The sequence below is a fragment of the Brachypodium distachyon genome, chromosome 3 (assembly GCF_000005505.3).
Source record: "Brachypodium distachyon strain Bd21 chromosome 3, Brachypodium_distachyon_v3.0, whole genome shotgun sequence".
NCBI lineage: Eukaryota > Viridiplantae > Streptophyta > Magnoliopsida > Poales > Poaceae > Brachypodium > Brachypodium distachyon.
The window spans coordinates 17,962,144-18,032,532 of record NC_016133.3 but is presented as its reverse complement, the minus strand read 5'-3'; the positions used below and the strand labels follow the sequence as shown (position 1 = coordinate 18,032,532).

Sequence of the window (70,389 nt, the reverse complement as noted above, 5' to 3'; positions counted from 1 at the left end):
GGCGGCGCTTGGCGACGCGCCCGCAGCCGCGGATGCAGCCGGCGAGGGCTTGCCCGCCGGTCAGCAAGGTACGGCACCTGCCAGGGGCGCGGCGGCTTCCCCAGCCCAGGAGTCCCCGGGCGCGGGTGAAGGCGGGGTTGCCGGGGAAGGGCGAACGGGCGCCCCAGAGCAAGCAGATGATCCCCCGCACAGCTCTACGGTGGCGGCGGGGGCGTCGTCATCGTCGGCGGCCTTCCCCAACACCGACCTCGGCACTCTTGCCGGGGTGGCTTGGAATCCCCTTTCCTGGGATCCAAGCGTCTTCGAGCGAGGACACCGGTTCCTGGACGCCATCAAGGAACAACAGCTGGCCTTCATCACCTCATTCAACAAGGTGAGGGAGTACCACGCTATCGCCAAGAATCAACTTGGCAAGGTGCGGGAAGCCGTGGAGAAGGAGCGGCAAGAGCTCTCCCGGGTGCGCGAGGAGACGCGCCTCGCCCGAGGGGAGGCGCGTCTTGCCCAGTAAGTCCTGGAAGTCACCGAAGAGCCGACCGTCCCGGAGGTAGAGCTCTACCAGCGGCTGGAGGCCCAGCGCATTGAATTCCAGGGGGCACCGGACTCGCTGGCGGCAACCCTCGAGGAGACGAAGAAGGAGCACACCGGGGTGCTCGCGGCAGCCCAAGCCCGGCTGGACGAGAAGAGCGACCTGATCGCCAACTACCGTGGCGAGATCCAGGGGCTCCGCATCATGCTGGAAGTGCAGACCAGGGCCACCGAAGACGCGGTGGGAGCAGCGGCCCGGCATGAGCTCCAACTCGGCTCCGCCATGGACAAGGTGGCCAAACTCGAGACCGTGCTGGCCACCGCCCGGGAGGAGCTTGTCAAGGCCGGCGAGGACAACGTGGCCAAGGCTGCAGAGCTCGTGAAGCTAGCGGACCGCCTCAGCAAGGCCAAGGAGGCCACCGTCACCGCTCGGCTTAACCTTGGCACGCTGATCGGGCAGCAGAACATCGAGACCGAGAAGCTGCTCAAATCGCCCAGGCGCTGTGCGATCTGCTGCCCAAGTTCGAGCTACAGGCGGCGGAGGTGGACGGCACGGACGTCTCGACGCTGATCCCCTTCTTCTCCGACCTGGTGGGGAAGCTTGGGGTGCTCGACATTGGGATTGCGCAGTTCAGCGCCAATGAAGTTGCCAACTGCGCCCGGGAGGTTGCCGAGACAATCCTCCCGAGGATACACCTCCGGGATCAAGAGTTCCCCTTCGAGTCCCTGCTGGACGCTTGGTCCAACAGCGAGGACGAGCCTACCCACACCCAGGCGGTGAAGGAGTTCGTCGACGAGGTGGTGGACCGGATGCAGCAGAAGCCGGAGCCTGAGCCGCTCCCGGAGCCCCCGACAGAAGACGCCGGCAACTAGTCGCCGAAGCTCCCTTGCCGGTCCTTCTCGCGTTTCCTTGTTATCTTTCGCTGTTTGCTCCCTACAAGTCTGGCGCGTGGCGCCGTTTGCACAATTATCTTTTGATTAGTCCATGTAATCATTCGGCACTTAGTTAATCAAGCTTTTTAAATTGCTTAATTTTTGTTCCTTGTTCCCGGGGTTGCCTCGCGGGGTGGTTCCCTTAGCCTTTGCGTGTTGTGCCTTGTGTTGTCGGGGACTCGCCCGCCTCACCCTTGACCGGACCAGGGACCAGGGACCTGGGACGGACCCGCAGTGCCGACCTGGGACCAAGCGGTAGCGGCGAGCCACTCCAGTTGGTAACTACTCCAAGCCATGCCCTCCCGGGACGGACCCGGGAGCCACACGGGGAGCGCACTCCCCCCCGCAAGCGTCCTTCTGACACTCCAGCCACGCGCGGGTTTTGGGGCCACACTTGGCGAAGCAGCGTTCAATTACGTTTGGTTCTTGAAGGGTTCAACGTTCAAGTTCAAGCACTTAGCTTTTGTTCAGTCCGATGCCTCGGGGCGCTTGCCGGAAGAGTGCGCCTGGAGCCTTGGTAGGGACCCATCCGCGGCTACCTGTTCGAAGAAATCTGTCTTGAGGGATGCGGCAGGAATGCCGAGGCAGGATCGCCGCCGGCGCTCATGCAGCCACCCTCGCCTTTAGGAGGGGTGGGGGGGGGGGGAAACCCTGGCCTAAGAGGACTCCGCTCCGGGAGCTGCCGCAAGACGGCTATAACGTCCTCGCCGCCAGCTGCACCTCACCTGCAGCGGCAGGCGCGGGTGGCGAGGAGGTGCAGCTGGCGGCGAGGACGTTATAGCCTCCCGACGGCAGCCCCCAACACCCGGGGAGACCTGGTTTTTCTGGGGAGCTCATCCCGAGGGGTGCTACGGATATCGCAGCAGCCCTTGCTGCTTCAAGAAAAGACTGCCCGAGGGCCGTAGCAGGGATGCGGTGACGGGCCGGAACGAACGGCGAACGCCGGCACCGGCGCCATCACAGCGTCGTCGCGACGGCCCCCGCCCGTAGGGGCGCTCTTTAGGGGATGCGACAAGGACACTATGGTAGTACACCCGTCGGCGCAGAACGCTGATGGCATGCACTACCATAGTGTCTCCGGGGCAACCTCTGCTCCTTGCGGAGGTGTCCTCCGGAGGGATGCTGCAGGGGCACTGCGGTAGTGCACTCGTCGGCGCCGGGCGCCGATGGAATGCACCACCACAGTGCCTAAGCGGCAGCCCTCGCCCAGGAGCTGCTCGTTGGAGGAGACGCGGCAAGGGCACGGTTACAGTGCACCCGTCAGCGCGGGGCGCGGATGGCATGCACTATCACCGTATTTCTGCGACGCCCCTCGGAGCGGGCTCGATGGGGTGATGCGGCAGGGGCGCGATGGCAGTGCACCCGTCAGCGCTAGGCGCTGATGGCATGCACTACCATCGCACTTCCGCGGCACCGCCCGCCTTAACAGCCGCTTCACTGGCTTCGCTCTGAGCCATTCCATGGCTGGGGCGCGCTTTTTATAGGCGCGGGAGAAGGGCTTGCCACCGCACACGACGGATCAGTGCAGCACTCGTGGCATCCCTCCCCTTGAAGTTCGGTGCAGTCTCCGCCACTTTGCATGCCAAGTTGTTGTGGCATGCATGGCGGCCCCTTCCTGAGTCAAGAGCCTCGGAGTGCGGCGAGTCTCTCGTGGTGCGGTCACCCCGCACCACAAGGCGCTGCTGCCAAGTGCGACCCGTGAGCGGTCCACGGGCACCACAGTGCGCAAGATTCCAACTTTACCCTGCACATTAGATTCTTACCGGGCCCGACATGCTACAATTTTTTTTTTCGAAATCCACGAAAAACATCTTAAAGCAACACGAACAACCTCCTGCCTCCCAGCCCCCGGGCACAGAAGGGTCGATGCCAAACTTGGATGTGAGCATTTCATTTCCCAGGCGCAGCGACTGTACGGTGCACGTTGCGGGGAGCCCGGCAACTGCACGTCCAATGATGCATGTTGCGGGAAGCCCACCAACTGCATGTCCCATGATGCACGTTGCAGCAAGCCCGACAACTGCATGCCCTGTGCCGGAGGGATCCGGCAACAGGTTTTGGTTTTCGAGGCTCCGGCAGCCCCCTGCTCACAACCAAGTATGGAAAGACACCTCTCTGCACCTAAAGCAGTAGACAGAAGAAGGAAGAACATGCGAATAAACGAGGCAATTTCAAAACTTAGGGAAAGAGCACTTATCTTTATTCACAATAACTAGTGTTTTACACACGGGGGCTGCCCGGTTACACTAGATCGAGAGGTATGCATTGGCGTCATCACCTGAGGGTCGGGCTCCGCCGCTTCACGGGTAGAACTTGTGCAAGTGCTCAATGTTCCAACTATTTTGCACCGGCAAGCCGTCTTCGGTTTCCAGCCGGACAGCCCCCGTCCTGGTCACCTGCACTACCCGGAAGGGCCCCTCCCATTTCAGAGTCAACTTGTTTCCGGCCTTCGTTCCTTGTATCCGGCGCAGGACAAGGTCTCCGTTCTCGAGCCCCCGGGGACGGACCCACCTGTCGTGATAACAACGGAGTCCCTGCTGGTAGCGCGCGGCTCGCACAGCAGCCCGGCACCAAAGCTCTTCAATAAAGTTCAGATCGTCGACTCGTTGCTCGTGTTGGATGGTGTCGCCGTACGCGCGTACCCGGGGAGATCCGTGCTTGAGCTCGAGGGGCAGCACCGCTTCTTCCCCGTAGACAAGGGCGAAAGGAGTTTCGCCCGTTGCCCGACTAGGTGTGGTCCGAATGGACCACAGCACGGGTTGGAGTTCTTCAACCCAACATTTCGCGTGGCCTTTGAGCTTGTCAAAGGTTCTCGTCTTGAGCCCCCGCAGCACTTCTGCGTTAGCTCGCTCCGCCCGCCCGTTACTCCTTGGGTGAGCAACGGACGCGAAGTGCAATTTGGTGCCCATACCCTCACAGTAGGCTTGGAACACCGCGCTCGTGAATTGCGTGCCATTGTCGGTGATGATGCCGTTAGGCACACCAAACCGGCACACAATGCTCTTGAAAAACTTGATGACCGCCTGAGCGGTCACCTTCCGCACCGGTTCCACATCCACCCACTTGGAGAACTTGTCGATGGCCACGAACAGGTACTCGTAGCCGCCGACCGCCCTCGGTAACTTGGCGACAATGTCCAGCCCCCAGACCGCAAACGGCCAGGAGGCTGGGATGACATGCAGGGCTTGCGCCGGTTGGTTGCTTTTCTTTGAATGGAACTGGCACGCCTCGCACATTCTTACCAGCTGCTCCGCGTCGGCGAGGGCCGTGGCCAGTAAAAACCGTGACGAAATGCCTTGCCGGCTAGAGCCCGGGAGGCCACATGGTGGGAACATGTGCCTCGATGTATTTCCTCCAACAGCGCGCGCCCTTCTTCTTGTGGCACGCAGATGAGCTTAACCCCGTTGGCACGCCTGCGGTAGAGGTTTCCATCCACCACAGTGTACATCTTGGCTTGCCGCGCCACTCGCTGCGAGGCGACGTCGTCTTTTGGGAGGGTCTCCCCCTTCAAGTAGCGGGCGATTTCCACCGCCCAGGGAGGGGTCTCCCTGCCAACGCATGCCGCCATGTCAGCGGCATGGACCCCTGCTGTTGCGGGGTTTCCTTCGGTTGCCGGGGGGGCGTCCCCGGCAGCCAGCTGGGGGGGGCGACTGAAGGAGCCGCTTGCTTCTGGCAGAACACCCCCGCCGGAGGCTTCTGGTGCTCTGCTGCCATTTTGGACAGCTCGTCAGCCGCGAAGTTATCCTTCCGCTTGACGTGCTCGAATCGCAAACCTTTGAACTTGCATTCCAGTTTGCGGACTTCTTCCACGTATGGTGCCATCTGCGGGCAGTCGTAGTCTTTGTTCACCTGGTTGATCACGAGCTGGGAGTCCCCGCGAACAACTAGGCGCTTGATGTCGAGGGCGTCCACAATCCGGCGAGCAAACCCTTGTATTCCGCCGTGTTGTCGGTGGAGTTCGGGAAATCGAGCTGGACAGCGAACCTCAGCTGGTCCCCTGTCGGTGACTCGATGACGACCCCGGCGCCAGCTCCTTGAAGACTGAACGCGCCGTCAAAGTAGAGGATCCAATGGTCTTCCTAAAGCTTGCCGGGCAGGCTGGTCTCCGGCTCATCCTCTTCTACACTCGTCGATGTCCATTCCGCGATGAAGTCCGCCAAGGCCGCACTCTTGATACTCTTGGAGTTGGTGAAGTGGAGGTCGAACTCCGACAGCTCCATCCTCCACTCGGCCACCCTCTCGGTGGCTTCGCGGTTGGTGAGGGCTCGCTCGAGGCAGAACCCTGATACCACCGTCACGCAATGCGCTTGGAAGTAGTGGCGCAGCTTGCGGGACGCAAGGAGAACCCCCAAGAGGAACTTCTGTACTTGCGGGTACCTTGTGCGGGCGTCGCACAGTACCGTGCTGACGAAGTACACGGGATGCTACACGAGCCGCTTGCGCAGTGCTGGAGCTGCCGGGTCGGGGGCGGTCCCCGGTTCCGAGGCGCTTGCCGGGGGCCGTTCAGTCCCCTGCCCCGCAACCTCGGTCCTCCCTCTCGGCAACCAGCACTGAGTTGACCACCTGGTCAGTTGCCGCTAGGTAGAGTAGTAGCAACTCACCCAGCTTGGGGGCGACGAGGATGGGCGGCAACCTCAGGTACTGCTTGAGTTCCCGGAAAGCCGCGCCTCGGGGGTCCAGTCAACAGGACCCTTCTTCTTCATCACCTTGAAGAAAGCCAGGGCGCGTTCGCCCAGCCTTGAGATGAAGCAGCCCAACGCGGCAACACGGCCGTTGAGGCGCTAGACATCCTTCACCTTGCGGGGAGCCTCCATCTTCTCGATAGCTTCTATCTTCTGTGGGTTGACCTGAATCCCCCTGTGAGAAACCAATAAACCCAGAAGCTGGCCCGAGTCCACAACAAATGTGCACTTCTCAGGGTTCAGCTTGAGGTTGATCCTGCGGAGGTTATCAAACGTCTCCCGCAGGTCATCAATCAGTGAGTCCCCATGCTTCGATTTGATGACGATGTCTTCCATGTAGGCCTCCACGTTTCGGCCTAGCTGGGGTCCCAAACATTCGCGCAGCGCGCGCTGGAATGTTGAGCCTGCGTTTTTCAACCTGAAAGGCATGCTTGTATAACAGTAGCAGCCAACCGGGGTGATGAACGCTGTTTTCTCCTCGTCTTCGACCGCCATCTTAATTTGATGGTAGCCGGAAAAGGCATCCAAAAAGCTTAGCAGATCGCAACCAGAAGTGGAATCAACTATTTGATCAATGCGGAGTACAAGGAAGGGATCCTTAGGGCATGCGCGATTAAGATTAGTAAAATCTACACACATGCGGAGCTTATTCCCTGCTTTAGGTACTACCATAGGGTTAGCCAGCCAAGTGGGTGCAGAACTTCCCTGATCGGCCCGGCAGCCTTGAGCTTGTCCACCTCCTGCTTAATGAAATCCTTACGCTCTTGTGCTTGCCACCGAATCTTCTGCTTGACGGGGCGCGCGTCCGGGCGCCCCGCGAGCCGATGCTCAATCACCTCCCTGGGGACTCCGGGAAGATCCGTCGGTTCCCAAGCAAACACGTCGGCATTATCCTGGAGGAAGGTGATGAGGGCGCCTTCCTATTCGGCAGTAAGGCTCACACCGATGGTGACGGTGCGTTCCTTGTCGCCGGCCTGGAGGGGCAGCTTCTTTATCCTGCCGGCCTCCTCCCCGAGCTTCTGCCCCTTGCCGAGGCGCGAGCTCGAGCCTGCGCCTCCCCCGGCAAGCTCTTGCGGGGTAGCGCGGGCCTTCTTTGTTGCCGGGTCATCGCCCGACAAGCTGTCATCTCCGGCAGCGTCTTCGTCGCCAGCGTCAGCTGCGGCGGTGGCCCTGACGACCTCGCCAACGCACCAGGCCGCGTCCTTGAGGTCACCCCTGATGGAGAGGACTCCATAGAAGGACGGCATCTTCATCACGCCATAAGCGCAATGCGTGGCTGCCATGAACTTGATCAGCGCTGGCCGACCAAGGATCCCGTTGTAGGGCAACGGGGTGTGTGCCACGTCGAACACTATGTGTTCGGTCCTGAACGCTTCCTGGGACCTGAAGGTGACCGGCAACGTGATGCGCCCCAACGGGCGCACGATCCCGGGGTTCACCCCCCGGAACGGGTCGGTGGGCTTCAGCTGCTCTACCGGCAACTGGAGTTTCTCCACCAGCCTGGCGGACAGGAGGTTAAGCCCCGCTCCGTTGTCCACCAGCACCTTGGTCACCGTCATATTGCTAATGATCGGCGAGACGACGAAGGGTATTACCCCTGAACCCAGCTGCCGCGCTGGGTGATCGTCGGCGCTGAAGGTGATCGGCACATGCGACCACCTCCGCGGCTGTTGTGGCTCCGCATCCAGCAACAGCGCGCACACGTCGTGGGCGAGGCGCTTCACCGCGGCGTGGGATGGGAGAGCGTAGGCTCCCCCATGGATGCAGGCGATGCCACGAGGCTCCTGGAAGCCTGGCTCGTCGCCGCCAGTGCAGTCAGACTCACGCTACTGACGGCCGAGGAGGCGGGGGAGGCAGCTGTGATTGTTGCACTCGCGAGGGCTCGGGGTTCTCCTGGGCCCCCGATGCGGGTCGCACGTCGTGCGACCGCGTGTGGGCTGCTGGGGCCTCACGCGAGTCTATCCGAGGGTCACCAGCCCGCTTGGGGGGCATGGTGGCAAACTCTGTCGGCGAAGAAGACGAAGCCGACGCCGATGCAGACACCACCGCCGGCGGTCACTGGCGAGCTCTCCTCTCGCGCCCCCTACCTGGCGCGCCAGATGTCGTCGCACGGGGCTCCGACACCGGGGGCGTGTGGGCACGGCCCCCTTTTAGGTTCGGCGGGGGCGTCGGGGATCGCTCCGGCGATCGCCGACATGGCCGATGGAGTACGCAACCTGAAAAGAAGTACACCCAAGGTGCATGCAAACAAAGAACACATGCACGAGCAATTTTACCCAGGTCCGGGCCACTCGAAGGTGTAAAACCCTACGTCCTACTTGTCTGAGCTTGTATTATCACAGAAAGCAAGTGTTTACAGATTGCCGGGGTGAGTTCCCGGGTACTCTCTTCCTCTGGGCAAGTGTCCCTCACTATGCTCTGCTAACGCTCGAAGCTAGCTGTGAGCTCAACCCAAATCTGAACGGAACCGAACCGAACCAAACGAACGAACCGAACCCACCCATTGACCGTGGGCGGGGGTCCTCCTTTTATAGCCAAGGGGATGCCACAGGTGCCACAGTGCATGGATTACAAGTGTCGAGCAGTGAGATAGGGCAACTCCCCCTCGGTGCGCTGGTGGCATGCATGGGTGCCAACTCCTCAGCTAGGGGCCTAAGGCCTAAGAATTAGCTCTAGACAGCCATTGTTTACCTGACTAGACAGGTAACTCCCCTCCAGTCGGCTCATTAAATGCGCCGTGCGCTTCACTCCTCGCCCTGGCAGAACTGCGCACGGGATGCCTGACACGCGCCCACGTGGCATTGTTACTCTGCCTGCTTGGCCCCACCTCACGACGGGAGCCTGCGCCCGGGAAGCCCCCTCCCGGCAAGTAACTTCCCGGGGGTGGCCAGGCGGGAATATTCCCCGAAGCCCCGCTAGCCCTTCCGGGATGGTGGCTTCCCGGGCAGCACGTTTAGCTGCTTCCCGGGATGGTGCCTTCCCGGGAACTCGGCGATGCGACCCACGCGTCGCGCAGCGGTGGTACCCCGGGAGCCACCGGTGCGACAGATTCATTCATAAAGAAGATATAGATCATAGCTCCACAAGGCATAACAATTTTGAATGAAACCTACAATGACTTATCCAACAAATATCGAGCAAGGCTTCCAAGAAGCATAAAGGGTTAGATAAGTCAAACCAATTGAACATATACCTTTTGCAATAAGATCTTGTGATGGAACACATATCTAAGGGCACAAAAATATCACATCTCCACATAAGATTAGTAAGACTTGAGATAAGCATTAAAGTTATATCTAGAACAAATAATCCATCACATAAGGCTTAGAGCTAGCTATTACACCACACAAAGTTATCAAGTCTTACAAAAACCACGAATTTAAATAGTTCATCAAAGCAAGATAAGTAGCACAAGCACCTAACAACTCCAAGAATAAACGAGCTTGTGACTCAACCATGCAAAACCCCGAGGCCCTAAACTCTCCCTCACAACTACACTCTCCCCCTTTGGCATCAAGACACCAAAAAAGGAAGAATCGTCCCAAGAGAGAAGCATCCAAATCACTCAGAGAAATCATCATCGGTGTCCTCTTCTTCATGCTCATCTTCACTACCCTCGGCAACAGGCATTTCATCTTTATCATCATCCTCATCTTCTTCATCACCACGCACCAGAGAAGGAAGATGACCATAATTGCGGTTCCAATCTCCATGAGTGCTCCTCCAACTCTCAAAGTTCTCAACATCTGACACAGGAGAGCTAGGAAAGTCCAAATGGTTCAAGATGCGCTCTTGACGACGAAGAATGCAATGATTAACTTGCTCAACCTTGTACAACTTCCTCTCATTGTATTGTTGCATGCAAAATATCTTCCTTAGCATGCCATTCCAATCACCTTGCTTGCTAGAGCCACGAGTGTGAGAGGAGGGTCCCAAACCCAAATCTGAAGGAATATCCTCATCCTCCTCAAAGTCAACTGGGGCTTGGAAGTTGTTCGGAGGTGGTGGAAGGTGTCTCTTCTTCTTGAATTGCTTGGAGGGGTGAACCACAAAGTCTACATCATGCATGAGAGGTGCCTTGGCAAGAATAAGCTTCATGATGTATGGGGCATAGGGAGGCACTCTCCTATGGAGAATAGCAAAGTATAACTCATGCCGTAAGTAGTCCATCACATCCAAAGGTGTATCTCCATTCTTTCTCCTATATGTTTCCAACATGAGATTGACACCAAAACCATGTATCTCATCGGAGTTACCCGTCTTGCAAGCAATGGTTTCTCTGTAGATGCGTTACAAGATGTCATAGGTTGGCTTTAGGAATTTGGTTCCTCCAAGAGTGGCTCTTCCTTCCAAGTATAGTGGCTTCAAAACCTTCTTGCCAGCAGCATCATTATCATGTGGGCGAAATCCTGAAGAGGTGCAATGTCCAGCATTCTCATATCCAAGGAGGCTCGCAAACTCGGCCCATGTGGTAGTGTAAAAGTGACTCCTCGACATCCATGAAACACGGCGAATGTTCTGGTCATCTAGATCTTCTTGGAACACTGTGACATAAAATTGAGCCACAAGAGTCTCATCATAAGCTTGATTGAATGTCATGATAGAAAACAAATTGAGCTTCTCACAAATAGAAAGTGCTTCTCCAAAGTACTTCTTGTCGGCTTGCATAGATTCAACATTGATAGAACACTGAGGAACAACCTTGATCTTGGGAGGCAAATATAAATCTTCGAAAATACGAATCTGAAAGTTGGTATGGAAGTGATTGTTGCAATCCTTGAGATCTGAATGAGGCTCCTTCAAATAAGGATTAATGAATCTCTCCTCCGCAAACACTTGCTCGGGCCAATGCTTGATAGGAAACTTGCTGGGCTGAGCTTTGGAAGTGGACTTTCGGCGAGAGGACTTGGACTTGGCGAGGTCTACCTTCTCACGCTCACGTTCTTTCATCACAATCTCTGCCCTCTTCTTTGTTGTAAGCTTCTTGGGAGAAGGAGGAATTATTGGATCCTTTCCCCTATCTTGATGAGAACTAGAACTCCCTGTGAACAGAAAGGTGATACGAGGGACAATGGATAAGTGCTCAGGATTGTAGAAGGGAAGAATAGATTAATTGGAGCCGAGGTTGTACAGAAAGGTTGTCCAGGGACCGGAAGTTCCGGCTAAAACCCGGAAGTTCCGCCCGACCGGATGTTCCGGCCGCAACCGGAAGTTCCGGGGTCCCGCAGAAACGGAACAAACCCTAACTTCCAAACCCTCAACAATCAAGCCATACAACCTCAAATCCAACTAGCCTAGTCCATGCATTCTACACAACAAAGGAATTCCACCAAGAAATTTGCCCTAATTTCTCACATTCATCCAAGGATTCAAACAAACCCTAGAAGGAGACAAAAGGGGATTTACTTGATTTCACCATGGTGGAGAACAAAGGGAAACGCGTCCTTGATGCAGATCCGAAGAGAGCAACCGGATCTTCCGATTGAATCCAAAGAACTTGAGGCTTCCTTGGAGCTAGGGTTTGAGGAGGGAGCAAGAGATAGAGGGGGGTCGGGCTGGAGTGGGGAAAAGAACACCCACCCGGTCGGCCCCCTCCTTTTTAACAGGAAAAACTCCTCACCGAAAGTTCTGGGCAACTGGTGGAACATCCGGCTGACCGGAAGTTCCGCCCGGGAGCCGGAAGTTCCGGCAAAACCAGACACAGAAAATGGATTCAGATAAGATGGCTTGGGTAGATCACACAAAGTTGGATTTATATTATGGCATTATACACTCAATTTTGCAAGAAACAAAGTCAAAATATGTCGTCGCTCAGTGCTCCGACACCGGGGGCGTGCGGCCATGACCCCCTTTTAGGTTCGGTAGGGGCGTCCGGGGCGGAGACCCGGTGATCGCCGGCACGGCCGATGAGGCCCTACGGGCCTGGCGAGACGAAGTGCTAGGGGTACGCGCTAGTCCAAGAATAGATGCACGCACGTTTTTACCCAGGTTCGGGCCACCCGGAGGTGTAAAACCCTACGTCCTGCCTGTCTGAGCTGATATTGATTACGGATCAAATGTTTACAAGTTGCCGGGCAAGCTCCCAGGCTTGCTCTCAGTGGCTAGGTGCTCCTCACTCCTCTCTGCTGCTGTCTACTGGAGCCAAATAAGCTCCTACCGAGCGAACTGAGCGAACTTGCTGAACCGAGCCAGAAAACAATGCGGAACCGAACAACTCTCCAACCCCCTGACCATTGGCATGGGTCCTCCTTTTATACTCAAGGGATGCCACAGGTGCCACGGTGCATGGGCTACAAGTGTCCAACGGGGAGGCATGCAACTCCCCCCGGTGAGCTGGTGGCGTGCATGGGTGCCACCTCCGCTGCTAGGGGCCTAAGACCCTAGGGCAGGATTAGACAACCACTGTTCCTTTGATCGGACGGGTAACTACCCATCGGTCGGCTCGTTTACTGAGCCGTGCGTCTTACTCCTTTCCTTGGTGGGACCGCGCGTCCCGCGCCTGCCACGCACCCTCGTGGCGCTGACCACTAGCCCCATGCCCGAGGCGGGGGCATGCGCCCGGGAACCCCAGTCCCAGCAAGTCGACCCCGGGAAGCACCCGGGCCCAACGCACCCGGGACCCCCTCCCGGGAAGCAGCTTCCCGGGAGGTGCCCAGGCGGGAATATTCCCCGAAGCCCCGCTAGCCCCTTTCGAGCTGGTAGCTTGCCGGGGAGCTCATAGACGCTCCCCGGGATGAGACCTTCCCTGGAACCCGGGAATGGGGCCCACGCGTCGCGCAACGGTGGTACCCCGGGTGCCACTGGTGCGACAGTAGCCCCCGGGCGTGGGCCGGCATCACCTGTTCCCGGAAGGGTCTCCCCCTGGTCGGTTGCCGGGCTACGCCCTTAACCGACGCGTGGGCCCCGATCAGTCGCGGGCCCGCGTCCCTTTGCTGCCTCGTGTACGGCGCCGTTACAAGCGGAGCAGTGGACGCACGATCTCCGCCCTACCTCCCCCCCCCTAAATAGGGTAGTTAAGGCCACTCCGCGCATTACTCCCAGTGATTAGGAGTTATCCCCGCGCACCCGTAGGGTACGGAACCGGCCGTTACCAAACGGCCGGGCGTCATAAAGCCTCCACTGTTGCCAAAAGGGGAACAACACTCTGCCCCTTCGCCTCCATCCTCTTCCGCATCTCACATCCCTGCGCTCCTGCCAGCTTCCGTCCTCGCTTTCCATGGTGCCCCCCACCACCAGAAAGGGGAAGGAGGTCCAAACCTCGAAGAAGGCCGCGACAAGCAAGACCGAGGCGGCAATCAAAGCGGCCGCCGCCAAGGACCAGAAGAGGTGGGAGATGCGCGCCACAGTCGCCTTCTTCCGCCCCGGCTATAATGGCGAGGCGCTGGGGAAGCTCCGGCACGCCGTCGCCTCCAGCTTCAACGAGCACGGGGAGACGCAGATCTTCCCGGCGGGCGCCGAGCACCAGGACAACGATTTTCGGGTGTTCGCGCGCTTCCTCCTCTGCGGCATGGTGCCGCCCTTCTCTCTGTTCCTCCACGCACTGATGGAGTCTTATCACTTGCGGGTGGCGCAGCTCCACCCCACCTCGCTGTTCCTCCTCGCCACCTTCCAGTTCCTCTGCGAGGCGTTCGTGGGGGTGATGCCGTCGGTGGGGCTCTTCCGCCACTACTTCTACCCGTGCATCGACAACGCGAAGGCGATGTTGTCAGGGGTGGTCTTCCGTGCCCGCGACCAGATGAAGTCCGAGTTCATCGTCCGGTCGGGGAAGAAGATTGAAAAAGAGTGGCGGGGTGACTGGTGCTGGGTCCGAGTGGAGGACCCCAAGGTGTTCATCCAGTCGCCGACGGAGTTGCCGGTACCCTAGAATGGCTGGCAGGACAGGTACCACCGCGACGCCGACCTTTCCCCCATCATGGAGAAGATCAAGGCGCTGCGGCTGGCGGGGCTCACCGATGTGGACGTGGCACGCACCTTCGTCCATCGGCGCATTGCCCCGCTGCAGCTACGTTCCCGGCCCGCATGGATGTATACAGGCTCCGGGGACAGGACACACCTCCAGGCAGACGGCATGGACTTGGAGACCCTCAGGACATGGGTGAGGGGGATCTCCGGCGAGATTTTCCAATCGACGGAGTTCCCGCCGGGGGTGTCCTCTCTTCATGCCAGCGTCAAGGCGCTCAGCGACATCGTCGGCGCCTTCCCGCCCTGCAACGAGTGGGGGTTGATGGACGACACCCCCACCCGGGTCCCGCACGCTCCCCCGCAAGCACCCCGCGAGAAGCAGGTGCTCGAGGAGAGCGGGGGCGGATCCGATCCCAGCTGGACGACGAGGTGGGCCAGGTGGCTGCGTTCCCGGAGGTCGTCACCATGGAGGACGACGACGAAGAAAGCAGCGACAGCGCACCCTTGATCATGAGAAGATCGAGGGCGTTTGCAGCGGGCGCGGCTACCTCCTCGACGGCAACGTCCGCCCCGGCAGCGGCCACCAATCTCGCGGCAGCGGCCGCTTCAAGGGCGCCCGTCCGCACCTCGACGGCATCCGCGGCAACCGGGGCCGCGGGTGCCTCGGCGGCGGCCTCTGCCTTGGTGGCAGCCGCCAGCACCGTGGTGGGAGCCGGTCCCGGGGTGCCTGCCGGTACCCCGGCAGCGCCAGCGCCTGTCGGGGTCACCTGCGCCCCGGCAGCGGGGGCCTCCGCGAGTCCAGCTTCCGGCGCCGCGGCGGCCTCGCCGTCGACACCCGGAGCTCTCCGGGTCACGACGACTCCGAGGGCGCCCACGGCGCCACCTGCTCGGGGGGTCTTCCCGGGTTTCGCACTCCGGTGTAACCCCCCGAAGTCCTCGCCGGCGGGTGCCAGCAAGAGGGCGAGGAGCGATTCCCCGCCCGGTACACCCAGCAAGAGGACGTGCCTCGACACCAGCGGCGCCGCCGACCCCACTGCCGCAGGGGCTGGCAACACCACGGGCGTGTCCCTTGGCGACCCAGCCCCAACGGAGGCAGGGCCGGTAGCCGATATGTCCTCGTTTTTCCTCTATAATTGCAATTTTCGTTAGCCGAATATATGAACATACCTCTCTTTTTTTTTGCAGTGAGCGGCAGCTCGCCCGCGGCAATCCTCGTGGGTGCTCCTGCCGGTGCAGGCGAAGCAGAGGAGGCTTCCCCGGCAAGCCCGACGGCGGCACAAGGTAACCGCGCTGACCTCTCTCGGCCGCCTTTGAAGGCGCCGTCCTTTGCCGATCCTCACGCTTCTCATTGTTGCAGGCACAAGTGCGCCCACGCCCGGAACGGGCGCGGCGGGGGTCGATCTTGACCCGGTCGTCGAGGCCGTGGGGGCGGAGGTGGAGCCGGAACCGGTTCGCACATCCAATCCCGCTGCGGCGGACTCAGCGACAGCAGGGGAAACTGCCACCGCCATGACGGCTGTGCCCAGCAACGCGCCCGTAGGCGTGGCCGGCGCAGGCTCACCTGCCGCCCAGCAGGGGGAAACCCCTACCAGGAGCAGGGAAGCTTCTCCAGCCCCAGGGTCCCCGTGCGCGGGCGCAGGGGAGGTTGCCGGGGGAGGACGGCAAGGCCCCCAGGAGCAGGCTGGCGACCCGGCGCACAGCCCCACATCTGCAGCAGGGGCCTCATCATCCTCGGCGGCGCTTCCCGGCACCGACCTCGGCACCCTCGCCGGGGTCGCTTGGAACCCCCTTACCTGGGATCCGAGCGTCTTCGAGCGGGGGCACCGGTTCCTGGACGCCATCAGGGACCAGCAATTGGCTTTCGTCACCTCCTTCAACGAGGTGAGGGAGCACCACACCGCCACCAAGAATCAACTCGGCGAGGTGCCGAAGGCCGTGGAGAGAGAACGGCGCGAACTGTCCCAGCGGCGCGAGGAGACGCGCCTCGCGGAAGAGGAGGCGGGGCTGGCCCGGCAAGCCCTAGAGGACGCCCGGGAGCCGGTGGTCCTGGAGGCCGAGCTCCACCGACAACTGGAGGCCCAGCGCATGGGGCTCCAAGGGAAGCTCGACTCGATGTCGGCCACCCTCGAGGCGACCAGGAAGGAACACGCCGAGGTGGTCGCGGCGGCCCAGGCCTGGCTGGACGAGAAGAGCGTCCTGATCGCCATTTACTGCGGCGAAATACAAGGCCTCCGTGTCATGCTGGAGGTGCAGGTCAAGGCCGCCGAGGATGCGGCGAGAGCAACGGCTCGGCACGAGGCCGAGCTCAACTCCGCCAAAGACAGAGCGGCCAGGCTCGAGGCCGAGTTGGCCGCCGTCCGGGAGGAGCTCGCCAAGGCCGGCGAGGACAACACGGCCGAGGCCGCAGAGCTTGCGAAGCTGGAGGGCCGCGTCAGCAAGGCCAAGAAAGCCGCACAAGATGCCCGACTCCATCACGGCATGCTGATCGGGCAGCAGCAGCTCGAGACGGAAAAGCTGACGAAGATCGCCCAGTCGCTGCGCGACCTGCTGCCCAAGTTTGAGCTGCAGGCAGCGGAGGTGGACGGCACGGACGTCACGATGCTGATCCCCTTCTTCTCCGACTTGGTGGGGAAGCTCGGGGCGCTCGACGTCTGGATCGCCAAGTACGGTGCCAACGAAGTCGCCAACTGCGCTCGGAAGGTTGCCGGGACAATCCTCCCGCGGATTCACCTCCAGGACCCCAAGTTTCCCTTCGAGTCCTTGCTGGACGCTTGGTCCGACAGTGAGGACGAGCCACGCACACCCAGGCAGTGCGCGAGTTCGTCGACGAGGTCGTCGAGTGAATGCAGATGAAGTCGGAGCCTGATCTGCCCGCCGACCCCCCGGCCGAAGACGGCGACAACTAGTTGCCGCAGCCCCCAGCCGTGCTCGTTGCTCCCTCTGTATCTTGCTTTGTTTGCTTTTCCTGCAAGTATGGCGCTTAGCGCCATTTGAACAACCACCTTTTGATTAGTCCATGTAATCATTCGGCACTTAATGAATCAAGCTTGTTAATTTGCTCAATTTTTGTCCCTTGTTCCCGAGGCTGCCTCGCGGAGCGGCTCCCTTAGCCTTTGCGTGTTGTGCCTTGTGTTGCGGGGACTCGCGCCTCACCCTTGACCGGACCAGGGACCCAGGACGGACCCGCAGTGCCGACCTGGGGCCAAGCGGTAGCGGCGAGCCACTCCACTTGCGGGGTAACTACTCCAGGCCATGCCCTCCCGGGACGGACCCGGGAGCCACACGGGGAGCGCACTCCCCCCGCAAGCAGGTTCCGGGGTCACACTTGGCGAAGCAGCGTCCAATTTTTAGTCAATTAAGTTTTTCGACATGCTCGTTGTTCCCGGTGCTGTCTAGCGGGGTGGCCCTTTTAGCCTTTGTGTATTTTGCCTTGTGTTACGGGGGACTCGCGCACGCGTCACCCTTGACCAGACCAGGGACCCGGGACAGACCCGCGGTGCCGACCTGGGGCCAAGCGGTAGCGGGGAGCCACTCCACTTGCGGGGTAACTACTCCAAGCCGTGCCCCTCCGGGACGGACCCGAGAAGCCACACGGGGAGCGCACTTCCCCCGCAAGTGTCCCTTTTAATACTTCGGCTACGCGCGGGATCTGGGGTCACGCCCAACGAGACAGTGCTCGATTTCATTCTGTTCTTAGCGAATTCAACGTTCATGTTCAGACACTTAGCTTTTCCGCTCGGTCCGATGCCTCGTGATGCTCGGCGGTAAAGTGCAGCCGGGGCACTGCCTTGGTAGGAGCCCCCCCCTTGGGTACCTGTTCAAGGGAAACGGTTTCTGAGGGGTGCGGCAGGAGCGCGGGGGCAGGATCGCCGCCAGCTGAAGCGATCCTCCCCCTTACTAGGGTTCAATCTCTGTGCTTACTGTGCTAGTCCCTGGATCGACTCACTAGCACACACAGTTTCATGATGAATTATACAGAAACAAAGGTCAAAAGTACTTTATTACATCACATCATCCCGAATTTAAATAGTACTTACAACCTCGCATGACCTCTTGGGTCAGCATAAAACAAATACTGTTTCATCATCATAAAACAATGTTCCAAAACTGCAGCGGAAAAGGGTAGAACATAAGGGCCACACTACTCCAAGGTGAGAGCATGTTGGAATGTAAGCACATGACCCACAACAAAACAACGAACCTCACTCATCGTCGGATCTACCTGCATTGTTAATTGTAGCCACTACGTGGTCAATACATTTGAATGTATAGGCAAGCTCACTAGAGTTATAAAGGACCTATCAAGTACATGCATAGTTTGGCTAAGTGAGGTTTGGATATTTTGCATAAAAGCATCATTATTCAAATCCTATCATTTTTAAACAAATAGTTTTGAATTCCATTGGACACGGGGTAGAAACACCCATGCTCCTATTAACCTAGGCACATTGAGTAGAAACATCAATGCTCCTACCCAGTTCAATCCATTCGTTTTATTAGGAAATTGGAATGAGTGAGACCTTCCTTACAGCCCTAATATCTAGTTGCTCATAATTGTCCATAACTGGGGACACGGCTAAGTACTTAGTTTGACACTCTCGAGAGGTGGTACACTTTACCCACAAGAAATCGACGTGTTAATCCCTTGCTGTCCTCAGGGTAGAGTAACAACGGCATCGATTACAGGAATTTTCAGAACATATTCCCCCAAACCACCTGAGGGACGCGTTCCAACCTACACTGCTACATACCGATGTCACCTCGGATCCAGGTTCATATTTCTTACATCCATCCTGACAGAGCCCATAATACCATGTGGTTGTACTGGAAGCTACTAAACAGGAAACTAGTCCAGTCTCTGGTTATCCCGGGTGGCATCCCACATTGTGACGCAGGCGCTCCCCGAATCGCACGGGGAGACGACCATGGACGCTCCCGAATCACACGGAGAGACGACTCAGCGGGCCTCATAGAAATGGACCTAACGTCACGACATCCGAAAACTCAAAGCCGCCCACCCAGGACGATTCATTGAATTACTTGTTTTGCCATACACTAGGAAAATCATATTGTAATTCAATAGTATCACATTGTAATAATACCACCCTCGTATATTATCATAGCATCGCATTTTACTACTACGATGGCGATTGGTGGTATGGACATGGCAAAGGTATCATATACTACTAGGACAGATCATAGCTAGCATAGATATAGTAATAATCCTAACAATGCAACTAATTAAATCAAGTGCATAATAAAATAATAGGATGATGGTCAAAGTGAACTTGCCTTGATAGTAGTTGGTATTCACACACTCTTCACAGTCACACAGTTCGCTCTCCGAGAAAACTATACAATCAAGCAAACATACACATACATAAACACACCATACAAGCAAAAGATTATGTATGCCATGATGCAATGCAAAACATGTGACATGAGTTTGGTTTATTTTATCTGGGTGATCTACTGATCCAAAGCCTTGAGAATTAAGCACATGCAATTAGGGTTTTTAAGCAAAAGCAAAGGCTAGGGTTTAAACCCTAAAATGAGGTTTTATTTGCATCTGCAAAGTAATTTAATTCAAAATATTTATTTATCTGTCCCATTGGATAGAGGACAATAATACAAAATTTTGGGCACTGGTTCCATTCAAAAAGGACTTCTAGATAATTAGTTATGATTTAAATGGCATAAAAGCCTAATCTGTAATTTGAAAGTGATTCAAATATTCAAATTTGAATTTGAACAGTGCCAAAATATTCTAAACTTCCTAAGGATTCCAAAAAGGTGTGGATCACTAAATTTGGCCAAACAGATTTAAAGTTATGATCATTTCAAGTTACAGGGGCCTATCTGCAAAATGACATTTAATTAATCCGGGCAATTAAAATTAGATTTTTATTTTATAAAAATAGATGCCACGTGTCGTGTTCCTATTCGTCGGTACCGGTTCGGTTAAGTGAATAAAAATGGATCTAATCGGAGCCGTTGATTTTGGATCGGACGGCTCGGGCGGCTAGGGTTTTACCGGGCGGCGGCGGCAGTCACCGGAGACGGAGGGGAGGGCGGCGCAGGCACGGGCGCGGCGGCGCGGGGTCCTCCGGCGAAGCTGACGTCGCGAGGGTGGCCGGGAACGGCGCGGCGCGGCACGGCGGAGACGGGGGCGCGGTCGGCGTGGGCTCGGGCGGTCGGGGTCGTCGCCTAGGTCGAAGAAGACGCGGCGGCGCGGGCGGTGAACTCCGGCGAGCTTCGGGCGCGACGGGCGGCGCTGCGGTGCACGGAAGAAGAAACGGCCCGCGTCAAATGAAGCACAAGGACGAGTAGAAGAATAGGGGGAAGAAAAAAGGCGGCGCTTACCCTTAGGGTTCACCGGCGACGAAGGAGAAAGGCGGCGGCGTGGTCGCGCGATTGGCTGGGGAAGTAAGGGGGAAAGAGAGAGGGGGTCGCGGGGCTTAGAAGGACGCGCTCGAGGCTGCAAAAAGAAAGGCGGAGGAGGAGATTGCGGCGGCGAGCACGCGAGGACGGCGGCCGGGAATCGCGGCGGCGGCACGGGCGCTTTCCGTCCGGAACGAAAGCCCTGACAGGTGGGCCCCACCTGTCCGCGGGTGCGGGCGTGCGCGTGCGGGCACTGGGCTGGCTGGGCGGCGGGCGCGCGCGAGGAGTTGGGCCGGTTCGGAACAATTCGGCCGGGCCGGTCCGTTTGCTCCTTTTTTTTTCTTTTACCCTTTTCTTTTTTTGTTTTTCTTATTCCTTTGATATCTTTTGATTTTGAACTCCAAATTGGTCCAAACGAAATCCAGAAAATCTGAAAAAACATGTCCTACCATGATACAACTTTTGGGAGTAGTTTCTCTTCAAAATAAAATACATAAAAATACATTTGCCCTATAAATGCCTTTAGGGCCATATATCGATTTAAAGTTCAAATGGGTGTAAACCCTAAGGTTCAAGTTGAAATAAAACCTTTAAAGCCTTTTTGAGATTCAATTTGAATTCAAACATGCAATTGTGGCATGATGCTCATGGGTGCAATACACATGTAAAAGTTTGAAATTTTGGGAGGAAGTTATAGCCTCCTGATGACAGTCCCTGCAACTGGGGAGGCCCGGTTTCTTCTAGGGAGCTCGTCCCAAGGGATGTAACAGCCCTTGTTGCCCGGGAGCAAACTGCTCGAGGGGCGCGGCAGGGACGCGGTGATGGGCCGGAACGGGCGACGAGCGCCGGCACCGACGCCATCGCAGCGTCCTCGGACCGACCCGCGCCCGAAAAAGGCTCTCTCAAAGGGAATGCGGCCGGGTCTCTATGATAGTGCACCCGTCGACACAAGGCACGGAGGGCATGCACTACCATAGAGTCTCCGCGGCAGCCCCTGCTCCTTGCGGAGGTGTCCTATGGAGGGGCGGCAAGGGCACTGCGGCAACGCACCCCGTCAACGCCGGACGCTGATGGGATGCACCACCACAGTGCCTCTGCAGCGACCCTCTCCCAGGAGCCGCCCACTTGAGGAAGTGCGGCAAGGGCACAACGGCAGTGCACCCGTCGACGCAGGACGCCGATGGCATGCACTACCATCGTGACTCTGTGGCGTCCCTTGGGGCGGGCTCGATGGGGTGATGCAGCAGGGGCGCGATGGCAGCGCACCCGCCGGCGCTAGGCGCCGGCGGGAAGCACCACCTCCGCGCCTCCGTGGCACCACCCGCCTTTAACGGCCCCGAACCCGGCTTCACTCTGAGCCGTTCCATGGTTGGGGCGCGCCTTTTATAGGCGCGGGAGGGGGGTTTGCCACCGCGCGCGACGGACCCGCGCAGCACAATGGCGCCCTTCCTTCGAACGCGGTGCAGTTTCCGCCGCCATGTTTACCAGGCAACCCTGGCACACGTGGCGGCAACCTGTCGACTCAGAAGCCTTGGAGTGCGGTGAGCCCCTTGTGTTGCGGTCCTCCCGCACCACAAGGCACCGGTATATGGTGCGACCCGTGGGCAGCTCACGGGCACCACAGTGTACAAGATTCCACCCTTTTCTGCAGGTTAGACTCTTACCAGGCCCGAGGTGCTGCAAAAAATTTCAAAACTTACGAAAATAAGCAACACAGACAAATCCCTCCTGCATCCCAGCCCCCGGGCACAAAGGGGTCGATGGCAAACTTGGATGTGAGCATTTCCTTTCCCAGGCGCAGCGACTGCGCAGTGCAAGCTGCGGGGGGCCGGGCAACTGCACGCCCAGTGATGCACGTGGCGGGAAGCCCGCCCACGGCATGTCCAGTGATGCACGTCGCGGGAAGCCCGCCAACGGCATGTCCAGTGATGCACGTCGCGGGAAGCCCGCCAACGGCATGCCCAGTGATGCACGTCGCGGGAAGCCCGCCAACGGCATGTCCCATGCCGGAACGATCCGGCAACGGGTTTAAGTTTCGAGGCCACAACAGCCCCCTGCTCACAACCAAGTATGGAAAGACACCTTTGTGCACTTAAAGCAGGAGACAGAAGAGGGAAAAACACGCGAATAAACAAGGCAAATCCAAAGCTCAGGGGCAAAACACTTATCTTTATTCACGATTAACTAGCGGTTTACACGCAGGGGCTGCCCGGTTACACTAGTTCGAGAGGTATGCATCGGAGGCATCACCTGAGGGTCGGGTAGAACTTGCGCAAGTGCTCAATATTCCAGCTATTGGGCACCGGCAAGCCGTCTTCAGTTTCCAGGCGGACAGCCCCTGGCCTGGTCACCTGCACTACCCGGAAGGGGCCCTCCCATTTCGGAGTCAACTTGTTCCCGGCCTTCGTTCCTTGTATCGGGCGCAGGACAAGGTCTCCGTTCTTGAGCCCCCGGGGACGGACTCGCCTATCGTGATAACGACGGAGTCCCTGCTGGTAGTGCGCGGCTCACACAGCAGCCCGGCATCGAAGCTCCTCGATGAAGTTTAGATCACGACCCTTTGCTCGTGTTGGCTGGTGTCGCCGTACGCGCGTACTCGGGGAGATCCGTACTTGAGCTCGAGGGGCAGCACCGCTTGTGCCCCGTAGACAAGGGCGAAAAGAGTTTCGCCTGTTGCCCGACTAGGTGTGGTCCGGATGGACCACAGCACGGGCTGGAGTTCTTCGACCCAGTGTTTCCCGTGGCCTTTGAGCTTGTCAAAGGTTCTCGTCTTGAGCCCCCGCAGCACCTCTGCGTTAGCTCGCTCCGCCTGTCCGTTACTCCTCGGGTGAACAACGGACGCGAAGCGTAGCTTAGTACCCATGTCTTCGCAGTAGGCTTGGAACGCTGCGCTCGTGAATTGCGTGCCGTTGTCGGTGATAATGCTGTTAGGCACACCAAACCGGCACACAATGATTCTGAAGAACTTGATGGCCGCCTAGGCGGTCACCTTCCGTACTGGCTCCACCTCCACCCACTTGGAGAACTTGTCGATGGCCACGAATAAATATTCGTAACCGCCAACCGCCCTTGGTAGCTTGCCGACGATGTCGAGCCCCTAGACCGCGAATGGCCATGAGGACGAGATGACATGCAGGGCCTGCGCCGGTTGGTTGCTCTTCTTTGAGTGGAACTGGCACGCCTCGCACGTCTTCACAAGTCGCTCCGCATCGGCCAGGGCCGTGGGCCAGTAGAAGCCATGCCGAAACGCCTTGCCGGCTAGAGCCCGGGAGGCCACATGGTGTGAACATGTGCCTCGATGTATGTCTTCCAACAGTGTGCACCCTTTTTCATGCAGCATGCAGATGAGTTTGACACCATTCGCACGCCTGCGGTAGAGGTTACCATCTACCACAGTGTACATCTTGGCTTGCCGCGCTACACGCTCCGCAGCAACGTCATCTTCCGGGAGAGCCTCCCCTTTCAAGTAACGGGCGATTTCTTCTGCCCAGTGGGGAATCTCCCCGCCAACGCATGCCACCATATCAGCGGCATGGATCCTCGCTGCTGCAGGGGTTCCTTCGGTTGCCGGAGGGGCGTCCCCGGCAGCCGGCTGGGGCGCGACTGAAGGAGCCACCTGCTTCTGACAGAACACCCCCGCCGGAGGCTTCCGGCGCTCTGCTGCCATCTTGGCCAGCTCGTCAGCAGCGAAGTTATCCTTCCGCTTGACGTGCTCGAAGCGCAAACCCTTGAACTTTAATTCCAGCTTGCGAACCTCCTCCACGTACGGCGCCATTTGAGGGCAATCATAGTCCTTGTTCACCTGGTTGATCACGAGCTGGGAATCGCCGTGAACAACCAGGTGCTTAATGTTGAGGGCGACCGCTGCCCGCAACCCGGCAAGCAGGCCCTCGTACTCCGCCGTGTTGTTGGTGGAGTGAGCGAAGTCAAATTGAACAGCGAACCTCAACTGGTCCCCTGTTGGTGACTCGATGACGACCCTGGCGCCTGCTCCCTGAAGACTGAACGCACCGTCGAAGTAGAGGACCCAGTGGTCCTCGTCTAGCTTCCCGGGCAAGCTGGTCTCCGGCTCACTTTCTTCTACGCCAGTGGACATCCATTCCGCAACGAAGTCTGCCAGGGCCGTGCTCTTAATGCTTTTGGAGCTGGCGAAGTGGAGGTCGAACTCCGACAACTCCATCCTCCATTCGGCCACCCTCCCGGTGGCTTCACGGTTGGTGAGGGCTCGCTCAAGGCAGAACCCAGACACCACCGTGACACGGTGCGCCTGGAAGTAGTGGCGCAGCTTGCGGGACACAAGGAGAATTCCTAGAAGGAGCTTCTGTACTTGCGGGTACCTTGTCCACGCGTCGCGCAGCACCGTTCTAACGAAGTACACCGGGTGCTGCACCAACCGCTTCTGCGGCGCCGAGGTTGCCGACTCGGGGGCGGTCCTCGGGTCTGAGGCGGTTGTCGGAGGCCGCTCAGCCCCCTGCCCCGCAGCCCCAGTCCCCAGGACGTCTTCCTCCCTCTCGGCAACCAGCACCGAGCTGACCACCTGGTCAGTCGCCGCTAGGTAGAGTAGCAGCGGCTCGCCCAGCTTGGGGGCGACGAGGATGGGCGGCGACCTCAGGTACTGCTTGAGTTCCTGGAACGCCGCCTTGGCCTCGGGAGTCCAGTCGACTGGACCCTTCTTCTTCATCACCCTAAAGAAAGGCAAGGCACGCTCGCCCAGCCTGGAGATGAAACGTCCCAGCGCGGCAACACAGCCGTTGAGGCGCTGGACATCTTTCACCTTGCGGGGGGCCTCCATCTTCTCGATGGCTTCTATTTTGGTCGGGTTGGCCTGTATCCCCCTGTGTGAAACCAAGAAACCCAGAAGCTGCCCGGAGTTGACACCGAAGGTGCACTTATCAGGGTTCAGCTTGAGCTTGATCCTGCGGAGGTTGTCGAACGTCTCCCGCGGGTCATCAGTCAGCGAGTCCCCACGCTTTGTTTTGATGACGATGTCGTCCATGTAGGCCTCCGCATTGTGGCCTAGCTGGGCCCCCAAACATTCGCGCAGAGCGCGCTGGAATGTGGAGCCCGTGTTTTTCAACCCGAAAGGCATGCATGTATAGCAATAGCAGCCAACCGGGGTGATAAACGTTGTCTTTTCCTCATCCTCGACCGCCATCTTGATTTGATGGTAGCCGGAGAAAGTATTCAGAAAACTCAGCAAGTCACAACCAGCGGTAGAATCAACTATCTAGTCGATACGGGGTACAGGGAAGGCAGCCTTGGGGCATGCACGATTAAGATCGGTAAAATCTACGCACATGCGAAGCTTATTCCCTGCTTTAGGCACTACTACAGGGTTAGCCAGCCAAGTGGGGTACAAAACTTCCCTGATTGCCCCGGCAGCCTTGAGCTTGCCCACCTCTTGCCTGATGAAATCTTTCCGCTCTTGTGCTTGCCGCCGGATCTTCTGCTTGACGGGGTACGCATCCGGGCGCACTGCGAGCCGTCAATCACCTCCCTGGGGACTCCGGGAAGGTCCGACGGTTGCCAGGCGAACACATCGGCGTTATCCCGAAGGAAGGTGACGAGGGCGCTTTCCTATTCAGCGGCCAGGTTCGCACCGACGGTAACGGTGCGCTCCTTGTCGCCGGCTTGGAGGGGCAGCTTCTTCACTTTGGCAGCCTCCTCCCGGAGCCCCTGCCCCTTGCCGGGGCGCGAGCTCAAGCCTGTGCCTCCCCCAGCAAGCCCTTGCGGGGTAGCGTGGGCCTTCTTCATTGCCGGGGCATCGCCCGGCAAGCCGTCGTCCTCGACAGCATCCTCGTCGCCTGCGTCAGCTGCAGCAGCGACCCAGAAGACCTCGCCAACGCACCAAGCCGCGTCTTTGAGGTCGCACCTGATAGAGAGGACTCCATAGAAGGACGGCATCTTCATCACGCCATAGACGCAATGCGTAGCTGCCACAAACTTGATCAGCGCTGGCCGACCAAGGATCCCGTTGTAGGGCAACGGGGTATGCGCCACGCCGAACACTATGTGCTCGGTCCTGAACGCTTCCCGGGACCCGAAGGTGACCGGCAGCGTGATGCGTCCCAGCGGGCGCACGATCCCGGGGTTCACCCCCCGGAATGGTTCGGTGGGCTTCAGCTGTTCCATCGGCAGCTGGAGCTTTTCCACCAGCCTGGCGGACAGGAGGTTAACCCTGCTCCGTAATCCACCAGCACCTTGGTCACCGTCATATTGCTAATGATCGGCGAGATGACGAAGGGTATTACCCCGGAACCCAACTGTCGCGCTGGGTGATCGTCGGCGCTGAATGTGATCGACACATGCGACCACCTCAGCGGCTGTTGCGGCTCCGCATCCGGCAACAGCGCGCACACGTCGTGGGTGAGGCGCTTCACCGCGGCGTGGGATGGGAGAGCGTAAGCTCCCCCATGGATGCAGGCGACGCCATGAGGCTCCTGGAAGCCCGGTTCGTCGCCGCCGGTATAGTCGGACTCGCGCTGCTCCTCAACGCGCGCCTAGTCGCGTCCCCGAGAAGGGCGTTCCCGCCCAGCGCGGGGCTGACCGCGCCCCCCTTGGGGTTCACCCCTGCCGGCACCACCGCCGGCCGGCCTCGGCCCCGCTCTGGAGCCGTTCGGGCAATCTCGGGAGAGATGCCCGATGTTGCCACAATTGAAGCAGGTGCCGGCGGCGCGGTGCTCCTCGTGGCGCTGCTCCCGCCGCTGCTTGATCCCCTACAGAACGTGGCAATTCTGCACGTCGTGCATGGAGTTGCTGTGGATGGGGCAGCGGGGCGCGTCGCCCTGCTTCCCGCCAGACTCTCCACCCGGCGAGGCCTTCTTCGCGGGCCTCGTGGCAGGAGCCCCCGAGTCCACAGCGAGGACTTGTTTCTCACTGCGCTTGCAGGAACGCTTCTTCTGCGAGCCCTCGCCAGGACTCGCGGCAGCCTGGGCTGCCAGCTCGGGCGCTAGGCGCCCTTCCTCGGCCATGGCGCATTTGTGCGCCAGGGCGTACAAGTCCTGCGTCGTCCGGATTCGATGCCTGCTCAGCTTCTCGTGCATCTTGGGATCGCGGACGTTGATGGCGAAGGTGTTGATAATGGTGGCCGCCTCCGCCTCCGGGATGGAATAGGAGAGGTTGGAGAAGCAGTTGACGAAGGCCCGCAACGTCTCTCCCGGTTTTTGCATGATAGTGTGCAGCTCCGCCATGGTTCCCGGTCGCTTATAGCCGCCCTGGAACGCGCTCACGAACTGCTCGCGCAGGTCCGCCCAAGTGGCGACGGACCCGGCGGGCAGGTTGAGCAACCAGGTTCACGCTGACCCTTTCAGGACCATCGGGAACCAGTTCGCCCTGACCTTGTCGTCGGCGCTGATGGCATGCATGCCCAACGTGTAGGTCAGGAGAAAATCCTTGGGGTTAGCGGTCCCGTCGTACGTACCGAGCGCAGGCGCTCGGAACTTACGGGGCCACGTCACCCGCCGCAGCTCGCGTGTGAACGCGGTGCAGCCGTCCTCGGGGCCCATGGGAGCGTCTTCCTGCTCCTGTGGGCGCTGGCACTCCACCTCGCGCCTGCACCGGCGCTCCAAGCACTGGCGCAGATCCTCCTGCTGGCGGGCACTCAAGATGCCACGCGCATCGCCCCCGGAACGGTGGGCGATGAGTTAGAGGACCCCTCCGTGCCCCCGTCTCCTTGGCCTCGCTGAGGAGGGGGAGGGTTCTCCCCCTGTCGTGAGGCGGGCGGCGCGTCTCCGCGCTCCGGGTTCTGCTCGTGGCCGGAGCCTACCGGGGCGCCCTCGCCTTGCGACTGCTAGGCGGCCAGGGCGAGAAGCGCTTCCAACTCCTCGCCCCACGTCTCGTGCGCCGACGTGCCCTGCTGCGGCTCGTACCGCACCATGACGCGCGCGGCGATGATGGCTTCAGCCGGGGTTCGCACGGGGGGCAGCCGGTTTCCTGAACGGCTGCTTCCCGCCCTGGCCCCGGAGGCCTCCGGGTGTGCAGGGTGTGAACCCCCAGGGGTTGCCCGTGACGCGGCGTGCTCCTGGTGCCGCTGCCGTGGGGCGTCCTCGGGCCGCGACTCAACCCGTTGGCTGGCCCGGGCGACGCCGTGCGTGCTCGCCCGACTGCCCCCGGCACTGGGGGCAGCCGGTCCCCTCAGCCGATTGTCGGTCGACGGCCGAGGAGGAGGCGGAGGCAGCTGCGTTTGCTGCACCCTAGAGGGCTCGGGGTTCTCCTAAGCCCCCGACTTGGGTCGCACATCGTGCGACCGCGTGTGCACCGCTGGGGCCTCATGCGGGTCTATGCGTGAGTCACCAGCCCGCTTGGGGGGCATGGTGACTAGACTCGTCGGTGAAGAAGAGTGAAGCCGACGCCGATGGAAACTCTGCTGCCGGCGATCTCCGGCGTTGTCCACTCCCACGCCCCCTACCTGGCGCGCCAGATGTCGTCGCTCGGTGCTCCGACACCGGGGGCGTGCGGCCACGACCCCCTTTTAGGTTTGGTAGGGGCGTCTGGGGCGAAGACCGGGTGATCGCCGGCACGGCTGATGAGGCCCCACGGGGCCGGCGAGACGAAGTGCTAGGGGTACGCGCTAGTCCAAGAACAGATGCACGCACGTTTTTACCCAGGTTCGGGCCACCCGAAGGTGTAAAACCCTACGTCCTGCCTGTCTAAGCTGATATTGATTACGGATCAAATGTTTACAAGTTGCCGGGCAAGCTCCCGGGCTTGCTCTCAGTGGCTAGGTGCTCCTCACTGCTCTCTGCTACTGTCTACTGGAGCCAAATAAGCTCCTACCAAGCGAACTGAGCGAACTTGCTGAACCGAGCCAAAAAACAATGCGGAACCGAACAACTGTCCAACCCCCTGACCATTGGCATGAGTCCTCCTTTTATACTCAAGGGAATGCCACAGGTGCCACGGTGCATGGGTTACAAGTGTCCAACGGGGAGGCATGCAACTCCCCCCGGTGAGCTGGTGGCGTGCATGGGTGCCACCTCCGCTGCTAGGGGCCTAAGACCCTAGGGTAGGATTAGACAACCACTGTTCCTTTGATCGGACGGGTAACTACCCATCGGTCGGCTCGTTTACTAAGCCGTGCGCCTTACTCCTTGCCTTGGTGGGACCGCGCGTCTCGCGCCGGCCACGTGCCCGCGTGGCGCTGTCCACTGGGCCCCACGCCCGAGGCCTAGGCCACCATATTTGAGTATGTATGAGCTTGACACCGCGAATATAGATTCTTGGGCTCAAGACTCAAAACTCACATTGAAGCTTAATGTATAAAATTAATGTTAGCATAGTAAGAGTAGCATTTTCCCATGAATTGAGCTATGCTCCCCTACATCCATGCGCACATCCAAACTAGACAAATGTTAACCGTGGGTACGGGTGCAAGTTTATCAAACCACAACACTAGAATCTAGGATATTTAGCTTATGCCTTAACTCCCGAAATCTTGCTTCATCAAGTGGTTTCGTGAAAATATCCGCTAGTTGCATACCGGTGGCAACATAAGAGAGATCAATATCACCACGGGCCACGTGCTCTCGAATGAAATGATGACGAATCTCAATATGCTTCGTCTTGCTATGTTGCACAGGGTTGTGGGCTAACTTGATTGCACTCTCGTTGTCACATAAAAGAGGCACACTTTCACAAGTGATTCCATAGTCCAACAATGTTTGCCTCATCCATAATAATTGTGCACAACAACTTGCGGCGGCAATATACTCGGCTTCCGTCGTGGAGAGAGACACACAATTTTGCTTCTTAGAAGACCAACTCACCAAGGACCTACCAAGAAATTGGCATGTCCCGGAAGTTTACTTCCTATCCACTTTGTCTCCCGACCAATCCGAATCCGAATATCCCATGAGCTTGAAACTTGATCCTTTAGGATACCATAAACCAAAGTTTGGGGTATGAACCAAATATCTAAAGATTCTTTTGACCGCCACTAAGTGACTTTCTTTTGGTGCGGATTGATATCTTGCACAAATACCCACACTTAACATAATATCCGGTCTAGATGCACAAAGATAAAGCAACGAACCAATCATAGAACGATATACCTTGTGATCCACATCTTTACCATTGGGATCTAGATCAAGAGAGCTTGATGTAGGCATTCGGGTCTTGGCACTCTTGGCATCATGCATCTTGAATCTCTTTAACATGTCTTGGGTGTATTTGGCTTGATTAATAAAGATTCCTCCTCTCAATTGCTTGATTTCAAATCCAAGAAAAAACTCCAATTTACCCATCATAGACATCTCAAACTTTTCAGTCATTAGCTTAGCAAATTGATCATTGAACACACCATTAGTAGAACCAAATATGATGTCATCAACATATAGTTGGCATATAAACAAATCACCACCAACCATCTTAGTAAAAAGAGTGGGGTCAATAACCCCAATGTCAAAGCCACGATCCACTACTAGCTCTTTTAGGTGCTCATACCAAGCTCGATGTGCTTGTTTGAGGCCATAAAGGGCTTTATAAAGTTTGTACATGTGGTTAGGAAATTGAGGGTCCTCAAACCCCGGTGGTTGTTTGACATATACCAACTCATTTAGTGGACCATTTAGAAATGCACTTTTCACATCCATTTGTTGCAAAGTAATGTTATGATGCGATGCATATGCAAACAAGATACGAATAGATTCAACGCGAGCAACGGGAGCGAAAGTTTCGCCGTAGTCAATACTCTCGACTTGGGAGAAACCTTGAGCCACCAATCTTGCCTTGTTCCTTGTCACTTGTCCAAGTGCATCTTGTTTGTTCTTGAATATCCATTTAGTGCCAATGACATTCTTGCGATCTTTTGGTCTTTCCACCAATGACCATACTCTATTGCGCTCGAAGTTATTCAACTCTTCATGCATGGCATTAAGCCAATCCGGATCCTCGAGTGTTTCTTGTACCTTTTGGGGCTCAACACAAGAGACAAAAGCATGATGTTCACAAAAGTTAGCTAATTGTCTACGAGTAGTTACCCCTTTCCTCACACATCCTAGGACATTGTCCAAGGTATGTTCTTGACGTTGAAGTCGTGAGGCAATCTTCATGGCCCGATGTTCCATAGCTTCTTGAGATGAATCTTGAGCCTCAATGGAAGTTTGAACATCTTGAAGATCTTGATCTTGAACAACATTTGGTGAAGAATCACCATCCTCAACATTTGCTTGAACTTGTCCTTGATCAACTTTTTCATCAACATGAGGGACTTGTTCTTGTTCTTGGTTAGCTTGTGAATCTTGTGGAGATGAGGGCTCCACTTGAGTGGAGCATTGTCCTTCTCCTTCTTCCATACGGGGATCCTCAACGGGCATAATTTGACCTATGCCCATTCTTCGTATGGCTTGGGGAGGAATTTCATCATCTACATCCACAACATCAACTTGTCCCACATGGGAGCCATTATTTTCATCAAACTCCACATTACAAGATTCTTCAACACATCCGGTGGATTTGTTGTAGATTCTATAACTGTGGGAGTTTGATGCATAGCCAACAAATATGCCCTTATAAGTTTTAGACTCAAATTTAGATAAACGAACACCTTTCTTCAGCACGAAACACTTACAACTGAATACCCGAAAGTACTTGAGGTTGGGCTTGCGTCCTGTGAGAATTTCATAAGGTGTCTTGTTCAATATCTTGCGGAGATAGAGACGATTAGTAGCATGGCATGCGGTGTTGATAGCTTCGGCCCAAAAGTTGTATGGAGACTTGAACTCCGCCAACGTTGTCCTTACCGCATCCATGAGAGTTCTATTCTTCCTCTTCGCTACACCATTTTGTTGAGGGGTATCCGCAGCGGAATATTGTCTTTTGATACCCTCTTCACTCAAAAACACAATCAAGGTGTAATTCTTGAACTCGGAGCCATTGTCACTCCTAATAGCCATAATTTTTGCATTGTATTGGCGTTGGGCTTCATTGGCAAAGTCGATGACGGTTTGTTGGGTCTCACTCTTGTACTTGAAGAAATATACCCAAGTGTACCTAGAATAGTCATCAACAATAACCAAACAATATTTCTTACCACCAAGACTATCATATGTAGGAGGACCGAAGAGATCCATATGAAGGAGCTCCAAAGGTAAGTGATAATTCTCTTGTGGTGATGTGCCTTCTCATGTAACTTCCCTTCAATACAAGCACTACACACGCAGTCTTTATTAAATGAAACATTGGTTAGTCCTAGCACATGCTCACCTTTGAGGAGGCTTTGCAAAGATCTCATATTGACATGGCCTAGACGGCGATGACATAGCCAACCCACATCAACTTTATCCATTAGACATGTTTTTTCTCTAGTGGGTTTCTTACCGAAATCCACCAGATAGAGACCATTTTCTACATATCCAATAAAGGCTACTTTAAAAAGTCTTGCTCCACAAAAGGGTCACACTAGTTGTGCCAAAGAAGGAATAAAAACCCATATGTGCAAGTTGAAGTACCGAAAGTAAATTGTATGAAAGGGACTCAACAAGCATGACATTCTCAATGGATGTCTTCGGAGAGATGACAACCTTGCCTAGTCCCAATACCGTTGATTATGAAAAATCTCCAAATGTAATTTGCTTGGACCTTGATGTACTCATTTTGGTGTCCACAAGAAATTCTTTGCTCCCGGTCATATGATTAGTGCATCCACTATCCACAATCCATGAAGATCCACCGGAAGCAACCTCCTACAAGTTTAAACTTTGGTTTTAGGTACCCATCTTTGAATGGGTCCTTTAGCATTGGGGTTGTACCCAATTCCCTCCAATCCAAAAGCTTTTCTAAAATCATTCAAAAGATCATGAAGGTTCTTCTCGCCTTGGAAGCAAGTGGCTAGGCCCTTTTCAAGTTGAGCCTTCAACCTAGCATTCTCCTTAATCATAGATGTATGCTTACAACAAGGGTTAGTTGAAGCATCTTTATCATTAGAAATTAATTCCTTAACAAGAGAATATAGGAGATGATCACAAGATTCTTTGAGAGACTTGTACTCACTTGTCAAGGACTTGTGATCCTTTCCAAGTTTGTCAAAGTCCTCAAGGAGGTTCCTATGACCATCCGCAACTTCACATATTCTACCCATGTACTCATTAGCAATGGAAATAGCATTATCATAGGAATCTTTAACTTTAGCAAGTTTCTTAGAAAGTAACTCCTCAATTGCTTCCCTATTTGCTTGTTCTTCCTCAAGAGCTTCATTAAACTCTGCAATCTCATGAGCGGCAACGCACTCAAGTCTTACCTTTTCATCCATGAGCTCATCATGTTCTTCAATAATAGCTTGAGTTTCACCTAGTTTTTCCAAGAGTCCTCAAACCTCTTTTTGGCTCACCTTCCAAGCTTGCCATGAAGATCTCGAACTCATTCATGCTATGCTTAACATCACTACTCTCTCCACACAATCAAATAGAGACAAACTCTTAGGAATGACATGTTTGGTGGCAGGATGGATTACCGAAGAGGTCTTGGCCATAAGGCACTTGGGTGAGCGGTTCTTGTTCTCATTGGGGGAATCGAAGAGAGATGGAAGTGAAAGAGCAATGGCAATGTTCGCCCTCTCCGTGGACTCTTCCTCATCATCATCTTCATCACCTGAAGTATATTCTTCTTGAACAAGAAGCATTCTTGGTTGCCTCTTCTTCGTTGGCTTCTTGTGGAAGGAGGGCTTGGTCTTCCCCTTAAGTATAAGGCGTCCACTATTCTCCTCCCTCTTCTCATAAATACACTCTGCAACGAAATGGTCATTGTTACCACAATTATAACATTTACGAGATCTTTGACCTTTGGGCTTAGAGCTTGAAGCTCCCTTGTTTTTGTAGAAGTTGTTGGGGTTGAAGGTGTTGGTCTTGACAAACTTCTTGTTCTTCCAAAAGGCTTGAGCTGCAAGAGCCATGTGATCACTAAACTCATAGTTGCAATTTTCTTCCGTGATGTCGACCTCTTCTTGTTGGGGTGCTTCACATGGAGTTGAGGTGGGAGTCACGTTGGCCTTCAATGCAAGGCTTGAGCTTTGTGAGAGAAACTTGGCTCGAATGAGGTTGTCCTCGGAGGTCTTCTTGAGAATATCCATAGCTACAAATTCTCCCATCACTTGACTTGGAGTCAAGCTATAGTAGTCCGTTCTTTGCCTAATCATTGCGGCATGAACCTCTCGGTGTGGGGAGATGCCTTCTATGAATAGACGCTTGAGCCATTCATCATTGATGTCACGACTTCCATGGTCCTTCATCTTGGCTCCAAGAGTGATGACTCTCCTATATAGCTCATCCGGAACCTCTCCATCCTTCATGAAGAAATTTTTGCATTCGTTGATGACCACTTCAAACTATGACTTCCTAACACTCTCATTGTTGTCAAAGTGGTCACCAAATGGCATGCTCGTTGAGTTGATTGTCCACATACTCTCTTGGTGACAAGTTATTTGGATCATGAACAAAGTAACATTCTTCAATAATTCTCCACAACTCCATTGACGTCCTCTTAAGATGAGTCCTCATGGAATGAAACCAATCAACGTAATTAGTAGAGGTTAGCATGGGAGGTTCACCTTGATTATACATAGGTGGCAAATTATGGTGGCGATGATTATATTGAGGTGGTGGAGCCACCTCACTATACAACCCATAGCCATACCTTGGGATTTGGTGGCACTCTCTTCGATAGCCTTAGCCTTGCTACGGGATTCGGCATCCGAATCTTCCTTGGTCAAATCCACCACACTTGGTGGATTGGCATAGAAAGGCTCGGTAGAAGAAGAAGAGGCTTTGTTAGGTAGGTGCTCACTAATCTTTTTGTCCACACTATCTAGAATAACTTTTTGCATGCTATCCAAAAGTAATTTGATGGATTTAAAAGTTAGTGGAGCATTATCATCTATCATCTATCACCTCGGTTCTTGGGGTTTCACGGTGGGTTCCCCATCTTCGCCGACAATACTCTTAAGAGCGGTAAAGCCCTAATTAAGAGACGAGGCTCTGATACCAATTGAAAATCGGTATGGTCGACTAGAGGGGAGATGAATAGGAGACTAACAAATTTTAGTTTTTCTTTTCTTTTCTTGAAAGATACAAACACTTAATCCTAGGGTTTTCTAAATTCTCTAAAGAGAATGCAACCCAGAATGAAATGCAATAGCCGAAGCAACAATAGATAGCAAGAATGTAAAGGGGAAATAATACCACACGTGGAGACGAAGATTTCACCGGAGTTCTACCTATTGGGATCGGTGTACGTCTTCGTTTGGAGGAGTGCTCTACCACAAAGGTAGAGACGCCACGAAGGCTCACTCTATTCTTCAACTCACCACACCAGAAAGGTGGGATGAGCTCTCACAACACCACAAAGGTGAGGTGAGTTCCACTAATTGCTTCCTTGAGGGCGAACGTCGAACCCTTACAAACTTGACCGGGGCAAACTCCACAATTCAATAGAAGGCTCCCAATCCAAGCCTCAAGCTCCTCACACACCAAGGGAGAGCTCGAGGTGACCGCTTCCGTCTAGGGTTCCCAACAACCCAAGAGAAACGAAATCCACAAAGGAAACAAGGGGAATCAACTTTTTGACTTGGTGAAACCCTAGAGCAAGATCTTCTCCTCCAATCCTCAAAGAATCAAGAGTTATGAGTAGCTAGGGAGGGAGATCTTGAAGATTAAAGCTTGAGGTGTTCTTGAGATGAGTTGGGGTGTTCTTGGCTGTTGAAATGGTCAAAATGGCTCGTTGGGACGAAGGGGTATATAAGTGGGTTCTCAAAAATCGAGCCGTTAGGCACAGGATGGGGTAGGCCGAAACTTCCGCTAAATAGCCGGAACTTCCGGTCAGCCGGAAGTTCCGATTATTCACCGGAAGTTCTGCATATTCCTTCGGAACTAACAAAGAGCACACGGAGGTTCGGGCGGAAGTTCACCCGGAACTTCCGCCGCGTGGAATCCTGAAATGCCAGAAACACCTTATGAAAATTGTTTTCGACTCACACCTTTTTGGGTAGGCTTTTTAGTGGGTGCAATTTGGTGTAGATGTGTACGTGAAATTGATTCACCCGTTACCTTCTCTTGTGGATCCCCTCTTAATAGTACGGATGTCCTATGACTCAAATCAACCGACAAAGCCGCTAAACACCGCTACGCTTCTTTTCTTTTTTGGGGTCCACAATTCATCTTGTGTCGAGTTCTTTATAAAACCTGAAATACTTAGCACAAGATAAGATAACCATACATGTTGTCATCACCACCAAAACAACTTAGGAGAGAAATGCCCTTTCATGGAGTTCAACAAACTGTTCCACCTCTTCAACCGACAAAAGCTTGATGTAAACCTGTTAAGGGTGTGGTTTTCCTACCAAATAAGGGAAATGCGGCAAATAGAGATTAAAAAAGTATCCATACTAGACCCTGCGGTGTTCAACTACGGAGACATCAGTCTAGAGCCAGAAAAGGAGCACTCAAGAGCTCTGGCAATCAAATACTTGCAGGACTGTCTGAATAAATACGCTGACCACGACTTTATCCTCTTCTTCTTTAATTTGTAGTAAGTTGAATTTTATATATGGCACCGTTTGTTTTTTCTAATTCAGTCTTTCTTATACACCCTTAGTTACAAAAGTTTGTTTCTTTTGAAAACAGAGACCATTGGGTGACACTACTCATTTGTTTGCCTTGGTCCTTGGTATACTATTTCGATTCACTACTTCACCGAAGGGCTCTCGAGGTTGCTATTGGAAACCAATCAGAACACTCATTAACACTGCTTGGAGGTGTGCAAGCACACAAAGACTAGCTGGCAGAGGCTATCGCAACGAGTCTCACCACAACCACATGTTCCCTTGCAATCAACAGCCGCCCGACACTGTGTACTGTGGATACTGCTGTTGTCACATCCTTATGGAGAATGCCAGCCTCTTCAAACCTGAGTGGAAGGGTTCAATCTCGGCTGTGGAAGAGTACTGGAGGCCCCGAATGGAAAGGGCACACAAATCTAAATGGCTCGTGTATAACATTCAAAGGGAGCTCGCCCATTTCATCAACAATGAGGTCATCAAGCCGAGTGGGGGACTTCTTCGAACGCGTGGCACCCGTGGTTACTAGGGTTCACCCGCAATAATAGCTTCAAACTTGACTTTGCTATGAAATTTTTAAACTTTTTAATTATTTCTTTACTTACTGAAAACGTATCAGTGTCGGTCCCTTGACCGACACTGATGGACCACAACGACCGTTGATGATTCCCATCATCAGTGACGGGCGTGTAAACATGACCGACTGTCACTGATGATGGGAATCATCACTAACGGTTGGGCCGCCTGCCAGTGATGATTGGATCATCACTAACGGTTGGAGCGACCGTTAGTGATGATGACCATCATTACTGGCAGGAAGTTACTGACGGTCGCCCTGCCCGTTAGTGATGAGGTTTTCCGACCGTTACTGATAATCTTTTCTGTAGTAGTGTGCTCCAGTCGCTGCGCTCACCGTGGACCTCAAATCGCACTGCTCCTCCACGCCCAAGGGTAGATGGCTCCACCAGCCGAGAATGAGATGTGAGCCAAATAATTGGCTCTTGTGTATGACATGTGGGCCACGAAGGTTAACTAGCCCTAACCGGTCATTTTTGGGTTTTCTGTTATTCATTAGTCTTCGTGTTGTCGGTATCAGTTGAAATTACCTGGGTCCGTGGTACAAGAGCCGCTACATATGGGTTTCTCTGCAATTTACTCTTGTTTGTATGAATGAATCTGGACTACTTGGTACTCCCTCCGTTATATATTAATTGACACGAATTTAGTATAGACTAGTACATTGACCGTGCGGTTAGTACGGCCTCTTAATCATTCCGCTTTCACATGTAAACATAATGAACACGAAAACTCAGTTTATATAAAGACAAAAACATAATTTGATTTTAAATAGAAATGAATTTTGACGAGTCAAGTAGAAGTGCCTGGATTATACTCTCACGTCCGTTTAATCGGAATCAGTAGTTAAGGGCTTAACGCCTAACTGGGTAGTTTCGTATAGGAACAATGATATTGACATAGTCTTGTACACTCACGCCGCGCGCTGTACGTGTTCTTGCCCACTCTCTTGCACGTGTCTTTCAAGTTTCTCTGGGATGTTGCGAAACTGCAAGCACTTTCTTCCAATGGATGTCCACACTATCCGCTCTATTCCGATAACTACAATTAGAGTAAATTTCACAAAACCACATTTCTTGTGGCAGTGGTCTCACAAAACCATAGTTGTTGTTAACAGTTTCACAAAACCACAACTCTTGGGGCAGGGAGTCTCAAAAAACCCTAATCTCGATGACTAGGCGGCTTGATGATGTTTCTGACGATCCGGGCCCACAAGTCAGTTGCCATGTCAGCCTCCCCGACCCGTCTCCAATGCCACCCGGGCTCACAAGTCAGTTGCCACGTCAGCCACCCCGACCAGTCTCCAGTGCCACGGCCCACAAGTCAGTTGCCATGTCAGCCTCCCCGACTCGTCCAATGCCACGTTATGGGCTCGGGTCGTCAGAAACACCATTAAGCCGCCTATCATCGAGATTAGGGTTTTTTGAGACTACTTGCCCCAAGAGTTGTGGTTTTGTGAGACTGTTAGCAACAACTGTGGTTTTGTGAGACCACTGCCACAAAAGTATGGTTTTGTGAAATTTCCTCCTATAATTAAGCACTGTGAATTATGGGGACTTCTGGGCTTAGCACTTCGAGAAGTTGGGCGTATTTAGTGTCAGATCCTGTTACAGGATGATGGTCACCACAAAGAAGGTTCGTGAGGATTGGCTCGAGGAAAGGCCTGCCTCTAGCTCGGTGAAAACGGAGAAATCTTGGGCTACCTTGTGGAAGGTGAAGGTGCCCTCGAAAATTAGGGTTTTTGCATGGCGTCTAGCACAGCAGTCCCTCCCGACTGGTGATGTTCTCAAGCACGGGAACATGGCTGAATCTAAGCTCTACTTAATCAGTCGTCAAGCTGAAGATTCATGACGTCATTCCCTCCTAGACTGCACTATGGCCCACTGCGTTTGGGCACAGGCAGACGACCAGGTCATGGAAAACTTGTGTGCGTCGTCGACTTGTCCAAACGCGAAGGAATGGATCTTTCATCTCATCGATACCACCTCGCACGAAGAGTTCACCGAAATCCTTCTTACTCTCAGGGCGATTTGGTCCGCTCGTCGGAAAGCCATCCACGAGTCCATCTTCCAAAGCCCGGTGTCTATTCATGGTCTCGTCACCAAGCTTCTTTCTGAACTTCAGGTGGTCCACGCGGAATGCTTCTTCTGGCGGCCGCCCACGCCCGTCCCTGTGGTGCTGCGATGGATACCGGCATACCGCCACCAACAGGTATGATGAAGATCACTGTTGACGGGGGAGTTGCGAAGAATCAGAACAAGGGTGTTGCCGCAGCGGTCTGCCGGGACGGATCGTTTGCTTATATCAAGGATCCTCAGCACGGGTGTGTTCGACAACTTGACTGATCCACCGACGCTGGAAGCGTTGGCCTGCTGTCAAGTGCCTGCCCTTGCAAAAGACATGAACCTGCAGAAGATCTGTATCGCCTCCGATGCACAGGCCATGATCAAAGGAATTCTCGAAGGAAATAGGTGCAACTATTGTGCCATTTTGCGGGAGATTACTGTTCATAGCAAAGAGTTTCAGGATGTTCTTTTCATTCATGAAAGTAGAAAGCCTAATATAGATGCTCATAGTTTAGTCAGGAGTTCCCTCTCACTCCAACACTACAGGTTTACTTGGCTATTACAGCCATGGACCGACTCTAATGTACCCTTATCTATTGATTAATAAAGCCGTGTGACTTCGCTCGAAAAAGAAAGTTGCTTCCGCATCAGCTAACCATCTCATGCCACCAAAATATCATAGCCGTTGTCTTCGAAAGAAGTTTAATCTCCGTGCTCCAGCGGTTTCCCACGTATCTAACGGCCCCATGTGACGTTAAGAGATGGGAAACCATGGATCAACGTATGTCATCTCTTCCACTTTTTTTTATCTTGTGTCTTGGCAATGTAGACAAATCGTCTAGCAAATTGAAGTACTGATTCCATTCTCATGCTGGTGGCATCGTTCCAGCCTGTTCAATGGACCCAATGTTTTTCTCATGGCCTGTATTTTCGTGCTTTTTAACTTTTAACTTGTCCATTCATCGACGGAGCAGCGGTTTCATATGACAACTTGTTTTGCAACGGGTCCTCGGCCTAGTGCATTCAACGATCTTATGTTTCCACTGTCTGAGGTGAAGTGCTCATGCGGTTTTACAAATCCTACGAGGTTCCAACTTGCACATGCACAGTATTTTGCATTTTTGTCGCCGAACAAGTGAAAGAAACGTCATTGGATACATGTAGAAAATGTGAAGATACGATGATAACTCTAAACAGATTGACTTTGAAGGACCATGATGAAACTCTTAGTTTTATCTAGATTTTTTGTTATTACGCTTCGCTTCAGCTGTCTCGAGTTGCTATGTTTTCTTTCATGAATTAACTAATCAGACCAATTGTTCTAAATAGGCGTCCACTTAACTTTTTCTCACTTATTGCCCTTTTTTTCCTTTTATGTTGTTCCGTGTCTTAGCCGCAAATTTGTTGTTGTTTTTTTTGAAACGGATTGGGGCAGCCGTGATACAAGAAACTTCTAGATTTAGATATTTAATGTTGTATACAAAACTTCTAAATTTATGGTATTGATATGTATTAGATGTAGTTTCCTTGAGGAATGCAAAGATATTTAATGTTGTATACAAAACTTCTAAATTTAAGATATTTATATGTGTTGGATGTAATTTCCTCAAGGAAAAACTACGCGTCTATTGTCTGAGTTCTCTCTCAAAACTTTTTATTATTTAAATTAAAAACGTAAGTAAAAAGGAGTAAAGAGAACCATAAATCACAAGAATATGTGGTGTAGAGATAACTATATAACCTAGGCGGTTTGATCGACTAAAATCACACATCTTCTTTAAGGTTGGCTATCCCCAAGCACGACAATAAATAGTAGAAACAGTGACTGCAACGAGAAAATAATACTTTATAAAGAGAGTGGGTAGGTTCTCACATAGGGTTAGTAGTAGACAAAGCTCTTAATTTTTTAAGTAGATTATTAAATCAGACACAACGTTTAGTTACAAACACATAATCTTATTGAAACTAGAGTCTGTTGTAATAATATTTAGCATGTGCAAGAAACAACTAATATACTGGTATAGCTTGTCTAAGCATTAAGATGCACTAAATGATTGTGTCGAAAAGTGATCTATTGAGAGTGACCTTATTTACGATATAAATTTAGTGATCGGCACAATTGATCAGAGAAAATATAGAAGTGTTTGTCAAGGTTCTCCACAGGGTGGCAACAACGATTATGATCGATTAAAGTTAGGCAAGCAAATGGAGGATAATTTCAGTAAAATAAACCTACTAACTAATCCAATATAAACATGATAAATATTGGACCAAACATGCAAAACAACATGCTTCTAATCATAAAATTGTAACATATTAACAAAATTAAAAGTCAATGTTGAATAATCTCAAGCAGACACCACTGAGATAGGGGAGATATGAATTTCTGTGAGGTAAGGGAAGATGACATTACATGATACTGAAATTGTAAAAACATTCATGCATATAGTTAATTAAACAACAAGTCAACTAATACAAAATCAGCACTTCAACAGCTCACACATCAATCAGGACTGAAGTTAGAAGCAACAATTGAAATAAGTGGGAAAAATTAAGCACGACCAAAGAGATAATGCATCAAGAGTTGGAAAAGTAGATGAAGTTTCAGGTGATGTCCTCGTGAGGCGCTGGTTTCTTCGGCTCATGCAGATTTTGATGGTGTGTGTAGGAGCTAATGGCGACAAGTGAGCGTCGCCCGCTGTCGGTGGAGGCGGTCTGAAGGAGGAGTATGAGTAGATCGGGAGAAAGGGAGAGCAGCTCGCTTGGTGGCAGGTTAGATGAAGAAATGTCAAGCTCAAAGAGAATCGTGACATTTTCTTTCTCATTTTCCTACGCATGTAGATAATTTTCTCTTCACTTCAGTCCTATGTTATAGAACGGCTAGTGATGATCTGAATATTCAATGCCCAAGATTCATTCCTTGCTATTTACCATAATTATTTTTCAAAATTTACTTATGCGGCTTCTTTCGCTGTTGTAACTGAACTGCGCAGCAGTATATAAGCTTCGGCTCTGGAATAAGAAATCAAAAAGAGAAATCCAATATATAGCTAGGGTTGTTCCGTTTTTTATCGTATCAAAAATCTTTACGAAAACCACACAAATTCGGCCATAAATCCTCACAGGCCTTACAAGGGTATCAGATCATCAAGCGATTCCTTGGCGGCAAATCTTCTTTCAGTTAGGCCCCTGATGATTTTGTCTTCTTTACATTCAGGTCCCTCCAGTAACAATTGCTTTTCTTCGTGATCCATATTAAAAGGCTTTTGGGCCTTTTGGAAAAAAAACAATGTAATTTTGCCACATGAAGTATTTGTATAAATTTTGGCATTTTAACTCACTTAATTACCAAATCTCCCACCTGAAAATTTCATATCTCACTTCCAGAATCAACCAACCTATCTCTTATGTCTGGTTTCTACTCGTCTGAAGTTAAAGCCAATCGCTTAGGGGTCTGCCGAACCAAAACTGATTCTAACACTGCCTTCTCAGTTCACACTGGGCATGTGCGAGATCTGGAGCTGTGGTGGAGTGCCTTCGCAAATCTCCCTGGCAACCGAACAACTTAATTTCCATCATTAAAATCTTATGGTGGCGCAAATCCAAACGGTGGTATCCCACCGGCGGTTGCGGTGGTCGCAGCTCACTCACATGGTCGTCAAGTGCGCCATGCGTGAAGCCACAAATTGCTGCTCTGACCCTTCCTTCCATCTTCCGCGGCCTTTTTCGCTGTCGGCAACAAATTCTGAGTTGCTTCTGCTTCGACATCACACAAGAATGAGATGCATGTTGGGCAGGGATACCTTCATCCATGAAACCTGGACTGCGCGAATTTTAAGGCGTGAATTGCAACCAATCTATGAGAAATAGAGCCGTAACCGGAAATTCTTACATTTCAAGAACACAAGAGTTCTGTACTGCCCATGTTCTTTTACTTGGATTTGCAAACTATATATAAACTGCCTATATATAAATTATATCATTACTTATGAGTAGTTAGTTTCCGTTACTTATAATAATAGCATCATCATCAATAGTGGCATATCCTAATGTTAAGTCACAAAAAGTTGGAGTAACTATAAAAGTAGCATTACAAAATCTTTTAGAAGTGAAAAACGTGAAGCAGAAAATACCGAAGTTACTTCGATAATATGATGAAAAGAAAATCTAGAGATACATCATTCTCTCCAGCTTCGTTGCCAAATACAAGAGTATGAAACCAGTACTGCTTCCGATCAATATTAATCGACAACTAATATGGATGAGAGGGAGTAAGAAATAGGAAAGCTACATGATTCACCTTGTCATATTGATAGGACAATTCGTAAAAACTCAAAACTAACATTCTTGTGTAATCTATTATCTGAAATGCAGACGATTAACAAGCCGGACATTGAGAGAACTTCTACCAAGAATCAACAAGCATTTGAGTTTGAAGTGGATTACAGCGTAGCATGGCAGTATCACTAGTACCATGATGTTTTTAGCACACCATGACAAACAATAAAATGGTGACACAATCCATTATACCCTTGTTCAGGACAGACAATTCCCTCTATCACTCCATTAGAAGTACTGCCGCTACTGGCATGGTATGTCTCACAGAATTGCACATCACTACATCAGCATCAATACAAGCCCATCCAGCATCCACCACCATAAACATACAGATTCAAGGTATAAAGAATAAGACGCGACTGACCACAAGCGCATCATAAACCTGAATAATCTGGTCTTCACCAATTGGTATCATTTGACAAGACGATGGAGTTAGAGATATTTCAACTTCCCATGATGCAGGACAGATTTTTCCTGACATACAGCCATTTCATCGCCTGTCAATCCTGAGCAAGCATTTGGTGACCCCAAGGTTACTGCAAAGTACAAATAGATGGTGCACAGGAAGGCAAGCACCACTAGTGTTGTCAAGAGGAAGCGATGCCGCTCAACCAGTGCAGACCAACTGCCCGCGTCATCACGAGATGATTGAGGCTTCCTAGGAGATGACAGGAAGAATGTGTTTTGTGATCTCCTGTGAGGAGATGATAATGAATCAAGAACCATGACTGATGATCTGACTAGTTCGAATCCTGCCCAAAACAAAGAATAAGATTAACAAGAGAAATAAATATTTTCATGTTACATAATCCAAAAACGATAAACCCAGGCCGAAACAAATCCTTCAGTTCAAATAAATCACCATGTATACCCTAACGGTGTGATGGTATGTAACTCAACCAGAATTAAACTGCCCAGTATGACAACATAGACAATGAAAACTAGATTCATATCTAGAGATACATCTTTAACCAAAAGTGCACATGTCTAGACAAATTCTGAGATCAGCAGTACAGACTACAGACTATACTAAATCGTTCCTTTTCCTGCTTAACTCTTCATAGACATTCTGAATGCATAGTTCGTACTTCATATTTCATGATCCAATACCATGTATTCTCAATTTAAAATAATCATAACCTTCTGTGAGCAAAAAAACCTCACGTAAAAATTCGTTTCCAAAATGAGCAACTCTAAAGAAACAGAGATTTATAAAGATGCATTACAAAGAGCCAATTAATTTCAATGTGTGCAACGAAGAAACAAAATAGTTTACAAGTACAGGAAGACGAAACGATGAGTAAAATTACTCCAAACAAATTCGCATATTAAAAAAACACGTGAGTTTGTAATAAAATAAGACTTGCTGTTCAAGAAGCTTGATCTTTCCACAGTTCCACTGTTAACTGACAGCAAGACCTTATTAGACTATGATTCTTTTTGGAAATATTATCGCCTAGTGTACAACAGCACAGTTGTTGTTAATACATTAAAAAGAGAATGATCTTCATTTAGTAAAAAACCTGTATACACTAAACCCTACAGAAGCATGAAAGTTACACACATTGAAATGCTATTGCTAGTCAACGACTGAGTGTTTACAGATTACATCAGTTGGTCAAATGCAGCACCAAAAGCCTGTATAAGTGTACATCAGGCAATCACCAACAACATGTATTAAGTGTTATGTATTTTGGTTCATTAAGCAAACCAGACTACGCAAGAGATAGACATCAAAAGTTCATAAAATTTGTCCACCTAACTGTATTTCAATAAATTGAAAAGCATATACTCACTCCGTCCCAAAATAAGTGGCTTGAATTTATATACGGAGTAGATTCTTATACAAACACTTATTTTGGGACAGAGGGAGTACACTTAGTCTGGAGTATCCCCATTGGCTGTCCATCATATTTTCAGAATACAGGGCAGTGAATACGGGATAGTGAACAGGTTCACACTGACATGACAGCACAACAAAAGAATACAAAATAAGAACATTGACGAACCAGTACAGCCCTTTAGTCATACATATGACTTGTGCTGTAGATTGGCAGTCCACAACAATAGGCACTGAAGCTGAGCACAAATTTGTAATGAACACAATAATAAATAGATACAATCACATAGCACTACAAGATGTACTGTCTTTTTAGACTTAATATTCTGCTCAGTTAGGGCTATTTGCGATCTGATTCTTGCAAGCTGTATTTCAAAATTGAAACTATGGCATCCAATCGAAAAAAACAACACTTTAAATTGGAAATTCAGATTCATACAATATTTCTGTGGTCTTCTCTAATATTTGGGATTCTGAGGGGAGAAAGTCAGGACTAACCGCACTTAAATGGTTTGGCCATGGGATTGACTCGGTAGAAGTTGAACTACAGTGGGCAGCGACAACGACTCTCCTATGCGGCATTGCCACCGTCCCTATCAATAGTGGAACATAATAAACCACACTCTAATGGGTTCAAGATCCAGCCTACAAACTCATCTCCAGCTTCAATTCCCGAGCAGTTTACCTTGCTAATTTCTACAGACTGGTTGGTAAGAATATACAGACAAAGAAGGAACGCATCTTCTTTTCTGACCAATCAGGCAATCACTGCGCCACAGCTAGCGAATTCCATAAACCAGATAGGACTAAATTTAACCGCGGAACGTTGGCACCAACCGGCGATCCAACCAGGTTCGTTGCAATTCGAATCGTACATCGGCCAAAGAGATGTTCAGACAATCCTGTGACGGACACATCTCATCTAGCACATCCAAAGCGCAAGGCACAAACAGTATGAAGAACGACGTAAAAAAAGAACAAAAAAGAAACGGGGTAAAAAGCACAGATCCGATTCCGAGGAGAGGGGACAGGGGATGAACAGAGCATCACTTACTTGGTTCTGATCCAGAGAGGCCTTGCTCCTCTTTCTTCCTGCTATCTCCCTCCCGCCCGCCCTCTTGCTTTCTCTCTCCCTCTAGGAGGAGATTTGTGGGAAGGCCCGAGAAACGGGAGACGCGGTTTGTGGGAACAGGGCGAGGGAGAGAGAAGGGGAGTTAAAAATGGGGAAGGAGATTTATCGGGTGTGTCTATTGGTGGATGCTTTGCGAGATTGGAAGGCGCGTTATTTATAGCGCCATCCTGTGAGAACTGAACCCCCTTCCTAATCTCTATCTATGTTGGATTTTATTTTGACCATGTGTTGTCTCTTTCTAGATTTTCTTCTGTGTTTCTTTCTACATTTTCTTCTGTGTTTGACCCTGAGGTGGATTATAATAATTTAATTTTTTTAACCAGATTTTATCTATTTTTCTATTTGGCGCAAAGACTTTTGTGCGTACTTTTTCTGGGTTATCTATGCCGTACTGTATTCTCGTAAGATGGATGATATAGGCTAGCTAAAGATCCAGCAGGTGCTACATCATAAGCACGTTGAGAATGTAAATGTTGTAACATAATTTTTACATGCTTTTGTATTTGCCTAAACAGATTATACAATAGGTTCAACACAACACAACTTTTTTGGGGATAGTACAACACAATTGAGCAATCATAAACTAAGCTTTAGACGACTCACTCTTGCTAGTTGACAATTCATAACGCATCTTTAAATCATTTTTTTACATCATATTATCTTTAGATTATGCTCATGTAGTCTTGCCTTCCTCAAGTGCAAGTCTCAAAAGGCGCTTGTGGCAATACAATGCGTCTCTCTATGATGCCGAATCGAAATCGTGATCAAGTCAACATAACATCTGACATCCGGTATCCGGAAAAGCGTAGAATGACTGTTGTGCAGGGTTGTGTGTTGGTTTTGGAAACATTTCCGTTCGTTTGAAAAGGAACGCCAAAGAAACCTTGGCTTGATAACAAGGAAATGTTTTGGGACGTTGTCCATCACACTAGACACCCACCTATCGTTATGTTTCAACAAACCCCAAAATCTTTACTCTTATAAAAGAGGCAATTGATGGCGGCGGTCCGTCATCTCTTTGCCTCCTCTACCGTAAAAACACACAAATGATAATTTGCATCAAACGTAAGATAAAATTTCCAACGAGTGTCATTAATATATTAAAAAAAATCATTCACGAGCAGTTTAATATGTTTATCCTAGCAACGCACAGGCATTTCGCTAGTTCTCCCTAAAATTGCCGGGAGGTGAAAGGGAAGCAGAATGCCTGAAGGCACAATGGAGCAGCTATTATCATGCGCATAGCCACGTACTGTTCATAAGCCGATTTGAAATCTTCGAGTTCAATTTTGAGCCTAAAATTCAAACCAGCAAATCTTCAAGTTGACTTTTGATCCAGGTCGGATCTCAGCCTATCCTCTTTTTTGTCAATGTGCCTTCATTTCATTTTAAAACAAGAGGTTTAGGCACCTGCAGTTCTTTCTTGAGCCTAAAAAAAACAATTATGATGAAGCAAGTCTGGTTGCAGCGTTAGCAAGAAACCAGGAAGTCATAGCTCTTGCATGATCACGTTCAAGAATATCTTCCTCGATTCGATTAGAAAAGCAAAAACACGCAAAGTGGGGTGCTACATGGTTGTGGGAGACCGATCTCTCTTCTCTTCACGCAATAATCCAGTGACGCATTGTTTTTTTTTTGGTTGACAGCCAGTGATTTACGGAGTTTTCGTTTACAATGATTGTACTCACAAAATTACACTCAATAATCAAAGCAACCAAAGAAGGGCCGCTGAGGCAATAAGTTTAAGTACAGTACGTTATCAGAGGCAGACAAGGAGAAATTAGCTAGTGATGGAAAAAAAAATGCCACAACAACAAAAAAAATCAAACTGAAGAGGATCTACGCATACTGATGGCAAAATTTCCTAGAACTCGATTTCAGCTCTACAGATCATACTTTCAAAGGCCAACACTGACCCTCCATTGTGCATGCAGCAAATCATTTGGAGGAGATGTTTCACCTCACAAGTCACAACACGGGCAAGTCAAAATATGAAGATTCCTAGATTAGGGAAGCACAAGATAAAATTGAAGTACGAAAGAACACAATTTCTCTACAGACATGACATCTTGCAAATTTACTTGCAAAAAATGTGGTCTTATTGTAAATTTACATGCACCACAGTCCGGAATGTAAACCTTTTTACCCTTCCCTCTGTAAGCCGGGTGGGAATATATAATAAAAAATTAAAATGTGCTTACCTATAACCCAGCTACTTATGCTAGTACAACATCAGCACCATTATCTACACCTTGCAAGGGCTGTCGCCATTTTTCTTCGAAGTCCTCCAAGTACTCTCTACTATTGAGCTCTGTCAACCTGTAACAGCACAAAAAAGAAGAGGTGAAAACACAGTATTAATATTTAAATACAAGTTAAGGGCAAGTACAGTTCAGAGTAAGAGGTGATACACAGAACCTACAACCTGCTAAATCATATGCATGCATATGTTTGTCATTACCTGCTAATTGTACGGTCTTTGGCAAATCCTAGCTCGTTGTCCACACATAGATCAGGATCATCACTTCTCTGTGAACGCGAAGATCTAGGGGAACTTTTTTGTGCTTCAGCAACCGTCACTATATTCTCGAATATCTCTATTGGCGCAGCCTCGGCTGTGCATAATAGCCTTGCCTTGTTCTCATACATAACCTGAAAAGCATTAGTGTCATTAGAGATAGGATCATCTCTGCTGCCAGTATACAGTGCACATATATATTAAAACAGAATTTCAGATCCAGCGGAAAATTATTGTGGTCTCCTACATTTAAGACTAATATCAGAACCAAAACAGATTCATGAGAAAGCTCCTAAGGATACAAACATAACAAAATGTATGCCAGCCATGCCTGTATGGTTCAAGTCTTCAAGGCATCTAGTTCAAAATTGGAACAATAGAAGGATTTCTAAACATGAGGCGAATGGAAGTTAAAAATATTAAAGGTGATAGAGTAAGGGAAGATGATCCGTACATCGACCAATGTGACAAATCGATAAGCTGCTGTTCTGTTATGATACCCAAACTTAGGCACACCGTCAATTGCCAGCGTGTGAAACCTTTCTGCATATTAACATGGGTGCATATTTTAGATCACATAAAGAGTAGCATTTTGTAATTCAACTGTCAAAACCACATTTAAGCAATATACTAACTGAATAGCCCAAAATAATCTGCTGCGCCTAGAGGTCTGTCACAAAGATCTTCAAATGGGAAATATGCACAGCCATTTGCTCCCAGTGGTACCTGCAGAGCCAAAGTTTAGCAATTGCACAGTGTTTTAACTGAAGCAAATGTAGCCCCTTCAAATATCCAACTTCCAAGACCTGCAATTTTCGTCCCATAACAACTTCGACTGTTTGAGGAGTAGGTTCCTCAACTCCAATTAAAGATTGGAACTTCTGTTTAAGAACTGTACTGCATTGTTTTCCAACAAAGTAAAAACCTTCTTCAGCCTGCCCAAAAGTCATATCCGAAGATGTCATAAAGGGAAAACTGAAAAAGAAACACTAATAACTTGGAAAAGTATGCAACATACTGAGCCCAGTTGACGATAGTCTACTGCAGAGCCAATCGGATGCGCAATGCACCTTTCCTGCACAAATCCACAAAAATAAACATGAGCATACTAGCAGATTAAACTTTAACTTGACAGCACAAAACTGACAAATAAAACAACACATACTTTCAAGGTGTCAATGAAAGGTAAGAAAAGGTTTCGCTGCAAGCCACCTTCATATAGCTGATCTGGAGCACGATTAGAAGTCGAGACTAGAATCTGAACACAAATAACCATGCAAACGAATCAATGTCAAATGTCAAGGCATTGTTGTGCCGATAACCAAGTTATTTTAGGGCTGTAAGATGATGGAGAAGTAATGATCACATACAACGCCTTTGCTGAACAAATGTCTGAACAGCCGGTTTAATATCATAGCATCAGCAACATCTGTTACCTGTGAAGTATGTTTAGGAGGTGTCAGAAAACAAACATATCAAGACATAATAAGGATAAGGATAGGAAAACAAGGATACAGATGCACATACCATAAACTCATCCAGACATAATATTATGGCCTCATCTGAAATCTCGGCTGCTACCACATCAAGGGGGTCTGAAACACCTTTATGCATCTGCATGTAGATGGATGTTTACGGAGAAGTCTACTAAACTTGACTGACAAAAAGAGATGCACATCTTATAACCACAAAAATACCTGCAGACGACTATGTACATTTAACATGAAATCATGAAAGTGGATACGCTTTTTCCTCCAATTAGCTGGCCTGCCAAGAAGTCATACCATCAGGATAGCATCAGATTACTGAAGCAAAGGATGTGTACAAGGGAAGATATGTGCAAGTACCAACTTATTTGTATAATTATTACCACACAAGTTAGACCAGATTTTATTTTTAAGGCATCTTTTTATTCATCAGATATCAAATATGATAGCAAGTTATGTTGGCCAATATTTTTTATTAATGAACACTGTAGGTCCCAACAGTTGAAAGTTGAAACTCAAATGTAAATGGACTCAATAGCTGGCCAACTGCTTCTAGGCATATCTTGGAGTAACCAAAAAGCAATAACCGCACCATTCTGATTGCTGCAAATACTTCATCCAACCCTTTCCTTTCATACATGCAGTCCAAGATGCACATAATTTTTTTTTGGTTGTAGCTTACCTGTATGTCTGGTCTTGTATCTCTAAAAACTTGTTGAACTTCTGGTTGGCTATTCTGAACTTTGTGAGGTTATAGGGTAGGAGCAGGTTTTTGTCCTGTAGTCAGCATTTCGATTGCGAGCGCTGGTCAGCGGGTTTCCTGCTCATGTAGTTTCTACCTTTCTTAATTTCTCCCCCAACTCTAATCCTGTCTCTGTTTGCGACAACAACTTTGTATTTCCGTCATTTTGGTAATGGAAAGGGGAGAATCCCAGGTGGAAAAAAAAAAAAAAAGGTCCTTTTGTCTTCGAACCTACATGGACTGAGGTCCTGGACCATATACATTTAACGTTGTGTTCTTCAAAATTGTGTTTATGTTCTGTGCAATAAGTTCTATGATGTCAAGGCTCGCTGATTGCTGTAACATGCGTAAGAAGCGCGACTAACACTAACAGTGAGTGGTTTCAGGTCGACTTCTTCTCACCTGAACTCCACTTTTTGGTTTGGACAAAGCTTTTACTCAAAAGAAGCAGAAGATTATTGCTGGTTTGGTCAATAGGTATCTTTTTGGCCTCAGTTAGACCATAAATATTCAGGATTTTACGAAAAATGGCAAGGGTTGATTTTGTGTGATGTGTAATTATTCTATAATGGGTAAACCCCACAGATTTCCATTACTAATTCGCTCATTGGCCGGGGCCTAAGAACTGCAACTCACAGTGAATGATCCCATACCAAAATATGTTTGGAGAGGCATTTCAACAATTCTCCCAACTTCTTTTATATGATCTAGGCTACCTACAATCCACTAGCTGTCTCTAGCTCAAAGTAGAATACATGTGAGCAAACAAGCTTTCAAATATTGGAATAAAGGAACAGATTTTATGTACTCCCTCCGATCTATAATAAGTGTCTCAGATTTTGTACTAACTTTCTATGGATCGGAGGGAGCATTGAAGAATTATCTCACATGCTCCTCTTTAGCAGAAGATTATCCAAGATTAACATTTAGAAATCTCAAATAGAAGATAGGTGCTGTATCTTGATGCATCTAGTGTGCAGTATTACACTTAGAAAGTAACACCTGTATGCATAAGGGCCCTGAGGAATTAGAATGTTGACGGTCCACATCTTTAAGACCCCCTTGAGAAGTAAATGGTCAAGAATTGTGCTTCGTACTCCTACTATTTAGAATCACACAACAGTATGGAGCGACTAAATTCATGAAAGAAAAGCAATTCACACTTGCGTCATGTGTGGATTCACATGCCATCTGTCTTTAAAAATCTAGAAAACATAATAGGATGAAGGGAATAACTGTGGCCTTTAATATTGTACAGTTGCAATATGATTGTGAACACCTCCAGGTAAATCAATGCAAGAAGAGAGCACTAAATATACTTCTGAACTGACAGACGTCTGGGCCATGTTCAGTAGTATGTGCAATATGAAGTTCATGATTTCCTTATCTTAAAGCATATGAAGGAAGTCTGATTTTTTTTTAGAATTGATTGACTTACAGTTGCTCGTAGAATAGGTCCATAAGCATCGTCTTCCCTGTACCGACCCCTCCATATAGATACAACCCCTTTACCGGTGCATAGGTAGAAGGCTGAGTAATGAGGCGAGTCCATAGCCATCTACTCCTGTCAAACACAAACAAGTAAGGTTAGAATCAGTCCCTTGCTTATCATATGAAGTCAGTACTTTCAAACTACGCTAACCTTCCCGATTTTTCAGATGACTGATATCTATCAAGCTGGCAGGCTTCTTCATTCTCTACAAGATCCTCATAAAGCCTTTGTAATTGTTGAATCGTATCAACCTGCCTCAATTGGTAAGAGACAAGAAAATCTTAAATACAGCACTCAAGGAAGGCCTCCAGGAAAAACATTATGAAGACCAATCAAACAACCTGAAAGCTATCACCATCTACAAGGTCTCCTGATGCAATTCTCTTCTCATATTCCACCATTGGACCACCTCCTGGAACATCTGGTGGAGTTTGGGAAAGTGATAAAGTTGAATCAAATACCTCCATCAGAAAAATAAAAGGCCTCTGTGCACAAAGTGTAATGAGAAATGAAACCTCTAATTGAATCAGCCGTCGCTGTGGAGAACATGGACCTCAGTAAGTCTACACCTGGACTCACAAATCCTCTAACTTCATTATGATGGTGTCGGATTGTGCCCAGTGAACGGGATGTCGAACTAGACAAGATCAGAGCATTCTGTTGCCTGATCAACTTGTTTATTGATGAGTGTCCCTCTGCATGGTGTTGAGTGAAACGTCGAAGCTGGCGTAGTGAACGAACTACTGATCTCATCTTTCTAGATGTATTTTCTCGGGAAACTCAACAGGCAAGGTTATGAAACCTGCAATCGTAGCAAAACAAGAATACATTAAGAAAAACTATTGGGGGCATCTCCTAATATAGGATATTACTACTGACCATGTGCTGAACACCCGAAACTCATGTTAAATGAACAATAAAACCTCAAAAGTAAACTGATAGGGAGCGAGCATGTGCTTTGGAATCTGCTAGGGTAAAAAGGTTTATAGGAAAATGACCTGGAAAAGGTGGCCAGTAATGAAGTGAAATGCACCTACTCCTGCTACACATCAGCCGCTTTCCAAGCCCAATAAATTAAAAATAACCTTAAACTTCCAGTGTTAATTGCTTCATCTTATTTTGACAGCAGGTGTTAATTGCTTCTATAAGTCCACAGAATCCAAAAGAAGCTTAAAACTTTCTTTTTCTTCTTTGCAAAAAAGCTAGAAACATTCCTCATTAGTTGTTTTTAAGTCAAAGGAATGCAAAACGGAAGCCTTCAAAAATTGGCCAGCGAGACAAAGAACTCGGCTAAAATTGACCAAAAAACACGACATCCCAATCAATCAACCAGGAAACCGAAATAGCAAGATGAAATATTTTGCCCCCATATCCACTCCGGAATCGAAAAGCGAGAGATCACCGAATTCTTGAACAAGAAGAGCTGAAGGGTAGAGAAGCTCCAAAACGGTGGGAGCAGTCCTAAATCCAGAAAATTGTGACTCCCAAACATTTGGGAGTAACGAACGAATCAAGAATCCCCGCGAGGAAACCGGGAAAAACAAGGATTTCTGAAGAAAGATCTGGTATTTGCAGCACAGAGAGAGAAAGAAGGCTCCTTCCTCACCAGAGCAGGAACTCCTTTAACAAGGGAGAGAGAACCGGAGAGAAGACGGCCGGTTGCGACGCACCTCCTGCAGCGGTTCGCCCGGTGTGCGCCGGTGGTTGGCGGTTGGTAGAGCTTCGTCCGGCGGCCACGGCTACCCTACAGAACCTTCCCAATCCAATCAGAGAAGACGAAGAAGAAGAGGAGGAAGAAGCGGCGAAACGCACGAAACAAAACGGAATCGAACTAATGAAAAGCGAGACGGCGGGGAGGAATATACCCACGGAAACGGCCGGGGAGGGAAGAAGCCAAGACCGAATCCAAGTGCTGGAGTGCCTCGAACGAACCCGAAACTCCGACGACGGCCCGCTGCTGCCGCCGCCCAACCTCGACCCGACAGCCGAGAACGATGTCGCCTCGCCGCGGCGTGTCGTGTCGCTGAGAGAAGGATTAGCAGAGAGGGCTCCGGCTGAGTGGGAAGGGAAAACGGGATACGCGTTCCCAAGAGTCCGGCGCAGAGGAGAGAAAAGAAGCAAAAGGGGATCGGGAACTGTGATTAAAACGGGGACCGGATGGTGAACGTGAGCTGGAATTTAACTAAGCTGACGGGACGCTGGCTGTTTGATTTGTGTTGGGATCAATAATGTGCCGAGTTGGAGGAGTTGGACTCGTCCTCGTCAGGGTTGGGTTGGAATGTGCGGCACCCTACTTGCTTTCTTCTCTTGCGTGGCCATAGGGGGTCTTCTGTTGCACACGACGAGCTATAGCTAATCAATCATGGAATCGAGTATTATTACTCTCCCGAAGCTTCTAAATTTGCCAAGATAATGTAATCTTCAACACGTACGCCGGCACCATCCAGATTCCACACCGTCAAACTTCCAGGAACCGGGAAGGGGGCGCAGCAAAAACACTCGATGGAGAAGGGTCTGGAGAAAAATTCACCGTCCGATCTGGATCAGCGGCAGCAAGAACCACGCCCCCACCGGAAGAAATCGGAGCCGTCTCCCAGCCCTGGCTGCGGTGGTGGCGTTCTTCTTGGCGTCTCGAGGGAGAGAAGATTCTCGAATTTTGGCCTGGAGAAATGTATTCCATACGACCCAATCTTATACGACCTAGTTGCTGGTGTGCTGGACCCACACCGTTATCGTTTGATCTCTCCATCCATTGCACACCGGTTCAAATCCAGCGGCCACGACATAGTTGGGTCGCAAAGTTTTTTCTTCTTCTTTTGGTCTTTCGGTTTGGTTTAGAATTATTTTACCAGGCAAGTGTCTAAACCAATGTTACTACTACTTAATTAGACTGATTATCCCCTTAATTGTAAGTCCAGATGATGACGAGGGAGAAGAAAACCAGCTGGAGGGAAATGGATGCATTACATGTACAGCGACCCCTTTAGTCCAAGAGCTGCAACTTAACCACTTAGGCCTCCTTGTTTAGTCGTAATTCCACGGCCCAAACACCTGGTTGGGGAACCTGTCGAATTTCTCATGATCTTCATGTACACTAGCTAGTGGTTAGTGCCATACTGCCATTCATGTATAATCTAGCTGTCACCCCGGAGAAAAATAATCAAAAACCACCATCAAACTTATGTACATGCACGTCAGATATTAGGTCGTATGCATATAAACTTCTGAAACTCACTTGTCAGCTCCACCAGCAACACTGCCAATCTTTCTTCTAAGAATAAAACATCGCCATCGCCATCATGTAATAGTGCTTAATAGTGACTTGTTCCCCTTTGCTGTGTCACTTACGATACCACCCAAACTTTAGGTGTATCCTATCCTACCCAAGTGAAAAAAAGATAGCTTTATACTTATTCGTGCCTGGACAGATGTGTGGTGTATCACTACTTCAATGGTAGTGGAACAAAACCGTCTGGCCGTTTGTTTTCCATGCCTCGGGTAGTCTACGAATATGGACGGCACGTGCATTTGCTTCGTGATAGTTGTACATTTAGGTTCTCATATGAGTCAAATTTAGAGAAACTTAGAGAAATTTGACTAGGTTTATGTCAAAATATATCAATATTTATAATACCAAATGAATACAAGATGAAACAAGAATACTGAAGCTGGAGGAGGAGTTCAAGGAAGCTCTGAAGAGAAAATGCAAAAGAAGGGTCCTCGCGTTGGAAGATTTCTGCTATCAAAGTTGATGGCGATCCTTTGTATCATCTGTAATGGAGCTTTTATTTCCTGCACTTTACTTCTGTTAGAAACTTGCTGTGTGTACCAGACTGCTTGCAGCTGGAGACTTTCTTTCTTGGGCGGCGTTTAAACCTTGTTCCGTTATGCTCTATAATGGAACCCGATTGAAAGATCGTATGAAAATAAAATGAATACAAGATAAATTTATGTTAATTTCTCGATGGATGCGATGAAACTAATATAGTGTTATAATTCTTTATGCTGCCTCTATTTTGATTTTGTTCATGACAATCGATCGCATGGTTGCGGCATTTCGGAAAACTGCTCTTGCTGAAGAGGAAGTTGCGAGTGGCTTCGTCCCGACGTGGATGTGCTCGATGCTTTATTTAATCTTCTCAACCTGATGTCACCGGTCCTAAGAACAAATTCAACTACTCAGGTACTAAATTTAGTTTGGAAGATTATCAGACTATCATGCAAACTTTGCTTCACTCTATCAACACTAGATGATGCTCCGCACGTTGTTGCGGAAACTTTTAGTTAACATACCTGAGTCAAATTGTTTATCAACGAAAGATTATCCAAAATTGAAAACATATGATGAAATTGTATTGTACAAACTTGATGTGAAATAACTTGCGTGCATGTGCAAAAAATATGAGTTTTTACTAAATAGGTGTGAACACATTAATGATGTGATAATGTGGCATGCTTGCATGTTGAGAGAAATCAAGTAGTGGATTTGTCCTACTTAGATATAGAAGATTAGTTATTGTCTCTCAAATCAATTCAGTTCTCTGTTAGAACATAATCTTTTTTTAGTACGCAACGGTCGATCCCCGCGATTCGATTAGAAGAATAGAGTTGGCCCTGTTTATGAGGGAAACCGGGCCCGAAAACCGATACAAATGCACGGCTTATTCAAGGAAAGCCGTGCGAAAAACCCTGACAAAGAGCATACACACGAACCGAAAAAACAAGCCGCTACCGCAAAGATGAAGACCTCCTCCGCTCCAACGACGCCGAACAGGGAACGGCTCCTTGCGCCAGAATAAGGTAGGCAGAGCGGGGCTTCTTCGACGACCGAAGCCAGAAGAAGTTGCCCCGACAGGAACGGATCGCGCATCGGCAAACCCGTGTAGCACAAAGTTGTCCTCCCTGGCCAGGACCACAGCAAGCAAACTCCGCCGACAAACGAGGTCTCCAAATGCAACGCCTCCAAGAAGGACTCAACGTCCGAGGACATCGCCGTTACCCGACACGGAAACCGGATCAGAGCTTTCGCTCGGAGTCACCTCGTTTGCGAAGGGTGGGAAGTGGCGGAGCTGCACAACGACGCCTTCAAGAAGAAAGCGACGTCCGGAGACGTCGTCGTCACCGGCACCGACCACGTTGACGCAGGGTTTTCACCCGCAGCCACCAAACCCACCGCAGATAGGAGCGAAAAGCCGAGTTTGACCAGAGGCCACCTCCCCACAGCGAGCGCCGGCGAAGCTCGTCGAACGCCACACGCCAAACCACCACCGGGCACCGGCCAGGACGCCGCAACCGCCCCACGCACCGGATTAGGCCCCACCATCCTGTTCACACAATTAGCGGAACAGGACAGCATGCCCATGGCCCGCCAGGCCCAGAATGCCCCACCCCCACATCGCGGACGGCAGCCTCCATGGATCGAGGCCACCTCCACGCATCCCACCTCAGATCGGCAGCGAGGCCAACCGGATCCGACACCACCCGCCCCGGATCCAGTGCTTCCACCTCCAGAACGAGCCACCCCGACGGCCACCACGCGCAGCCCCGCAGAGACGGATTCCACGCGCAACCCCTGCAGATCGATGGCCTCCACACGTCGCCGGCCGCAGCCCCACAGATCGAAGGCGCTTCGCGCGCCTCCAAAGGGCCGGCCTCCTCGCAAGCAGCTTCGTGCCGTTCCGCAAGCAGAGCCCAGATCGGGCCCACCCGACCGCCAGCCTCCAAGATTAGAACATAATCTTGGTTATTAGATGTATAGAGATGAAGGCGGAGTAGAACTACTAACCGTCATGATCGAAAGCAATGGGCCAAACATTTTGGATCGGAGGGAGTATCAGTTTCAAAATTATGTGAAAATGATTCGAATTCACAACACGAGACAGGTCCGCTGATTGTAACAGGTCCTTACCCGTGGAACCTTTCCGAAACTCTCTTCAAAGAGTCGACCTGTAAAGGGTATATAGAAGTTCAGTTGGCAGGAGAAATATTTTGTCTGTAGCTATAATGTCACATGTTTTCATTTTTACATGACTAGCCGAAATGCCCGTGCGCTGCCACGGCCCCAAGATCTCCGCTCCACACATGAAGAGATAGTTTTTTGCTCGTGCCTTGCTACGGAATTCACTGATGTTACAATTCCAACTCTAATAAAGTAAAAGAGAATCAAATTGTTTCCAAATCCAATCAAATGGATTTTCACTTGCAATTTTTGACTGGAGACAACTCACAACGGGCAAGCCAGGTGTGACTCAGTCAAATATGTCATTCTTGGTATCTTTCTTCATCATTTCAGAGATGCCTAAGTATTAGTAACTGTCTCCGTAAACAATTTTTTGCCAATATTATTGCAGTTACTTAACACATGTACATGGACCACTGTTGTTACAGCTGCTTTCTCCATCTTAATGGTTTTAGAGGGTCTTGTCCTAGCAAGCACAAAGTCTACAATCTTTGTAATCCCATGTTTTCTCCTTCTCCCATTACCTACTGTTGGGGGGGCACACCATTGCAGCAGGTTTTTTTTTCTTTTTTTTCGGGGAACAATTGTAGCATGCTAACAAGCACATATTAGTGCAAATGAGCAGGAGGCATGCAGCAATATGCCAGTATACGCTTGTTCGTTGAGTTGATTCCATCACAGCCTTCGGTGGTTCAGTTACAGGAAGAACTGTGTAAAGTCAGATGTAAAGATAAGCTACACAAACAACATGATAAAAGACCAATGCAGAAGAACCGCAACCTATAAAGCTTCCTTACAGAACAAATCATATTCATAATAAATTGATGCGCCAGAATGCCTACCCCATGGCCCCACCCTCCTCCTCCCGAGCCCATCATCCCCTTGGATGGCGACCATGGCTATCAAGGCGGCTCGGGCACAGCGGGGGTCAGAGGATGCGCCTCGAAGGCTACATCGTATAATCTGCAGGTCGCTTCCTCATCTTCCCCCCAACATCGCAGCGATGGCCCGCTTTCCCCAGCGCTCCGCTTCTCCAGACGCGGTGCGGCGTCTGTGCGGTGCCCTCCTTTCCTTATGCTCCCCTTTCTCCACAATGCGGTGCCCTCCCTTCCTCTGCTCCCCTTCCCGGGTGCGGCGCGGGACGCGTCAGCGGAGGGACCGTCGAGATGACGCGGGAATGGGAAAAGGTGAACGGGCGTACCTCGTGACGTACGGAGAGGCGGTGCTGCGCGGCGAGCGGCAGTCGGGCTCGCGCGCGGCGGCGGACGGGGTGCGCGGCGGCGTCCCAGGCTGAGGCGTCTGTAAATCTGTTCGTTCAGGAAGGCCTGTTTCAAGCGGCGACGAGGGATGCGGGCTCGGTGCTCTCCTTCCCGCCGACCTGGACCAAATCAATTCAATCGAGCGAGTGGGTCGGGTCGGGTGGGAAATCACCGGTCGTCGCGGCCTTCGGAGTCACAGAGAGCGACGGTAGCAGCTGTCTGCGGCGAGGAAAGAGAGGAAGGGCAGGAAGCGGCGGTTGGAGTTGGAGGAGGGTGGGGAGGGGGCTGGGTGGAGAGCGGGAGGGGCGCGCGGCGGGGGCGAGAGAGGCGGAGGAGTGAGGGGGCCATGGCGGACCCGGGAGGCGGCTCCGAAGCGGTTGGGATGCCTTGAATCGACGGGACGGCATCAGGGGCGAGAGAAGATTGCGACGGTCTGGGATGCCCTTTTTTGTCGTGCGTGGGCAGGTTGAGGGGTGCGGATGAAGGGAGCTCGAAGAACGACGAAAACGCGCCCGTATTTTTTAGATAGATATAAATACATGATGTTTTCGTTGTCATGATGTAACCCAGAGCAGCTGCCTGTCCATGGTCAGCCCCATTTACCAACATCGATAAAAAAAACCGTTACTCAAAACCGAAAGCCTTCCCGCGCAACACTGCTAAAAACCGAAATCACCTAAAATATTCATGCGGATTTGATTCTTTCAGGTGCCTTGCCGCTAAATTGCTAGCTCCAGTTTGCACCGACGAACAGATCGATGCTCAGTGGAAGACGTGGACGGGCGTAAGCAGCGGCGCGCCGGCGAAGAAGGCCTCGAGGTTGGCGACGACGAGGCGGTCGAGGTCGGCCATGGACTCCGGGGTGAAGACGGCCTTGTGCGGCGTGAGCACCACGTTCTCCATGGCCACCAGCTCCTCCGGCACCCTGGGCTCGTCCTCGAACACGTCCAGCCCGGCCCCCGCGATCCTGCCCTCGGCTAGCGCGCTCACCAGCTCGTCCTCGTCGACGTTCGCCCCGCGCGCGACGTTGACGACCACGCCACCCTCCCCGAGCGCGTCCAGCACGGCCCTGTCCACGACGCGCCGGGTCTCGGCCGTGAGCGCGCAGGCCACGACGAGCGCGTCCGAGTGCGCCGCCAGGTCGCGCGCCGTGGGGAAGAAGCCGTAGCAGGGGAACGAGGGTTTCGGCCCGGCCCGGGAAGTGTAGGAGACGACGCAGCCGAAGGCCCACAGCCGCCTCGCGGTAGCGGACCCGATGCGGCCCAGGCCCACGATGCCCACGCGCTTCCCGCGGAGCCTGGATCCGAGGGGAAGAAGAGAGCTTCCGCCGCCGGGCTGATCCGGCCAGAGGCCACGGCGGATGAATCGGTCGCCGGCGGAGATCCCGCGGAGGACGTCGAGGAGCAGGCCGACGGCGTGGTCGGCGACGTCGGCGGAGTAGATCCCGGCGGCATTGGCGACGGCGACGCCGCGGCGGGCGCACTCGGGGAGGTCGATCGGGTCGAGCCCGGCGCTGACGATCACCACGCAGCGCAGCGACGGGACGGCGTCGAGGAGCCCGGCGTCGACGCGGACGCTGCCGCCGCCGGGGACGACGGCCGCGCGAGGGGGCTCGGCGGAGGCGGCCGCGGCGGCGAGGAAGGCATCGATGGGGAGGGACGAGGCGTGGAGGTCCAGGAGGCGGAAGCGGTCCGCCAGCGTGGCCGGCGCGTTGCGGCAGAGCACGAGCACGGCGGGCGGCGAAGATGGCATCGTTTGTCTTGGCCTCTAGGGGGGAAACGAGACCGAGCGCAGGCGATTTGGCCTGGAGTTTTTGCGATTCGACGATTCTGATGCCATTCTTTTTGTTGCGAGGCGGATGCTGATGCCAGGCGTCGCCATCGGCGGCGCCACCATGAACACGACCAGGCACCAGGCAGGTAGCAGATGACTACTAGTAGGAAACTAGATTTGGGCCTATAATTTTATTTCTTTCCAGAGTTCTGTGTATGTGTAAGTATGGGCCTGAGGGCAGCGATCGAACTGGGCCGTGAAAGCCCAAGCGCGAGCGTCCTTCTTCCCAGTCTTGCAAGAATCCGCCGCCGACGGGATCCCCAAATTTCCTGCTTCTGAGTTCTGACCTTCTCCATCCCCGATGACGCACCAGATTGCGGCGAACGCAGAGTAGGGGGTGAGTTCAAGAGAGGCCGGCTGGAAATCAGGAGGAGGACGCGCGCAGCGCCGGCGACCGGAGGCCAGGGAGGCAGGGAGGAGGAGGACGCGCTCATCGGCGGCGACATTTCCGCGCCGGCGGCGAAGTTGCAGTGGGGCCGTGCGGGCGGCGGAGCCGGGGAGGCGCCGGCAGCTACTTCTCTCCGGTACGTAAGCGGGAACTGAACTAGCAGTGGGAATCGTTAGCCCCATACTGCTAGCTTACAGAGATCAACACCAGTTTATAGACGTGCGCTTCAGCACGATCGGCAACCAAGTAGCACAGAGTTCGATCTAACCAAGTAGCCATTGATTAATGTGTTGCATGATGGTGCTGGAGACCCTAGGAAAATAATGGCATCACAAATAGTTCACATACTCAATACTACAAATCCATGTTCCAGATATTTGTATACACACCAAAAATAACAGATGAATGATTTGCACATTCCAGAAACGACTACAAAATGAAAAATTTAAAAATAAAACATCAGGGAAAATCAATCATGCATAATTTGGACAGAGTATGTTTGGAGACAAAGCAATGTTGGACTCCGCAGGAAAGCCAGAACCTGCTGGCTGCTTGTCCATACTTTGTTGCCCCGTTCAAGCTAGAATTATTAGATGCTCCCCCTGTTCCTATATAAATGTCGTCCTTAAATGCATAGTTCAAGTTCTTATAACTTTGAACACTAAACACACACATAAGTATTCAGATTTGTCACAGTGAAATCAATTTAGTTGTTTGTTTTTGGCAGGTAATTATATTAGTGGATTTTATGCATAGCATATCTTTAAGTCCCTGTCCTAGATCCCAAGGCATTTCTCGCTTCCGGACAATTAGTTTGCGCCCATTCTTCATCTGCAGAAGACACGATAGTTGCATGGCCGGCCTAGATCCCAAAAGACATTACATTTCTCGCTTCTGGACTTTAAGTTTGAGCCCATTCTTCATTTGCAGCAGACACGACAGCTTTGGCTCCACAGCCTGCTGACCATCCAGCAGTACTCCCACCACGTCGAAGTTCCACAGCACAGCAGCGACGATGGTCTTCATCTGACTGATGGCGATGTCCTTGCCAAGACACATCCTTGGCCCCGAGTTGAACGCTAGGAACTTGTGAGACGGCACGTGCCGCAGCTTGCCTCCATCCTTTGATAGCCATCTCTCCGGGTTGTACTCCTGGCAATCCGGGCCCCACAGATCCTCCATTCTACCCATGGAGTAGAGGGAAATGATGACAATGTCACCAGCACGCACCTCATGGCCACTCGGCATCACGTCGCTGCTGACCATTATCTCACGTTCGATTGGGATTGGCGGGTACAGCCTCATGGACTCCAATAAGCTGGCCTGCAGATAGACCAGGGGTTTGAGCTCCTCTGGCTCAAATACCATCATGGCACCTGCATCGAAGGGGGCGGCTGCTTTGCGGGTCGACGCGATGGGTGCAAGTTTGTTGCGGATGCCCAACACGACGTGCGGGTTCTTGGCGAGGTTGTAGAAGACCCACGGCAAGGTTGTGCCGATGGTGTCCCTCCCGGCGATCATGTAGGTGATGAGTGTTGCCTGGAGCAAATGATCGTCGTTTTCGTAGTACTCTGGGTCATTGACATAGTTGGACAGAATGTCAACAACGGATGATGAAGTCACCCTTGCTTGCTGTTCTTCTTCGTTTTCTTCCAGACGGCCAATACTGCAGACCGTCTTCCTCCTCCTCTCCACCATCTCCAGTGTGAACCGGCGAAGCACCCCTTGCGCAGCTGCAAGCCTCCTCTCAGGGCCGACCATTAGGCATCTCATCAGCTTCCAGCAAAACAGTGGTACGATGTGCCGGACGAAGCCCACCTCCATGACCGTGTCCATGGCATCCGCGACTTGCATGGGCGGCATGTCGAGGAGGGACAGGCGGCAGGGGTCCACGCCCAAGACCGTTGTGGCATACAGGTCGAACACAAGCCTCGACACCACATCATTTATGTCGAGCGGAGCACCGGTTCTCGCCATGCGGGCCATGAAGGGCAAGAGGCCTTTCTCCACCTTGTCGTGGCAGCAGTTGGCCATGGAGGCGAGCAACCGTGGGCTGCTCAGAACACTCTGGTACCTCGCTCGCAACCGGCGGCTGGATTCGCCGTCAGCGGTGAAGAGGGAGCCACTCGTGACGTCGAAGATCTGGGCAAATTCCTCGCCCTTGGGATAGTTGGCATGGTTGGAGGTGAAGACGTGCTGGACATTAGCTGGGTCGCAGGTCACGAAGAAACGCGTGGTGCTGGCTATGGGCGCCATGAAGCTGTTCCCCGTGGAAGGTAGGACAGCGGCAATGTAATCATGGAGCCTGTGGAGGTTGACGACGAGGGAAGGGAGAATGCCGGCTATTGGCCAGTTCTGCGGTGGCGGCAGAGAATTCTTTGATCTGGTAGACTTGATGTGTAAGGATAGAACTACGAGTAGCACAACAAGTATGGGGATGAGTAGTTCCGGCAAGAACCAGAATGCCATTCTTACAGGGAGTGTGTGCACTGTGCAGTGGCTGCAGGACATGAAGAGATCGACATGTAATATGTCTTAATTTATAGAGAAGCTCATCATGAACCTGCTATGTGTAATACTCTTCCAAGTTCTGTTATGGGAACTCTTTTAGTACTCAGTTTAATGTTCTTGAAGGAAAGTCTTTTTAGTCCTCAGTTTAAATGGGAGTTCATGAATGTGGCAGTTTTGGCGCTCACTGTTGGTGTGACACATTTATCTAGTGATTCTCAGTATCATTGGCGAGCTAGCTATCAGATTTTGGTTTCCTCTTGATTCCTTCTTCATCGGGCAAGCATGCATGTTCCAGTTGTCCACAAATTATAATTTCAGTGTATACACTGCTAGTATTACGTATATAAACGAAAATTACTGGAGTTCGATAAGTCGACCGCTGTTTCCATGTGTTATAAGGTGCTTCTCGGAGGCCACAAGGGAAGACACACTATTGAGCTTGCGATGATCCAGGTAACTAGATCGGTGTGGAAGCAATTACCTGGGCGTCGTGGGAGCTAAAAACACAGCATGCTTGCAACATATCTTCCCTTGTGATCTATCCAACTATTGTGGTTGATCATCAAATATATCAGAGATTGATCTTTCGGCTGCCTTTTAGAAAGAATAGGCAAAGGACGATCTCAATTCTCAAACAAAAAAGCAGAAATCGACAGAGGCATTTAGCAAGGCACATGGTCGTGCTCCGCCGCCAAATCGGCGTTTTAACTGCTGCCTAAAGCAGCAATAAGAGCAGCTTTCTGCAAAACTGCCTTTGTTTCACCATTCTCGAATGGCATGATCTCATGCCTAATTCAGTTCAGTCAGATGGCATGCTGCACAGGCACAGCTGCAGTTTCACTATTTACTTCTTGTATTAACCCTGCTGCTTTAGTTAACAAATTTCACAAATTTAAATGATGGAACCATCACCCAATAAAACATATCACAGTCCCACCAATCTACGATTTTTCTTTATCTTTACTAGTCTTTACTACTCCGTCCGATCGGAGGGAGTAACAAACAGTTCTTAATTTACAGTTGGTAGGGTGTCTTCTCTACACATTCTAAAAATTAGACTCCTCAAATCTAATATGCTCACCATTCCAGAAATTAAGCTCTCAAATCTGTTACACTTTTAAAACTAATTAAGGTTTGACAGCATTCATATCATCATTTATGCATTTATAATTTTGGCTAACAATTAGAACTTTATAAAATGTTGTGAAACCAACACCCCGAACCTCTTTAAATCAACCCACATATATATTTATCCAGTGGGTTGGAATATTTTCACAAGTTCAGATAATTATAATGTGAGCCCATGCAAAATTTAAAGATTTTTGGAAACTGTTTGGATGGCCAAAAAATTATTCCTATTCAAATATATTTGAAATATAGTAAATCTATTTCAGATTCAATCAAACGTGTATTGAGATTTGGATATCTTGGTAAGCACAAATATATATTTTGGGGTATTTTTTTTCCAAATCTTTAAAACGAGCTTTCGGAATTTATTTATAAATCATATTTGAATTTAAATGATTTTAAATTCGAAGATTTCTACTCACTCCGTTCCGAATTAACTGACGTTGATTTGCATAAGAATCAATACAAATCCACGTGAGTCAATTCGGAACGGAGGGAGTAAATGATTTGACACCCTTAAAGTACGTATATAAAAAATTGTTTCGAACTTACATTTAAATTGGACAAGTTTTTGGAGTTGATTTGGGCCTGCCAATGATGTACCCAAAATTTGGACAGATTTCAGTAACAACAAAATACCCAAATCCTGGCATGTGGGACCCTTTTGACCCAGTCCACCCTTGACCAGGCCTTTTGACTAGTTTGGACCGTTGCCAGATATTTCCCTGACTGGTGACCCACCTGTCTTTTCCCTCCTATACTGTGTGGCGCGTGAGCGCTTTCCTTCCCGACCGGCGCCATGGAGCCGTCCCGTCAGGCGGGACCGGCCGCCGTCCTGCTCGCCACCCCATTATTGCCCTCCCTCTTCTCCTTCTTATCCCCGGCGCCTCCTCCCTCTACATTTCCTTTCTCCCCCGATCGAACTCTCCCCATTTTCTTCTCCACTCCGCCAACTCCTTCCCCTCCGGCGAGCTTCGCCCCACCTCCCCCGTGGCTGCCTCTCCCCGCGCTGAGGACCGCGAGCACCGCAGCACCATCCCGCGACCGCGCCGCCTGGACGACGCCGGCCGTCCTCACCGTCCCCGGCCCCGCCTCCGCCTCCGCGCCGCTCCGTAGATCTCCGACTCGCCCCTGGGAAGCTGGCGCCGCACCCGGTCGGAGATCCGCGAGCCCGAGCCGTCCCCGGCCGTCAGCCTCGGTCGCCGGCTCTTCCCCGACCGATCTCGCATTCTTCATCGCGGTAAGCTACACATCCTCGAAAGAATTGTTGTGCGAGATCCTGCTGGTGACTTTGTCGCGGCGGGGTGTCGTAAGTATAACTGCAGGTTTGAGCCGGCGGTGGTCAGAACGAGTGGCAGTACATGGAGATCGAGACTGACGGCCAGTCAGTTTTCAGTGCCTGGGCGAGTAAAGTCTGAGATTAAACAGGGGTGTGGCCAGATTATTCAGGAATCAGGAGATGAAATCGGTGAACTCCTCTTTGCAGGATTTTAAGTTGCGTTTTCTTAGGGAGAAGTGCTAATAAAGTGGCACGTGGTCGTGCTCGTGCTGCTCTTTCTCTAATAGACCATTTTGTTTTTTTTACATTATCCTTGATTTTCTGGTTTCAAAAAAGTTAGAATCATACAATAGATTAGTTTTAACATTAGTTACGTATGAGTATGCTAATTAACCTGACAAGTATATACGAATAAATTGGTGACCGAATGTATTTAAAAACATCGACGTGTCTTTTTGTTGGTGTACGATGCCCTTCTCTAATATGGGTAGCAAATACATACGACTAACATTTTACACCTTAGTCCATTGATCCCCTAATTTTGGTGTTGTTACTCGATGACAACAATAATAGACATTCAGTTTATCATTGCCAACTTCTAAAAGAAAGTTATGCAAATCTTGTACTCCCTCCGTCCCATTTAAAAAAAAAATGAAATATGTGTATGAAAATGGTCTTATATGCTAAACAAAAATGTCCATATATACAAAAGACAATGTTAACTTGGTTGACAGAGTGTGATTGCACAATCCCAGTACTCAAGGTTTAAGCCCTCGTATTCGATTCTTAGGGCATGGCCGACCTGGGTCGACCCTAGATCAAATACTAGTACCGAGTCTGCAAAAAACAGTCTATTTTAAACCCTCAATGTATCGATATGTTGATTTAACCTTCTCTAGCTAGCCCGTAGAAACGATTCCTGGATCAATCAGTTGATTTCCCTCGGCCTGATTCATCTAGTTTGCTAAATGGAGTAAATTAAAAAGAACCACCATTACAGGCTAGTGTTTCACATCGGTACCATTTTATGTTTTAGTTGCTCAAAACCATCGGATTACGCTAACTGTTCGGGTGCTAGCAAATAACCCCGAATCTGATGAGGTGGGCCCACATGTCAGGTCCTAGCTGGCACCACGTCAGCTGGTGGGCTGTTTGACTCGTCCGCACATGCACGCTGTCACCGCTTGCAGGCCCGCGCGAACCGCCGCCTTAGCCCTTAGCCTCCACACGCGGCCGCCGGACTTCACCTCCACACGCGCACGCGTTGTTCGCCCCCATGCGCTGCCGCTCGCTCTGCTCGTGCTCGCTACAGCACCCGCGCGAGGCTGCTCGCGTTGCTCGCCCCCACGCCGTCCCTCGCTGAGCGCGCCGTCACGGGCTGGCCGCGCACCGCCCAGCCGCTGCCGTTGCCGCGCGAGGCCGCACCGTTGTTGACATGCGGGCCGCGCCGTGTCAGGCCGCGTGCGCGCGCCGCCGCTGCCTCACCACGGGCGAGCCGCCGCCGTTGTGCGGCCATCCCACCAACGCCGCCTCGTGCACGCGCACGCGCCCCGCACCACCGCCCGTATCAGCCGCGTCACTGGGCGGGGGCGGCGCATAGTTTCCACGGCGGCGGTGGCATGCGCCGGCGTAGCGACAGCAGCGGGAGGCGACATTTCTTGCGAGGACGTGCAGAGCAGCGGTGACGGCAGTTCGCGCGGAACAGAGCACTGGCGATGCCGAAGGGAGAGCTCGGGGGCGGCAGCGGCGGGTGATCTCGGAAGGCAATGGCAGTAGATCTCAGGCGGCGGGAGGGGGGGGGGAGATCTCGTGGCAGCGCCGCCACAGCGGGGGATGTCCGGCCGCGCGCATGGGGGTTTCCATCGATGTGGACTGTGGTTCAGTTGATTGCCACGGTGGCCTGACTAGTGGGTCCTCCCTATCAATTTTCGGATTTTCCGCTAACAACCACAGACTTTGTGTAATCGTGTGGTTTTTAGCAACTAAAACGTAAACTGGTACCGATGTGAAACCCTAGCCTGTAATGTGGTGTTTTTTTTAATTTACTCTTGCTAAATGATTTAATCAGTGGATCAAAATGCCAATGAATTACGCTAAAAAAATGCCAATTGGATCTAGTACAGTCTTCAAGATGTAGTGCCGTCCTTCAAAGAAGTCTAGATGATGGCGCCAGACCAATTTCTATCCATCACTTCTTGCTAGATGCGGAGCCTCTGTCTGGAAACCCCCTTCGTCATCTCCGTCGACGACATCCATGCGGCCGTGCAAGTGCAGCATAGCAAGTCGGACATTTTTTTTTTTGAGAGCAGCAAGTCGGACATTTAATCGGTCTTTTTCCGGACGGCCCGGCCTGCATGCCAGGCCCGGGAAGGACTTGGCCCGGTACACAACTAAACAGGTCGGCCAGGGGCTGCGGCCCGCCTCGTGCGGTGCTGGGGCCTGGATCTCGAGCTTGTGTGCTGGTGCGGCCTGAACCGTTTAGTTTTTTAAAGAGGAGTTTTTTTTCTAGTTATTCTATATTTGGTCAATCATTTTCTGAACCAACCCATTTTTTCCTTCTTTAGCCCATCACCTCTCCTCCTTCTGGCCCTACCCAGCCCTTTTTATTTTTTTGTTTTTCTATTTAAAAAATTGATCAAAATAACAAGCCAGCTTATACTGATCTCAGGGATTGGGAGGTAGATATCTCGATCAGGTCTAAAACATACTCCATACTATCTACGAAAACTAGTCCCACCGGTGACCGGTCAGATCATTTTCAAAAGGATGGGCTAGATCTGGAATTCGGCGGTAGGCTCGGGGTGCGGCCCTGGTTAATGAGCCACAACGGCAATGGTTTCGTCTCAGACGAGTTTCTTATGAGGTCCATAAAGTT

General features: G+C 51.0%; 4 protein-coding genes across 11 annotated transcripts; all 4 read right to left on the bottom strand.

Moving 5' to 3' along the window:
• Window positions 1–43,986: 43,986 nt before the first annotated feature.
• On the bottom strand, window positions 43,987–47,062 carry LOC100833714. The gene is made up of 2 exons (XM_003573577.4): window positions 46,841–47,062; window positions 43,987–44,698 (listed from the first exon to the last, which is right to left on the bottom strand). Exon 2 carries the CDS (start codon window positions 44,670–44,672, stop codon window positions 44,379–44,381), a length of 294 nt encoding a protein of 97 aa, XP_003573625.1. The 5' UTR covers window positions 44,673–44,698; window positions 46,841–47,062; the 3' UTR covers window positions 43,987–44,378.
• Window positions 47,063–48,924: 1,862 nt separating this feature from the next.
• On the bottom strand, window positions 48,925–55,347 carry LOC100833412 (AFG1-like ATPase). Of its 6 annotated transcripts, none has more exons than XM_024461902.1 (16): window positions 55,023–55,347; window positions 54,828–54,910; window positions 53,673–53,959; window positions 53,499–53,578; window positions 53,308–53,408; window positions 53,104–53,229; window positions 51,134–51,203; window positions 50,964–51,050; window positions 50,807–50,872; window positions 50,602–50,694; window positions 50,455–50,511; window positions 50,243–50,371; window positions 50,072–50,162; window positions 49,891–49,979; window positions 49,380–49,570; window positions 48,925–49,237 (listed from the first exon to the last, which is right to left on the bottom strand). In XM_024461902.1, exons 3-16 carry the CDS (start codon window positions 53,908–53,910, stop codon window positions 49,135–49,137), a joined length of 1,521 nt encoding a protein of 506 aa, XP_024317670.1. In that variant the 5' UTR covers window positions 53,911–53,959; window positions 54,828–54,910; window positions 55,023–55,347; the 3' UTR covers window positions 48,925–49,134. The 6 variants fall into 6 exon arrangements, with proteins under 6 accessions (XP_024317670.1, XP_010234525.1, XP_014757043.1 ...); XM_010236223.3 differs by having other exon boundaries at window positions 54,828–54,901; XM_014901557.2 differs by having other exon boundaries at window positions 54,764–54,910; window positions 55,023–55,346.
• A 4,054-nt stretch (window positions 55,348–59,401) lies between these two features.
• LOC106866341 (glyoxylate/hydroxypyruvate reductase HPR3-like) lies at window positions 59,402–62,324 on the bottom strand. 3 transcript variants are annotated; one of them, XM_024462259.1, is made up of 2 exons: window positions 59,959–62,324; window positions 59,402–59,824 (listed from the first exon to the last, which is right to left on the bottom strand). In XM_024462259.1, exon 1 carries the CDS (start codon window positions 62,125–62,127, stop codon window positions 61,138–61,140), a length of 990 nt encoding a protein of 329 aa, XP_024318027.1. In that variant the 5' UTR covers window positions 62,128–62,324; the 3' UTR covers window positions 59,402–59,824; window positions 59,959–61,137. The 3 variants fall into 3 exon arrangements, with proteins under 3 accessions (XP_024318027.1, XP_024318028.1, XP_024318026.1); XM_024462260.1 differs by having other exon boundaries at window positions 60,318–62,324; XM_024462258.1 differs by having other exon boundaries at window positions 59,417–60,229; window positions 60,318–62,324.
• A 1,143-nt stretch (window positions 62,325–63,467) lies between these two features.
• LOC100829305 (alkane hydroxylase MAH1) lies at window positions 63,468–65,406 on the bottom strand. The gene has a single exon (XM_003571540.4). The coding sequence runs from the start codon at window positions 65,105–65,107 to the stop codon at window positions 63,476–63,478; it is 1,632 nt and encodes a 543-aa protein (XP_003571588.2). The 5' UTR covers window positions 65,108–65,406; the 3' UTR covers window positions 63,468–63,475.
• Between the last annotated feature and the right edge of the window lie 4,983 nt (window positions 65,407–70,389).

Excerpts from the sequence above, each read along its gene's own strand:
- LOC106866341 (XM_024462259.1), bottom strand. The coding sequence starts at position 62,127 with ATGCCATCTTCGCCGCCCGCCGTGCTCGTGCTCTGCCGCAACGCGCCG.
- LOC100829305 (XM_003571540.4), bottom strand. The coding sequence starts at position 65,107 with ATGTCCTGCAGCCACTGCACAGTGCACACACTCCCTGTAAGAATGGCA.
- LOC100833412 (XM_024461902.1), bottom strand. The coding sequence starts at position 53,910 with ATGAGATCAGTAGTTCGTTCACTACGCCAGCTTCGACGTTTCACTCAA. Across the intron at positions 53,579-53,672 it reads GACGGCTGATTCAATTAGAG|ATGTTCCAGGAGGTGGTCCA; the intron begins GTTTCATTTCTC and ends AAACTCCACCAG. Across the intron at positions 50,873-50,963 it reads TATGTCTGGATGAGTTTATG|GTAACAGATGTTGCTGATGC; the intron begins GTATGTGCATCT and ends CATACTTCACAG.
- LOC100833714 (XM_003573577.4), bottom strand. The coding sequence starts at position 44,672 with ATGGTTCTTGATTCATTATCATCTCCTCACAGGAGATCACAAAACACA.